Source organism: Miniopterus schreibersii, assembly GCF_964146895.1.
Source record: "Miniopterus schreibersii genome assembly, chromosome: 3".
NCBI lineage: Eukaryota > Metazoa > Chordata > Mammalia > Chiroptera > Miniopteridae > Miniopterus > Miniopterus schreibersii.
In genome coordinates this window covers 30,457,339-30,509,545 of record NC_138103.1, presented here as the reverse complement: position 1 = coordinate 30,509,545, position 52,207 = coordinate 30,457,339, and the positions used below count along the sequence as shown (strand labels likewise).

At 42.8% G+C, this 52,207-nt stretch overlaps 1 protein-coding gene across 5 annotated transcripts; it reads left to right on the top strand.

The window, feature by feature from the left end:
• The first annotated feature begins 27,729 nt into the window (after positions 1-27,729).
• Positions 27,730-50,238, top strand: AGFG2 (ArfGAP with FG repeats 2). 5 transcript variants are annotated; one of them, XM_081133801.1, is made up of 13 exons: positions 27,730-28,298; positions 36,529-36,622; positions 37,758-37,873; positions 38,950-39,079; positions 39,665-39,830; positions 40,524-40,649; positions 41,345-41,377; positions 47,116-47,236; positions 47,422-47,504; positions 47,686-47,769; positions 48,296-48,424; positions 48,696-48,781; positions 49,137-50,238. In XM_081133801.1, exons 1-13 carry the CDS (start codon positions 28,078-28,080, stop codon positions 49,194-49,196), a joined length of 1,449 nt encoding a protein of 482 aa, XP_080989927.1. In that variant the 5' UTR covers positions 27,730-28,077; the 3' UTR covers positions 49,197-50,238. The 5 variants fall into 5 exon arrangements, 3 of the variants coding, with proteins under 3 accessions (XP_080989927.1, XP_080989928.1, XP_080989929.1); XM_081133803.1 differs by having other exon boundaries at positions 27,747-27,918; XR_013998546.1 differs by having other exon boundaries at positions 27,915-28,298; positions 48,261-48,424.
• Positions 50,239-52,207: the final 1,969 nt, after the last annotated feature.

The following is a 52,207-nucleotide window of genomic DNA, read 5'->3' as shown; positions in this document are numbered from 1 at the left end:
TTAGAACAGTAGAAGATGGGGGTTGGAGCAAGAAGTGTGTTTAAATAATGCAGAAGACAGCCCTGGCCAAGTGGTTCAGTTGGTTGAAGCGTTGTCTTGTACACCAAAAGGCTGTGGGTTTGATTCCCGGTCAGGGCAGATGCCTAGGTTGTGGGCTCCATCCCTGGTTTGGATGAGTATGGGAGACAACTGATCTATTTTTTTCTTCCACATCAACGTTTCTCTCTCCCTTTCTCTCTAGAATCAATTTTTTTAAAAAGCATATCCTCAGATGAGGATTAATAAATAACACAGAGGGCAATATAGAGACAGCCATGATGAAGCTGGTTTAGAAAGATGGGCCTCGGCCCAGTCAGGCATGGCTCAGCAGTTGAGCATCGACCTGGGATCCAGGAGATCGCTTTTTGATTCTTGCTCAGGGCATATGCCCGGGTTGTGGACTCAATCCCCAGTGGAGGGTGTGCAGGAGGCAGCCGATCAATGACTCTTTCATCATTGATGTTTCTATCTCTCTCCTCTCCCTTCCTCTCTCTGAAGTCAATAAAGACATATAACATAAATAAATAAATAAATAAATAAATAAATAAATGTCAAGAATAGGCAACTTTAAAAAAAAACACAGTTTTAGAAAAATTATTTGTAAATTTTTATGTAGGTCTGGAAGGAAATACATCAAATAGTTGATGGTGATTCTTTTGAGATCTGAGAAGAAAGCTTAATTTGCTTTAAAAAATAAATTTAGATTGCTTGAATTTTTATGTGTATGCCTTCATTCTGAAATCAGTAAACTATGTATTATTTTCAAAAAAGAGAAATAAATAGTTAACTGTTCAAAGAGGATAAAGACAGAGGACAGGGGTTGTGCTCAGTGACAAGAAGCAGAGGTAGGCACTAAGTGTCAGGTACTGTGGAGCCAGCATGTGTGGGCTCAAATTCCAGATGGGCACTTAAAGGCTGAAAAGAAAAGGGTAGAGACAGAGATGGAGATGAGGCGAGATGAGAAAGACTGGACTCTCAGCAGAGCTGGAGTGAGACACTGGAGTGGATAGAGTCAGGGTCTGGAGGGCTCAAAGGCAAGTGCTTGAGGATTTTGTGAGCCAGGGCAACCCAGACCTTCTGCTAGATGTACAATATTGGAGGCCTGCAAGGAGTTAAAAAAGTTTTAAAAACTTAAGCTGCCTGGGCAGGTGTGGCTCAGCGGTTGAGCGCTGGCCTAGGATCCAGGAGATTGAGGTTGAATTCCTGGTCAAGGCACATGCCTGTGTTGCGGGCTTGATCCCCAGTCCGGGGGCATGCGGGAGGCAGCCAATCAATGATGACTCTCTCATCATTGATGTTTCTATCTTTCTCTCCCTCTCCCTTCCTCTCTTTGAAATCAATAAAGATATGTTAAAAAAAAAACAAAACAAACCACCTTAGGCTGTGCTTGAACTATAAATCTCATATGAGGCATGGAGGGATGAGCACCCCCTGGAAAGTCAGCCTGACACTTGGCAAAACATCTGGATGCCCTCCTGGGGCCACTAAATCACTTCCAACCCTGACTTTCCACCTTTTGAAACCCCAGCAAAGCAAGGAAGTCTAGGGCAGCAGAGCCAAAGGTGCGAGGGTCCTGGAGCATTGAAGTCAAGAAGGTGATAGGAGCTGGGTAGAAGAACCTTCATTGGGAGGGAACCCATTCAAATTAAATGGGAGAGAAAAGTATCTCAGAAATAATATGCTGCCTTATTTTTCATGGCAAATTTGTTCATTGAGATCATATTTCAGCTCTGAAGAGAGATTTCTATCAAAGGGTCATGTCAAAAAGACTCGGGAGCAAATTTGAAGAGTTCTCAATGACCAAAGGATGGGATAATTCAAGCATCAAGAAGGGTAAGAACTGCCCTGACCAGTGTGGTTCAGTTGGTTAGAGGGTCATCCCATGCACCACATATCACATTACAAGAGACAACCAGACATGATGTGCCTCCTTATGGAAGAATGCACCACCATCTAAGAAGGGTTTTCGTCCCCCAAATATTGAACTTAGAAATATGATCAAGCCTGTACATGCCACTACCAGTTACAGGAAATAAAGAGGAGAGGGAAACGCATTGAACACCAGGGGATGAAATCAGCAAAATCAATACTGTGGGAAACATCTCATATGTTTCCCTGAATTCTTCAACCAATATATTGCTAAGGAAAATAAAAAGATGGAGAAGAAACCTGTAGACTAAAAGAGACTAAAAAAGACATAATTGCCCATTGCAATCTATGTACCTTATTTGGGTCCTAATTCAATCAAATGAACTTTTTAAAAAGCTCACTTATTGCATTTATGAGACAATTGTGAATATGTCCGACTGACTGGATATTTGATGAAATTAAGGAATTATTGTTAAACTTATAGGTGTAATAATGTATTGTGGTTATGTATTTTTCAGAGTTCCTGAAGAGATAATACTGAAATATTAATGGAATAAATTATATGAGGTCTGGAATTCACTTCAAAATGAAATGAAAAGGGAGAAAGTGTAGGGGAACAAATGAATGAGTTGATCATTGTTGAGGCTGATGAATGTTTGGTCCTCACTCAGGTCTGTTTGAAATTTTCCACAATAAAAAGTATTTTCGTGTGTTTTTTTAAAGTCACTGTGATGAGTCAAAAATTTTCCTCCTTTGAAAAAAATGAAGGGTGGGAGCAAATTATCTGGGAAGCCCCTCCCAGCACACACTCTCTAATTAAAAATAACCTTTTATTTATTTTTTCCATTGCTTTTCAGAGAGAGTGAGAGAGATAGAAACATCGCTGTGAGAGAGACATGTCTATTGGTTGCCTCCTGCATGTGCCCCAACCCGGGCCAGGGATGGGGCCTACAACTGAGGTAGGTGCTCTTGGCTGGAATTGAACCTGGGACCCTTCAGTCTGCAGGCCAACCCTCTAACCACTGAGCCAAACCTGTCAGGGCCCTTTTATTTTTTTAAAAAAACAATATAGCCCAGCCTGGCATGGCTCAGCAGTTGAGCATCAACCTAGGATCCAGGAGATCATGGTTCGATTCCTGGTCAGGGCACATGTCCAGGTTCCAGGCTCGATCCCCAGTCGGGGAGGCAGTCGACCAATGATGATTCTCTCATCATTGATGTTTCAACTCTCTCTCTCCCTCTCCCTTCATTTTCTGAAATCAATAAAGATATATTTTAAAAAATTAAAATATAAAAAAACCAATATACATTTGCATTGTAGAAACTTATCAAATACTTAAAAGCAAAAATAAACACCATATTTCTACCACCCAGAGGTTACCATTTAACAGCTTACTATATAACATTACAGGACTTTTTCTCTGAATATATGTTTTTTAACAAAATGAGATCATCCTGCACATTCTGTTTTGAAAGCTGCTTTCTCTGTTAATGGTCTCCACCTCCCCATGCCAATAGATTTTCATCTTATCTAACACCTAGGCCATATATACATTTCCTTCATTGTGTCTCAAAGTGTCCTAGTGTCTTAGTTCAGGCTGCCATAACAAGATACCATAAACTGGGTGGCTTAAACAACAAACATTTATTTCTCACAGCTCTGCAGACTGGGAAGCCCAAAATCAAGGTTGACTGATTCAGTTCCTGGCTTGTGGATGGTCACCTAGAGAGGGACATAGAGAGGGACAGAGACAGGGACAGGAAGAAAACAGCTCTAGTCTTTCTTCCTCTTAAGAGGACACCAATCCCATCATGAGTGCCCTCACCTCATGACCTCATCTAAACCTAATCACTTCCCAAAGTCTCATTTTCAAATGCCATCATAATGGAGGTTAGGGCTTCATCATATGAATTTCAAATTGAGAGTTTATCCAGAACCATACAATGCATCCAGTTGTTATGTTTCTTTGTCTCTTCTAAATTGACACATTATCTTTTCTTTTGTTCCCATAACTCTGACTGGACCAATTGTCCTGTAGGTCGCACTCCCTGCGCGTGCTTAGCTGCTTCCTCAAGGTGCCCCTATGGTTGGCAAGTACAGGGAGTAGAGCCTCTTGCTATTCAGACCCAGGTAAACTCATGCATGCACCTTCAGAGTGGCAGCCCATTCTGAGGGTCCAGCTTCCAAACTGCCCCTAGGATAGAGTGAGGAGCGTGTTGGCTTCTGCCACTACCCCAGAGCCATTTTTGCCACCAAAAATGGCCGGGAGCCAGAAAACACAGGCTGGAAGACCAGAGGTGGTGTTACCATCATTAAAAAAAATTTCCACTGACCAAGAGGTGACCTTATACTGGTTGTGTTTGACATTCCTTCCTTAAAACCCAGGGGTGGGTGGGGCAGTGAAATGTACACATTCCAGAAATTTCAGATTAATGTGGGGAAAACTTTTGGAAAAATTAGAAACTAGAAGGAAAGTTTTAAATATATTTAAATCTTATTTATTTTCCTGTCCAATCAGATCTGAAGTCACTTTGCTCATTTAGTAACATAAAATGCATCCTTGCATTTGGGTCATAAAACTGTCATGGTTGGTCTACTCAGAGATATGGAAATCTAAAAAATGGAGAACACTTCTCTCATTCCACTTCCTATTCTGACTTTGGTGAGTGAAAAGCTCTGTGAGGAAAAGTTCCCCGTCTCTCCCCGCGCCCCCCCCCCCTTAGGAGGTCCTCAGGTAAGGGAAAGAAGACAGCCCCTGATAAGAATTTCTTACAGAGGCAAACCCTTTCACCCAGGGTGGGAAGGGCTCCTGGCAACAAAACAGATCTGAGGAGGGACAATTCACTTCTAGATCTCCCTCCTGGGGTGGGGGTGGGGGTAAATCACCTTCCCAAGAACAGAGGTAGAAAGCTGCTCACCCAACCTTGGCATCTTCAGTCATTTCTCTGAAAGAGACGTGCTCCGAGCCCACCCTTCCTTGTGGTGGAAGGAGGTATCCCTTCCTTTGCCGTTCTGAAGGAGAGAGAGGGGACCTCTGCAGGAGGAGAGGCATTGCACCTGTCAACCAACAGCCCACCACTCATTACACCTTGGAGGGGGAGACCACTCGGGCTTTACCGTGTATGGGGTGGGGGGGTACAAGAGGACAGCCATTGCTCCTGGAGATGCAGATGAGGGAGGAGCATAAAACCATCAGATCAGGGGGATGGGGGGGGGATGGAAAGGGTTCGGCAGTAGAAACACCCTCCCAAGGAGGCAAGCAACAGCTGGCCCTCCCAGAGGGTGAGTGTGATGAGCCCAGGTGTCCAGAAGGTGATTTAGAAATCCTCCACACCCTGGTCAGTGGACTTGAATCCCTGACCCTGGTGGTATCACAGCTTAAGAGGGAACTCTTCCACCCAGGTAGCTAGAACATGATTCTCAGCCAAGTGACTCTGCTCTCCAGGGGACATCTGGCAGTATTTTTGGTTGTCACAACTTAGGATGCGGTTGCTCCTGGCATCTAGCAGGTAGGGGCCAGAGATGCTGCTAAACATCCTGCATAGGATAGCGCCCCACAGTGAAGAAGCACCTGACTTGAAATGTCCATCGCATTGAGGTGGAGAAGCCTTGAGTCTTGAGGTTAAGAAACTCTAAGTGAGACTATCTTAACATGAAGAACATAGTAAAACCTAACAGCTTTATTCATTCCACAAGTTTTTGTGTGTTTGTTTTCAAGTGTGCCAATTAAGACTTCTAAGACTGGGTGAAGGTAGAAAATTACATGAAACCTTCCTTAAGTTCCAACCTTCATCATTTGTTAGCACTTTAAGTTTGTATTATCTCCTGTTAACAACTGCTTATTAACCTCTGATGCATGTACAATGGAAGCTCTGAAATCACATTGCTATTTTTTTCTTTCTTTTTTTCACCCTCACCAGAGGAAATTTTTTCCATTGCTTTTCAGAGAGAGTGGGAAAGAGAGAGAGAGAGAGAGAGAGAGAGAGAGAGAGAGAGGAATCAATGTGAGAGAGACACATCAATTGGCTGCCTCCTGCACACACACCAACCAGGCCTGGGGATTGAACCTGCAACCGAGGTACGTGCCCTTGTCCGAAACTGAACTCAGGACCCTTCAGTCCGCAGGTCGAAGCTTTAACTACTGAGCCAAACCAGCTAGGGCACATGGCTATTTTTTTCAAATCAGCTTTATAAAGGTATAACTTACATAAAACAAAATGTACTTATTTAAAGTTACAATTTGATGAGTTTTGACTCCTCTGTAGACTTGCATCCATATGTATTTATTTATTTATTTTTATTTTTAAAATATCTTTATTGATTTCAGAGAGAGGAAAGGAGAGGGAGAGAGAGATAGAAACATCAATGATGAGAGAGCCATTGATCTGCTGCCTCCTGCACGCCCCTGATTGCGGATCGAGCCCACAACCTAGGCATGTGCCCTGACTGGGAATCCAACCGTGATCTCCTGGATCCTAGGTCGATGCTCAACCACTGAGCCACGCCCAGCTGGGCGAGGAAGTAATTTAAATGTTCATTGGCAGATGAATGGATAAATCAAATAGGTATATTTATATAATGAAATATTATTCAGCCATAAAAATAAAGTGCTGATAAATACAACATGGAGGAACCTTGAAAACATTATGCTAAGTGAAAGACAGTCAGAAAATATCACATATTGTATGATTCCATTTATATGAAATACACAGAATTTGCAAATCTATGGAGATAGAATGTAGACAAGTAGATTAGTGGTTGCTAGGGGATGGAGAGAACAGAGAAATCGGGAAAGACTACTAACGAGTACTAAGTTTCTTTTTGGTGAAGGAAATGTTCTGGAATTAGATGGTGATTGATGATGGTTGCATAACCTTGTGAATGTACTAGAAACCACTGAACTGGACACTTTTTTTTTTTTTTTTTTAATCCTTACCAGAGAATATTTTTTTCCATTGCTTTTCAGAGAGAGTAGACGGGAGAGAGAGAGATAGAAAGAAACATCGATGGGAGAGAGACACATCGATTGGTTGCCTCCCAAACATGCCCCAATTGCCCCCACCAGGGCCGGGGATTGAGCCTGCAACCGAGGTATGTGCCCTTGACTGGAATAGAGCCCGAGACCCTTCAGTCCACGGGTTGATGCTCTAACCACTGAGCCAAACCAACTAGTGCTGAACTGTACACTTTAAGATGGTGAATTTTGTGAAATTTATACTACATCTCAATTTTTTTAATGTGTGTGGTTAGGAATAGGAGTGAAAGGCAGGACAAAAATATTTTAAGTAAGCGACATAAAACTTCAGTAGTACATCCAATTCTCTTTCGGTCCTGGATTACAGAGAGGCAGAATGTGAAGATCAAGATGTACATTATAGGTTAAACCTCTGTAGCCCACACAATATTTAACCGCACACAGCTATGATTGGCCAGGGCGGTGAGAAAGGAAGATGCTCTGGGAGGCAGCAGAGGGATAAGGCAGCAAGACCTCAAATGGAAATGGAAAAGCCAGGAGTCCGGTCTCAGCTTGTTCTGTGTATCTCTTGCTCTCACCTGTGAAGTGAGAAGGCTGGGTTAAACCTTGAGCACTACCAGGTAAGATTTAGTAGCTCTGGGTTGGGCCCCAGAAATCTGATTTTTTAAGTTCCCAGATGATTCTGATGCTCATCTAGGTTTGGAAATCTCTTTTTAGAAAATGGAGTGTTCCAATGGTAAGAAATTAATATGCCAAATTGTGTGTGGTCTGAGACTCTTGAACTTCTTTTTATGAAATTCTTTGTGTGAAAGGTCAACATATTAAAAAGTTCAGACACCTCATTGCTTGCTAAGTATAGTTGCCCATGGGAAACTTGTAATAAATGTAGTTATTCTAGAGCAGAACTGGGCATCAAACCCATTCATTTTGAACCTGATTTGAAGGGGGTAAGTTATCTATGCAGCTCATTCCCATACTCCGTGCTGTTTTAAGCCTCCCTGCCTCTTCCTGTGCTGTTCCATGTGGTTGGCGTGCCCTTCCAGTCTTTCTTGACAATTCTTATGCACCATTCAAGATTCAGTTCAAGTTTCCTTTTCTTCAGAAAGCCTTCTAGACCTTTCCTATTGAGCTAATTATCCACTCTGCATTCCCTTAGTATTCTAATACAACTGCCACTGTTGTATTAGTTAGCTGTTACTAAATAACAAATTACCTGAAAATATAGTGGCTTAAAACAACAACTATCAATTATTATCTTACAGTATCTATGGGTCAGGAATTCAGGACATGGTGGGATTGGCTTGTCTTTGTTCCACATGTTTGGGGCCTCAGCTTGAGGTCTAGAAGGCTGCAGGCTTGACGGAGGCTGGAGAACCCGTTTCCCAGATGGTTCGCACCCAAGGCTTCAAGTTGGTGCTGCCTACTGGAGCAGGCCTCCATTTCTTCCTGTGTGGGCCTCTCCACAGGCTGCTTGGATGGATCCATGATATGGCAGCTAGCTTCCTCCAGAATGGGTGATCCGAGAGAGAACAAGGCAGAAGCACAATGTGTTTTATGATCTAGCCTCAGAAGTCACAGACTGTAATTTCCATCCCATTCTATCTGTTGGGAGTGAGTCCCTAAGCCTAGCACACATTCAAGGGGAGGGGAATTAGATTCTACTTTGTGGAGGGAGGAGCATCATAGAATTTGTGGACATATCTTAGAACCACCACAATCACTATGCATTACCTCTTACTTAATTACATGTTTCTCTGTGTATCCTCTACTAGCTTGTGGGCACCCCCATGCCAAGGCTCTGACACAAGGCTTGGCACCAAGGGGGTGCTCAAAAAATATTTAAGCATTACTTGGGTATCAGAGGAATTAATCACCCTGACTACAGGGCAGTCAGAACTTCTCTGGCTTCTGAAAATGAGCTCAAGAAATTCAGATGCCGGGTCCAGGTTTTGTAACCTCTCCTCCAAATGCCCTCAACACTCCTAGAAAATTCCTTAAGTTTGGTTAAGACATTTCAAGGTTTAGGGTAGGATATTAATCCAATCTGCAGAACCTGAACTCCAACATACATATTCTAAAGACACAGTAGCCTGGCCAGGCATGGCTCAGTGGTTGAGGGTCGACCTAGAATCCAGGCTATCGGGGTTCAATTCCCGGTCAGGGCACATGCCCAGGTTGTGGGCTAAATCCCCAGTCAGGGGCATGCAGGAGGCGGCCGATCAATGGCTCTCTCATCATTGATGTTTCTATCTTTTTCTCTCCCTCCCCTCTCCTCTCTCTGAAATCAATAAAGATATATTTTAAAAATAAATAAATAAATAAAATAAATTTTTAAAAAATAAATAAATAAAGACACGGTAAACTCAGCATGCCCAAATTATGTGCCTGTCCCTTTCCCAAACCTGCTGCTCCCCTGGTGTCATCATTTCAATAAAGGACACCAAAGGCCTGGACACCATTCTGTATTTTCCACCTCTGCTTTCTCCCCAAAACAACTCAGACTCTAAATCCTGCAATGACAAGCAGGGACCCAAGGAGAAACACCAGCTAGTGCATGAGGGTCTTTGGATCCATATCTACACTGAGTATTATGTATGGACTGGATACACGATATGTCTCATATACATACACAGTTTCAAATTTATAGAAATAACATGTTAACAACATATCAAAGCACAAATTCACCTAAAAGTATTCCTGAATTCAAACCAGTCTTTTGAAATGTGTATTTTTTCCATGAACAGGCAGTACAACTATCTTCATGGGGATCAGTGAAACTTTTTGGTGTTAAGGAGAGATCCCTAAAAGCAGTGCCACAGTATTTGTACCTGTGCAAAATGTAACTAAATTATGGAATATCCATACAATGGAATATTAAACAGCCATGAAAAGAAATGAAGACATTCTTTAGGGACTGCTGTGGAACAGCCTCTAACATATTTTAACTGAAAAAAACAAATTGCAAAAGCAGCAGGATACAAGTTGTATATATGCCCATAAGAGTACTGAAGACTGGTACATTTGGTTTCCCCCAGAGAAGGAGCTGGGGACCACACAGACTGGAAATTAGGGCTAGGAAGAGAGATTTTTCACAATATACTCTTAGTACCTTTTGAATTTTGAATGATGTGACTATATTGCATATTTTTCAAAACCAAATTAAATTGAAATTTTAAAAAGGTTAAGTCCTCCAAATGGGTAGAAATCTATAGATTTCAATTCTGTCTCCTTAACATCATTCATACCTATCCAATTTTCTCATAAAATCCTTGAGTAGCTCCCCACTTCTTTTTGCATCAATTTTAAATTCATCAACATGACATTCATGGCCCTGTAATCTGGCCCTTTTCAGCTTTCTCTCTCTGCCTTCTCTTCCAAACCCTCTGGTTCAGGGCTGCTGACCCCTTCCAATTTCCTGAAGGAGTTGGGTTTCTCATATCTCCATCCATTGCTCACATTCCTCTACTTGGAGCCCCCTTACTCCCCTAACTTCCCTGACTCATCTCCATGGACATTCCAGGATTCAACTCATGTGTTACCTGTTCTAGGAAGTACTTCCTGCCCCTCCTCCAAGATGAGTTAGACAGCTCTTCATACTCATTCAGTCTTCTGGAAAGATTTATTGCTATCACTTCTGGCCAGGTCCCTACTAGGTGCTGTGGGTACAGGAACTAAAAACATAGCCCTTGCTCTTAAGAAAATAGCCAATTAGTAGAAAGGTACCCGTTAGGATTAAATCAATACCTCCTCACCAAGTTCTAAGTCCTTGGACTGGGAAGTTAAGTTGAGTGTGGAATTTTCAATCTTTCAACTGACTGAATGAACAGTTTCTACCTTCCTCCCTTGTCCTCTAGTACACTGTGCACACACCAGTCAGAGATTATCACGTTGTAATACAGAACACAATTGTCTCATTTATCTCCTTTACCAGACTGTGTGCTCTAAGAGTGGGAAGTAAAATGGGGAAAAATTTTAAAAAAAGAAAAAGAAAAGGTTACATGAAGGTGGTGGAACTATAATCAGGCCTTGAGGAATGGAGATAATCTCAACCCCTGTCGATGTGGAGGCGGAAGGACATTCCAACTTGATGGAACAGGGTGAGCAAAGGAGACATGTGGCAAGATCAAAGAAGGCTGTGGCTGTAATGAAGGACATGTGTGCGCGCTTGCGTACAATGAGGGAGGGGGTTTGTGGAAGAGCTGTGAGAGATAAAGTAGGTTCAGATTCTTTGAAAGATTTTGAGAAATAAAGTGACACAATTAGATTGGAGTTTTAGGAAGGAAACTATGGTGGTGGTTTAGAAGAAGGATTTAATGAAGGGTGTCTTTAGTCGATTTGCACTGCAATAACAGAATATCATAGACTGAGGGGCTTATGAAAAACAAAAATTTGTTTCTCACAGTTCTGGAGGCTGGAAAATCCAAGATCAAGGTGCCGGCGGATATGTGTCTAGTGAGGGCCTGTTTCCTGGTTGATAGATAGCCATCTTCTCATTGTGTCTTTCTGTGGCAGAAAAGGTGAGTGAGCTCTCTGGGGTCTCTTTTATAAGGGCACTATCACATTCACTAGGACTCTGCCAAAAGAGCCCACCTACCAAAGGCCTTACCTCCAAGTAGCATCACACTACAAGTTAGGGTTTCAATCTATGATTTTTTTTGTTTGTTAGGGGGAGTCACAAAATTCAGTCTATAGCAGGGGGAGAGATAAGCAACAGGGAGATCAGTTAGGAGTCAGAAGGACATGGTAGCTAATTGAACATGGAGACTGAGGGAGATTCTTACCAGACCTTTCCCTTTCCTCAGTCCCCATATGCATCAAATCACCACCTGCTATTGATTTTAGCACCTCCACTGCCACTGCCTTAGCTTTGCCTTCCCCATCTTGGCCTGCTGTCTAGGAAAGGCTGTGTTTATCTTCATGGTGACTTCCAGTTACATTGCTTCTAACTGCTAAAGAAAAACAGCCTTGATCTTTTATTTTTATTGTTTGTAACAGCTTTATTGAGATATAATTAACATACTGTTCAATTCACCCACTTAAGTATACATTTCAATGGCTTTTAGTGTATTCAGGGAGTTGTGCAACCATCACCACAATCAGGTTTAGAACATTTTTATAATCCCCCAAAGAAACCCCATACCCTTTACCTGACACTCCTCAATGCCCCCATCCCCTCCCACTCTTAGATGACTACTAATTTACTTTCTGTTTCTATAGATTTGTCTATTCATATTAATGAAATCATAAAATATGCGGTCTTTTTTGTGTCTGGCTTCTTTCACTTAGCAGAATGTTTTCAAGGGTTATCTATGTAGCATGTAGCAGTACTTTATTCCTTCTTATGGTCATCTGTTTTTTTTGGGTTTTATGCTACTAATATGGTGTATTACATTAATTGATTTTTGGATATTGAACTGATCTAGCATTTCACAGATAAATCCCATTTAGCCATGGTATATAATCCTTTCTATATGTTTCTGGACTCAGTTGGCTCATATAATTTGTTATTGATTTTTCTGCCCATATTTATATTGGTCTGTAGTTTTCTTTTCTTTGATGTCGTTGTCTGGTTTTGACATCTGGGTAATGCTGGCCTCATAGAATGAGTTGGGGAGTGCTCCCTCCTATTCTATTTTTTTGGATGAGTCTGGTATTAATTCTTTAAATGTTGGTAGAATTCACCAATGAAGACATATGGGCCGGAGGTTTTCTTTGTGTGGAGTTTGTTTTGTTTAATACTTTTATCTCTTGTTATGTGTCTATTCAGATTTTTTTCTTGACTCAATTTTCATAGTTTGTGTGTTTCTAGGAATTTGTCTATTTCATATGTTATCTAATATATTGGCATCTAACTATTCATAGTATTCCCTTATAATTCTTTTTATTTCAGTAAGGTCAGTAGTAATGCCCTTCTTTCATTCCTGATTTTAGCAATTTGAGTCTTCCCTTTTTTTCTTGCTCAGTCTAGCTAAAGGTTAGTCAATTTTGTTGATCTTTTCAAATAAATAAATTTTGGTTTCAAAATTTTGGTTTCATAGATTTTCTCTATTATTTTCTTGTTCTCTATTCATTAATTTCCACTCTAATGTCATGTTTCCTTCCTTCTTCTTGCTTTAGTTTTAGTTTTCTCTTCTTTTACCAGTGTCTTAAGGTGGAAGGTTAGCTATTGATAGCAGATCTTTTTCCTTTTTTAATGTAAGCACTTACAACTATAAATTTCCCTCTAAATACAAGCTGCATCTCATAAGTTGTGCATACTGTTCATTTTCATTCATCTCAAAGAATTTTTGAATTTTGCTTGTGATTTCTTGACCCAGAGTTATTCAGCACTATTGTTTAATTTCCACATATTTGTGAATTGCCCAAATTTCTCTCTATTATTGATTTCTAATTTCATTTTATTACAGTTGGAGAACATGCTTTACATGATTTCAACCTATTTAAATTTTTTGAGATTTGCTTTATGGCCTAATGTAGTCTATCCTGGAGAATGTTCCAAGTGCAACTGAGGAAAATATATATTCTGCAGTTGGTGGATGGAATATTCTATAGATGTCTGTTAGGTCTAGTTTATACTGTTGTTCAAATCTTCTATTTCCTTGCTGATCTTCTGCCCAATTGTTCTCTCTATTATTGAAAGCAGAGTATTAAAGTCTCTTACTATTTTATTGAACTGTGTACTTCTTTTCATTCTGTCAGTTTTTACTTCATGTATTTTGGGCCTCTATTATTAGATACATATATGTTTATAATTGTTACAACTCTCTGATGGATTAACCCTTTTATCATTATAAAATGTTTCCCTTTATCTCTGTATTTTGTTTTAAAGTCTATTTTGTCTAATATTAGTATGGCTTCTCCATCTTTATTATTGCTATTTTCATGGTAACTTTTTCATCTTTTTACTTGCAGCCTTGAACTTTGAGTGATCCTAACTGGAACCAGACCACAAATGATTGGATTTAAGGACATTTTGAGTCTGGAAATGAGTCACCAACTTAATGAGATTCCCAGTGCTTAGGGAGGTGACAGTGAGAGAGAGAAGGATGCCATGAGAGAGGTTATGTGGGCCATAAGAGTCAGGAACCAGTACCCAGCCTAACCTCAGATTCTGAGTAGATTTCCAGTTCCAGGCCACCTATATCCTTACAGTATACCCACACCCCTTCTTTTTTTAAAAATATGTCTTTATTGATTTCAGAGAGAGAAAGGAAGAGGGAGAGAGAGAGATAGAAACATCAATGATGAGTCACTGATCAGCTGCCTCTGGCATGCCCCTGACTGGGGCTCGAGCTGGCAACCCAGGCATATGTCCTGACCGGGGATCGAACCTTGATCTCCTGAATCATAGGTTGATGCCGGCCAAGCTACCCACACCCTTTTTTACCTAAACTTTTCAGTTAGACCTTGTTTCTTACAAACAAAATACCAAACTATCCTAACAAACGTAGAAGTTTATTCCAAGAGTAGAGTTGCAAGCAACAGAATCTCAGAAGAGGTATGAAGCTTTCTATAATAACATACAGGAGAAGAAGAAGAAATGATCTCTGTATCCCTGAATGGCAAATTATAAGCCTATGGATTTATAAAACAGTTAATGAAGACTTCTATTCGGACACTATGTCCACTGAAAGTAAAGTTTTGGTGGATTTTATTGGCATTTCTATAGAGCACATTAGATCGATCTCTGGAATTACTTTTAAAACCGTAGATGCCTGGGTTGCACCACCGAAGACTCTTATTTAATTGTTCTGGGGAAGGGCTAGGGCATTAGGATTTTTCAGATCTCTTCAGTTGATTTCAAATTACATTAGAGTTTGAAAACTGTTGCCTGAGAGACATTCTAAGGGAATAAGGAACATAAAGACTATATAGCTAAATGGATATTTTCACAGCATTAGATGAGTTGCATCAAGAAGGAACAAATTGTAGCCTCAGGGTATCTGGGTAGAATCAGGTAACAATATTCAAGGCCACCCTGTGGCCCTGCAACAAGAAACACCTTTTACTGTTAGTCAATGGTTGGAAGCCACTGAAAATTAGATCCCAAAAGTGAATATTGATCATATTCTACTTCCTATCTTGAGTGGCTTAACTTCTTCTTCTTTTTTTTTTTAATATGTCTTTATTGATTTCAGAGAGAGGAAAGGAGAGGGAGAGACAGAGACAGAAACATCAATGATGAGAGAGGCATTGATCGAGCCCACAACCTGGGCCTGTGCCCCGACCGGGAGTTGAACCCCGATCGCCTGGATCCCAGGTCGATGCTCAACCGCTGAGCCACGCCCGTCCAGGCAGCTTAACTTCTTAACTTACCAGTGTTCACTGATTTTTTATTTTACTTTATTTTTTGTTAATCCTCACCAGAAAATATTTTTTTCATTGCTTTTCTCAGAGAGAGAGTGAAGGGGGGAGAAGAGAGAGAGAAACATCGATTTGAGAGACACATCGATTGGTTGCCTCTGCCTGTGCCCTGACTGGGACAGGGAGAACCTGCAACCCAGGTATGTGCCCTTCACCGGGAATCAAATCCGGGACCCTTCACTCCTCAGGCTGACGCTCCAACCACTGAGCAAACTGGCCAGGACAGTGTTCATTTATTTTTATAAGTCATAACTAATATATGTAATATGTATTCTTTGTATATTTTCAAATATGTTATAAAAATGTTCTGCCAAATATTTTATAATAATAAAAGACACTGTAAATTGCCAAATTGCATCATTTGCTATGTTCACAACTCTGCTGGGCTTCTGTGATTAAAATTCAGGTCTTGATTATCAAAGCCTGAAATCCTAGCAATTGGAATAGCAATATTGTGAGGGGATGGAGCTCCCAGTCCCCTGGGCCCCTCCAAATAATTTCTACTGCATTCCTAATTGCCAAGCAAATGCGATAAACCACCTCATAATGAGGAACATCTGGTCATAGGAGTCTGAAAATACCATGAATCCAAGGATGGTGTGCACAATCTGAGCAGGGAAAAGAGGAATTACAGGCAAAATGAATTGCAGGAATTTTCTAGGGCGTTGTTGCAGAGGTGACTATGTGAACTCGAACCCATGGGCTCAAAATCAAGGAGAATGAAATACATGGAGGAGGGCATACTTCTACTTTGTTTCCTTCCTCCCTCTTCCCCCCACTTACTTCTCTCTGTCTCTGTCCCCATCCCTCCCGCTTTCTTTCTCTTCCTGCACAGTTTGGCCGACTATACTTCTTTGTTAAGCTGACACTAAAGAGCCTGATGACTCTTGGCATATTGTAGATGAATAAATGTCAAAACTGAAAGAGGAGGGACTTACAGTATGTTACCAATGACCTGCTAACACACATCCATCTGCCTCCCCACATCCATACCTCCTCTTCTTTAGAAAAATGTATCACTGACGAAAGACTAATTAGCCACACCTCTTTGTTGTGTGTGGAGGAAGGGGTCATCAGGAGAGCTGTCCCAGCCAGAAACATGGAATGAGTGCGGTTAACCAAAATGAAATTACTGATAACACTGGGAAAGGAGGGACCTATGTGCTTAAAACCAAGAGGAGGCAGTTATTAAAAGCAAGGAGGCAGGTGGACCATTCAATCTCTGTTCTTTGCTGAGGCCAGGCTGACATTCTGCCGGTGGCCATACTGGTTGTTGAAATACCTAAATGCTTTCCTATCAGTTGGTAAAATGTTTCCTGATGCTCTCAGCCCCATCTACCTCCCTTCAGGCCACCAGATTTTCTTCTTGTCTGGCAACAAAATGGTTAATACCAGGCACAGCTGTCATGTCTTCAGGAATCTGACTTAGTGCTAAAGTCAGTGTCTATTCTAATTGGCTGGTGACTATGTGGTAACCAGCTGCTAAATATTTTGAATATCACCCTTAGTTGTGGCCACAGAAAAGCAAAAGCCAAATAGGTGTGATAATTTTGGTACCAAAAAAAAAAGGCCTAATACACTGAGTTGAGGTTTTGGCAGGAAAAGAACAGATGCGCAGGCCTGGGTTCCACTTGATTTGTATAGAAAAATAACTCCTTAGTTTAACATACAAAGATGTAACTCAAGCCAGCATACTAAGTAGTCACAGGCCCTCTGGCCATAACCATCCTTGAGTCGTAGACCCAGATCTCCTTGAAGAGGAGGGTGGGAACCTCAGAGAAAGGCTGCTACAACATCATTCAGTTCCCCGGGCTGGTTAGTACCAAAGATTGACCGCACTCAAAAAATAATGGAAATGTCAGAGGGATGGAGGAGGGTGGGTGGGTGGAGGGGGAGAGAGTAACCAAAGAATTTATATGCATATATGCACAACCCAAGGACACGGACAATGGTGGGGAGAGGGACTGGGGAAGGGGATGGGAAGGGGTGGAATGGGCCATTGGGGAGAAAAAGGAACATCTGTAATATTTTAAACAAAAATAAAATTTAAAAAATAATAATGGAGGGTTACCTCAAGCTGAATTAGGTGGGTAGGTGATATATGATAAAACTATTTTTTTCTGTTTCTCTTTATCCACACCATCGGAAACTATTTGTCTTCAGCTGGTAGGTGTAGCAGCATATCTTCACAGGGACCTAGTTCACTTTACCTAGGGTGACCAACCCTCAGGACTGTCTGAGATCTGCATTCTAGGAAACCTTGATCCCTGGCAAACAGGGATGGTTGATCACGTTAATTTATTCCTCCACAGATGTCACCTTAATCTTCTACATTGATGGTACCATGTGGATTTGCCTTGGACATTAGGAAGTAGCAAGTTATCTTTGATACATTAGTTGAGACAGGAATGTAATGGGGATGTGAAATAAAACCTGCCAAATCAGTGAAGTTCTTAGGAGGTGATTAGAATAAAGTATAATAGACTATCTCCTTCAAAATGAAGAGGGTGGGGGGCTGAACAAAGGGCAAGTTGCTACATTTTATACCCTTTCAACTAACAAGGAACTGTGGAAGCAGCACATACCTGTATTTTAGCAGGGCTTTTTTCCACTGCAAAAAACAGAAGTTCACACAACAGAGCTCAGATAAGGAAAACAGATAGATAAGAGAATGAGAGAGATCAAATATCCTAGATCTGAAACTATGGTAGGGTCAAACTTTATATAGACTGAAACCCAAGGAAATTCTGGTTCCAAGAAAACTCCAGGAATAGGAATTTGTGAATTTTCTTCTATACCAGATTGTTTATATGACTTAACCACTGTCCACCACTCCCACTGATATTTCCTTCCATCTGATTCCATATTTCTCATCCAGAAAGTCCAGGGAAGAGAATCTGACTCCCTTTTCTTTTTTATGTTTTATTTTTAATAAAATTTGACATGTACATAATTTAAAGAGTTAAATACTTCCAATGGCTTGCTAGAAAAAATAATAGGAGACCCCTTTCATTGCTTCTCCATTTCTAGCTAGCTCTTCAGAAGCAAGTATTTTCAGTTCTTGTAGTTGATTATTTTGGCATTTATTTCCATAATTCCAAATAATATAGTTATATTTTGAATTCTTGATTTCTTTTTTTAAGTTTTAGCCATTACTTATTGACCTACCATTGTGGACAATGAGATCTAGCTCTCTCATTTCCCAGTCTCTCTCTCTCTCTCTCCCTCCCTCCCTCCCTCCCTCCCTCTCTCTCTCTCTCTCACACACACACACACACATACACACACACACACTTCTCATGTCACCATACTCTGAACATATGTTTGTCATTTTAGTTAGAAAGCTATTTAGGGTTATATTTTTACTACTATGTAAATGCTATTCATAATTTAGCCACATGTTTTAATATTATTACTTTCGATTTGTTTTCCCTGGAGTTAATAATTTTCTTGTCTTTTTGTTTGCCTAGTTTTCTAGGTATTTATTTCTAATTGAATCCCTGATGTATAAATGTCTTCTCATTATGCTTAAACAGAAGGAGTAGACTGTTGCAGAAGTAAAGGTTTATTGCTGTGCCTGTAAAGTGAAGGTAAATTATTAGATCTTCCAACAGTTTCATTTTCTTAAAGAAATCCCTCCTAGAGCCTTCTCCAGTATGGACTGGCTGCCGTCTAGGCCTGCAGCTCAGCTGTTGTCTCAGAATCTCCTTGCACCAACACCCTAAAGATTCCCTTTATCTTTCTTGTGTTTGATATCCTTATTTATGGATCTCAAATTTTCCTTTTTCCTGCTTTATCCCTTCACTTTGGTAGATACTCCACCAATAGCTTTTGAAAAAGAGTGCTCAGAAAACCTTCAAGACTGTGCAGCAGACACTGTGACTTATCCCACCATGTCTGTCTTCTGTTTTTCCAGAGTAATAGATTTTTTAGCTGGGCACAAGACCATCCAAAGTAAAATCTATATTTCTACATTTTCCAGCCTCCCTTGCAGCTAGATGTGGCCATCTGAACAAATTCTAATCAATGGGATGTTAGTTGAAGTGTTATTTGGCAGCTTCTGAGAAACTTCCTGAAGAAATTGCTGGCAAATGTTCCTTGTTCCCTCTGCATTGTCCCTTCCTCCACCTGGTGCCTGGTACTCAAGATGCTACCAATCTTGGACCCTGGGTATGGCAGAGTGGGGGCCAGAATGAACCTGGGTTCCTGAGAGTTTCATGGAACAGAGTCACTCTAGTAACCTGGATTTTTATGTGAGAGAGAAATAAAATTGTAAGGGGTTTTCTGTCTCTTGCATCTGAACTTTGAATTAATGAAAATGTATTTATTCTGGAATAATTCATAACTGTAGGTTGGCTGTGTATGGAATTGCAGGTTAGAAATTATTTTTTACAGAATTTTTTAGTGCATTGCTCCTTTTGCCTTCTAGTGTCTAGAGTTGCTATTATAAATTCTAATTTGGATCATTTGTTTGTACCCTTAGAAACTTTTGAGTATTGTGAATAGTGCTGCTATGAAAATTTGTGAGCAAGTATTTGTTTGAGTACCTGATTTCAATTTGGGGAGGGGGGATATATACCTAAGAGTGGAACTGCTGAACTGCTGAATCATTTCATAATTCTTTGTTTACTACTTTATACAATCTGAAGAGAAATCAAAGTATATATACATTTATCTTTTTGAGGAACTGCCAAATTGTTTTCCACAGCAGCTTCACCATTTTACATTGCCATCAGTAATATACAAAAGTTCCAATTTCACCATATCTTCACTGACAATTCTCAGTTCTATTTTTCCTTTTTAAAAAAAACTATAGCCACCCCAGTGGGTGTGGACATTTGCATTTCCTAATGACTAATGATGCTGAGCATATCTCAGTGCTTATTGGCTGTGTGTATATCTTCTTTGGAGAAATGTGCATCCAAGTCCGTTGTCCATCTTTTAATTGGGTGATTTGTCTTTTTGTTGTTGAGCCTAATGCTTTTTAAAACTGACTTTCAACTAATCTTCTGGTTTTTAGTCTCCACATTTACCCCACTTCCAGAGGTATCTGCTGCCACCAGTTATTAATGGGTCTACTTGAAATTGTTCCACAGCTTACTGGTGTTCTCTTTGTTTGTGGGTCGTTGTATGTGTTTTTTCCATCTTTTTTCTCCCTGTATTTCATTTTCAGTAGTTTCTATTGGTATGTTTTCAAGTTCATCATCTTTTCTTCTATAATGTCTAAACTGCTGTTACTCCAGTGTACTTTTTATATGAGACATTTTATTTTTCATTTCTAGAACTTAGATTTGGCCCTTTTAATATCCTCATCTCCCCTTATCATGCTCATGCTTTCCTCTACTATCTTCAACATATGAAATATATTTTTAATAGCTGTTTTTATGTCCTTGTCTACTAATTTTATCATCTGTGTCATCTCTGGATCTTTCTTTCTTTTTTTTTAAGTATATCTTTATTGATTTCAGAGAGAGGAAAGGAGAGGGAGAGGGAGAGAGAGAGAGAGAAACATCAGTGTTGAGAGAGTCATTGATCGGCTGCCTCCTGCACGCCCCGGACTGGGGATCGAGCCCGCAACCCGGGCATGTGCCCTGACCAGGAATTGAACTGTAATCTCCTGGATCCTAGGCCGATGCTCAACTGCTGAACCACACCCGGCCGGGCTGGATCTGTTTCTATTGTTTGATTTTCTTGCCTCGATGAATCATATTTTCCTGCTTCTTTGCATCTCTGGTATTTTTTACTGGACACCAGATTGTGAATCTTACATTTGGGTGCTGGATTTCTTTGTATTCCTTTAACTATTTGTACTTCTTTGTTGGGATGCAGCTAAGCAAGCTATTTGGAAATAGTTTGGTAGGTTTTTCTCAAGGTCCACTTTTAAGTTTTGTCATTGGGGACCAAAGCAGCCTTCAGTCTAGGGCGAATTTGGCTAGCTCACAGAGGGTACCCTTCAGAGTACTCTCTATGCCTTGTGTACAATGAGGTTTCTCCATTCTGGCTATTAGGAATGTGACCTATTCCTAGACTTGTGCAATCTCCAGAAATTGATTCACCTGTTCCCTTCTGGTTGTTCATTATCCAGACTTAAGTAGTTGCTTTATACACATGGATAGTAAGTGCTCGGCTGAAGATTTGAGAGGGACCCTCGGAAGATTTCAGGAGCTCTTTCTGTCTCTGTACTGCCTCCAATACTTTGCCTTGTAAACTTGAGCTCTATTGGCCTCCCTGAGTTTTTAGCTCTGTTTCTTTAACTCAGGGAACCCAGTGGTCTCTGTGTGGGTCCCCCTTCCTTGAACTGAAGACTGGGAATATCTCCAGGCAGTAAGCTAGAGCAATGATAAGGCTAACCTCATTCTTTTCCTTTTTTTCAGGCATCAGTCTTGTACTACCTGTTGTTCAATGTCTGAGAACAATTGTTTCACACACTTTCTCCGTTTTCCAATCCTTTAACTTGAGCGGGTGAATGCAGCCTTCGTTACTCCATTGGGGCAGAGCTAAAGTCTCCTTGCTTGTCTCTTCACATTGGACAACTTTAAAGGCCATAGGCCATGATATGATTTGCCTGTCTTAGGATCCTGGGTCTTCCCACCCTCCAATCAGTTGTGGCCAGGGACCTGTAGTACCAAATTTTAGTGCTACAGTGGGTTGTCCACTCAGTGGGGGCCATAGAAAGATGAGTTGATTTCTTTAGAAGAATCTGTGGAAAGGCCCATCGCCAACACATATAGAGCAAACGTGCTCAGGAGTCCTTATTTGACGCATTTACTGGTTAGCCTAAAAATATGTCCATTTGAGTGGGGAAAAGAAGAAGAAAAGGAAGTTTTGAAACTAGTCTAGGCTGCAGAGCAGATGCCCTTAAGGCCTTGCCAACTTAGTTGTGCTGGAGGTGTCTAGTTCACTGCACCTTTGGCATACCCAACAGAGAGTCACAGTGGGGGTCCCTGAGGTTTTGACGTAAGATCGCATTTCAACAGATAACTATTCTTTTAGAAAATATCTCCTAGCTTGCTCCTGAAATCTAGTGTAAATATTTAAGATAAAAAGTTACCATGAAACCCAAATTAAGCATTGTTTAATCCATCTTGCCTCACAATTGGGCAACCCAGAAGCTGTCCATTATTAAGTAGATTCCAGATCTGAAGGCCTAAGTAAGTTACTTGAGCACATTGTTTACGTCTTCATACACTTCTCCCCTCCCCTGTCACATATAAATCATATGTGACACTTGCCCCATTGCTATTCATCCTCAACACAAGCCTATGGCTGCATGGGAGAGCATCCCCTATGATTAGTTAAACAAAGGTTAAAAAAACCTCTCTGGCTGGATTTACAGATGGTTCTGTGTAATATGCTGGCACCACCCAGAAGTGGACTGGCTTGTCATTATTACATTAAAAGCCCATGGAAAGTTTCATTTTCACGATGGTAGCATAAAGGCAGCACTTACCCTTTCCATCTTGCAACCATCCAAGAGCAAAGGGGAAAATAAGAAACCAAAGTACAAATTCCAATTTCAGCAAAACAACGAACAATAAAGCTTCAGACCAATAAAGCTTCAAATGGAAGGGCTGCCGAAAAGTAGTGGAATTCCAGCAAAGGTACATGTGGAAGGAGGGTGGCAAGGTCACTGCTACTGCAGATCTTAAAAAGAGCCAGTACAATACATTTCTCAAGGGTGAGGAGTACACCATGAAGCACAAAAGCCACGTCAGAGTCTGTCTCAGGTGTCTGAGATGGGAGTACTGCGCAGGCAGAGAAGCAGGCAGAAGCCTTCTAGACCTAGTTTCAGCTCTGGGAGGTGGGACGAATGACAGACAGGCAAGCTGCTGCAAAATGAAGTCTCTCTCTCTGGGGTAGCAAGGTGAAAGAAGGACTTTATATTGTGAAACTCTGTTAGTAAGTAAGAAGTTGGATTATTTCAGTAATGTAATCAATAAGGTAGATCTAATATTATCAAACATGCCTTAGTTTCAGGCACCCAGAAAAGCTTCACAAAAGTTGGCTACATATTAGGCCACAAAGAAAGCCTCATTAAGTTAGAAAAAACAGAAATAATATATATCTATCATTATCTGATCACTATGCAATACAACTAGATATGAACATTAAAACTAAGGAAAAATGTCCCTATCACCTGGCAATTTTTATTGTTCTCTTTTAAAAGAAACTCTTGAGTCAATAAAAAAAAAGAAATCACAATGCAGAATATTTAGAAAATAATAATAAACACCATAACATGTCAGAATCTATGAGCTATAACTCAAATAATGCTCATATAAAATGTTTTTGGCCTTACTTAATAAAAATTAAAAGAAGCATCCAACTCAAGAAATTAGAAAAAGAATAACAAAATAAACCTAATAGAAACAGAAGAAATAAATGGATACAATCAGAAATTAAATTATGAAACAAAACAAAAAACACAAGAGAACTGATAAATAAAATGGAATAAATGGATGCTTCTTTAATATAATAAAATATATTTGTTAACCCAATAGTCAACATCAAGATTTATGGGAAAATAAAGATATACTTTCATTAAAGGAAGGGATATTAAGATCTTTAATTTAAGATGTTAACTGGTGTGTGTGTCCCTGTGGAGCCATGTCTGTCTGCTGCCTGCTGGACTGTGTGTGCTTCCTTGTCACTCTGCAGCCTGCAATAAGTATGCCCCCCCTCACACGTTCTACCTATGGCCCACCTGCCAGCTCCCAGCCCTTCCCATAGTACATCAAAGGACACAGGTAATATTTTGTTAAGATTCCTTTAAAAGCTTTATATGACTTGCTCTAGTCCATGCTAATTAGAATTCTAAGTAGCAAATGAGAAGTACCACTAGAACCCAGGCAAACAGTCACAGTCAGGGAAAGCTGAAACTATTTCAGCTTTCCTGAAGAGTTTCTTCAGATATTTCTCTCCTTATAGAATAAGAAAAGATATCCACTATTAATTAACTATTTCTAGATATTTAATAACTTACTTAGACAAGAGAAAGTAATTAGAGATAGAAAAAAATAAAAAGAAGTTAAAACTGTCATTATTTGAAGATAACATGATCTCCACCTGGAAAAATGAAGATAAGCAGCTAAAAAAAAGTATTATAAACAGTCAGTGAACTCACTAGGAGACTGGTACAGTCCTGAGGCTGTAATAGAGCACCCAGCTTCTTGGGAACCTGTCAGGAATCTAGTGGCAGGTTCAACTCTATCAGATTCCTTCTCTCATAGAGGGTGTGGTGATTTATAAGCTCTGGGAAAAAATGGTTTATTCTGTATTTGGGTTTTCTTTCCCAGCAGGTCATGCCTGACTATTTCGCCATCCCTGGAATTACTGACTTTGTATAACACAGGGTGATCCAGACAAAATTGTCTCCAACCAAGAAACTCACTTCCCTGTGAAAGAAATAAGACAGTTGGCAAGCCATGGGCCATTATCATATTTCCCATCCACCAAAAGCAGCTGGCCTTATAGAACAATGAAATGTTGTTCTGAAAACAGATCTAGCAGTATCCAGGGGACTGCACCTGTGAAGCTAAGATGCTTTCTTGCAGAAAGTGATATGTGATCTCAAACAGCGACTGAAATGTAGTGTCATTTCTCCCTCAGCCAATATAGAGGTCCAGAAACCAAGAGCTGGGTGGGCGGAGGAGGGTGGCAGCTCTCACTATTACTTTTCTCTCTAAACATGTTTGCTTTCCATCCCCTAAGGATGAGGTGTTTTCAGCAGGGAACCCAATAAGGGTTCTACCTCTCCATTTGGGATTCCTCCTGCCACGAGGGCAATGGCAGAAAAGGATGCTCCTGTGCTAGTGTGCTCTGCCTGATTATGAAGGGTTGTTACTTCCGATAGGGCCTGGGAGAGATAGAAGTGGGTGCCTCCTTGCACCACCACACCACACCCAGTGGTACAAATTAACAGAAAGCTATCACAATCCATATTGGTATTCTAATTTTCTTCCCTCACCATTGTATACTTCAGGGTTTGGTGGTAGCTAAGAACCAATTTTTCCAAGGTTTCAAGATGATAAGAAATAACCTTTGCCAATGAGAAACCATAGGAGGAATGTGCAGCACTTGGTAACTGAACTTGGAAATTTAGAAGGAATGTTTAAAGTGATATGAGATGTCACATCTGCATATCTGGATGTGACTTGGTGTTGCCTCCTTTTAAGGACTTAAAGTGCATTTGTGGCTTTGATAACTGGAGAAATGGAACAAAGTACACATTGGGGTGCCCAGAGCTTAGTTAGGTCTGGGCCCTCTTCTCAGTCTACATGCTGTACCTAAGCAAACTCATCCAGTCCCATGGTTTTAAATAACTTCTCTATACTGATGACTACTAAAACTCCTGCAAATCCAGACTATATATCTACCTGCCTATTTGATCAACTCTTTGGAGGCCTCTCAAGGGTCTCCAATCAACATGTCCAAAGCAAAACTACGAACTTTTGGCTATCAGCATTCTCTAACCTGATCCTGCTACAGTACCCCCTTTTTCCAATAAGTGACACCATAAGCTGCCCAGTTGCTCAAAACAAAAATCTAGAGCTTCCCTGTCCAACATGGTCACAACTAACCACATGTGGCTATTTAAATTTAAATTTAATTTAACATTAAGTAAAATTAAAATTTCAGGGTCTCAGTTTTACTAGCCTCATTTCAAGTGCTCAATAGCTACATGTGGCTAGTTGCTACCATTATTAGACAGATATGGAACATTTCCACCATCACAGAGAGTTTTATTGGATGGCACTTCTCTAAAGAGGTGTCATCGATTCCTCTTTCCCTCACCTCCTACATATAGTCCATTAACAAGGTCTATGGATCTTGCATCCAACACATTCCCTGAATCAATCCATTTCTCTCCATCCCACTCCTGTCATCATGGTCTATGTACCATTACCTTTCACTTGTACTGCTGAAATCACTTTCTAATTGTCCTAGTTCCAATCTTACTTACCTATAACCATTTCCCCTATAGTGGACAGAATTATTTTTTTCAAAACTGAAAATCAGATCACATCTTTCCCCTGCTACAATCCTTCCAGTGGTTTCTGTGACCAAGACTGTGGCTTTATCCTAATATCCTTTCTCTTCTTCAAACTCAGTAAGAGAACTTCTAAAGTTTAGGTGAGCATATGGAGGCCCAAAATAAAGAATACATTTTTCAGAGTCCCTCTTTGCACTTAGGTGTGTTCATGTGACTGAGTTCTGACCAATGTGGTTGTGTACAGTTTCATGGCATGTCCTTAAAAAGAGCAGGATCTTCCTGCTGCTGAAACAGATGTGATAGCTGAAGCTAGGATAGAGCATGAGGTAAACTTGGGAGTAGAGGTAATGCATTATGGAGCAACAAGATAGAAGGAACCTGGGTCTCTGACACAGTGGAGCAGCCCACTAGCCCTGGAATGCTTACATAGACTTGCACATGAGAGAGAAATAAACTTCATCTGGCTTAAGCTCGAACTATTCGGGGTTTTCTGTCACAGCGGGACCTAATTCTAATGAATACAGCCAGCTTCCCATCACACTTAGAAGAAAATCCATGCTCCTTACCAAAGTCTGGAAGGTTCTGCATAATCTGGTTCCACTCCAGTATAATCCCTCCACTTTTCCCTCATTTCACCATGCTTCAGCCACTCTGCCTTTCTTTTTTGCTGGGTTAACACACAAAACTTCTTCATGCTTTAGGGCCTTTATACTTCCCTCTGCCTGGCTTGCTCCTCCTCAGATCTCCTCATGGCAGATTCCTTTTTGTTAATTGGGTCTCAGCTTCAATATCACTGCATTAGAAATAGTTCCACTGAACAATTCTTTTACAGTACTTTATTAAGTCACACTCTTTTACAGTAGTTTATTTTAATTCTCTGCATAGAACTTATCACTGATGATTCTTTAACTTTTCTTCCCCGCTAGAATGTAAGCTCCATGAGGATAGGAATTTTGATTGGTTGTCCAGAACAGTGCCTGAAACTTAATAGTCAAATGAATGGTCAAATACTATTCCATGGATAATGTGGTGATCAAAAGCAGACTTTCTAAAGTAAGATGACCCAGATCAGAATCCTGGCTGGGCCACGTACCAGTTATGTGGACTGCAAATTGTATAACCTAGGACTCTGTAAAATGAGATTTCCTATGGCATAGGGTAGGAATAAATAAAATAGCATTTATAAAGCACTCCCTCTCCTTTTCCCTCCCTTCTCTGAGAACTCCCTCTTTCCCTTTCCCCTCGGCCTTCTTATGGCCACTTCTGTTCTGCTTTGCGTGCCTCTCTGCACAGTCTACCTAAAACTAGGCCTTTGAAATTTGGCGGGAATTAATGTCATCAGCGGTGTGGCAGAACTGCGCATGCACCACACATACTCTTTCCTGCGAGCTAACTTTGTTACCTCGACAGCCAATCAGAGGTGGTGTCAGGGCCCGAGTTCCGAGAATTCTCCAATCGAGTTCTGGGAGGCGGGCCGCCGTGGAGGCCGTGGTGAGAGGGGGCGGGGACAAGGAGAGGGCACGCACAGACTTCGCGGCCAGGATCTCTGCGGGCCAATCGTAGAGGCCTGAGGTCTGAAGGCAGCGGGGTGTAGCCGGCTACCGCAACTAGAGGCCGCCTAATGTCGGGCCAATCAGAGTGAGGAGGTGGGAGGAGGCTGGCCAAGCAGTGTGCAGGGTAGGCGAGGCTTGGGGTGGAGGAGTCTCGCGCGGATGCTGTGGGCTCCCTAGCTCCTGTCAGGGCAGTGCGGCGTGCGGAGGCGGGAAGGCGGTAGTGCTTGAAGGGGAAGGGGCGACTGCTGATTTGCCGGGAGGAAGCCCGAGGGAGTGGGCAGCCATGGTGATGGCAGCGAAGAAGGGCCCAGGGCCGGGTGGCGGGGTCGGCGGGGGAAAGGCGGAGGCCGAGGCGGCTTCGGAGGTGTGGTGTCGCCGGGTGCGGGAGCTGGGTGGCTGCAGCCAGGCCGGGAACCGCCACTGCTTCGAGTGTGCCCAGCGTGGGGTCACCTACGTGGATATCACCGTGGGCAGTTTCGTCTGCACCACCTGCTCCGGCCTCCTGTGAGTGGACCGGCGCGGGGGGAGGAGTGGCAGAGAGTCGGCTTAGGGGCCAGGGGAGACCCGGGGCGAAGGGATGAGGGAGGGCGGGGAGGCCTGGGGACGCGCCGGATGTGGTGAGAGAGTCCTCGGTTGCAGAGGTGTCATGGGGGAAGGAAAGGGGTAGCGGAGGCAAGACACAATTGGAGTCGCGTTGCAGGGGAAAGGAAGGACACCGGAGAGAAATGGAGAAACTCCCTAAGGGAGGCAAGGAGAACCGAAAGTGGGGATAATTGAAGGGAACTGGGGGGAGGGGTTACAGATTTAAAAAGCCAGAGAATGACAGACCTTAAAAGGGAACTTCATATAGATGGAGGGCAAGAAGGAAAGAGGTAGGGCAAATTGGGCTTAAGATGAAGGAGTACCCCTTTCTTCCTTCTGGCTTGTGGCCATCCTGGAGTATGAGATGGAGAAGCCAAGCTAAAATAGGCAAAGTAGCCCAAGTTGAGAGCACAGAGATAGTGGCAGGTAAGGAGCCAGGTTCCAGTGTTCAGGTGCAGATGCTAATCTTGCAGGGCTTCGAAATGCTATCCAGAAGCAGATATCTTAACAAATCTAAGAGATGATGAGAGCTGATGGGTTGCCCTGTTAGAGAGCTTAACTTTTCCAAAGGTTTGTAGATCTGGATGAGCCATCCTTAAGTGTAATAATTTACATCTTTAAGCTCCTTGTTGCCATGGCTTGATCCTAATAGTAACATCTAGCAACTCTTTCTAGATTTGGGGGGAGAGGCAGATTGTTGTATAATCTGATTCACTACACTTGGCACTGGCACTGTATTTGGCCATGCCTGAGCTAATTTAGAACCACAGTTCTAGCCCAGATTTCTGGTTATATGGTAAGTTTCTTTTTCCCCCTTAGGGAATTATTTGGTTAGATGCATGATTAACTTTTGTTTTTTTTCATGATTAACATTTGATACCAAGCCCGTATCTCTATTTTTATAAGTCTATCAAGGGGTTTATTTTGACCGTTTTTTAGTATGTTTTAATACATTGGTTTGGTTGTTGGTTTCATTTTTAACAAGGAGCACTTTCCTTGTTTCTTCTTACACCTTTAGGAGCCAAGGAGGGAGCAGTATTGTTCTTGCTTGACAGATGGGAGAACAGAAGCAAAGAGAGTTTTAGTAACCTATCCAATGCCCTATGGGGCTTGCTGTTTTCAGCATTTGTTGTTTGATATTAGTTATGATCATGGCAGAACAGAAATGAGGATCTAGGTCTTCTAAGATACAGTTTAGGATTATTTCTCTACGCAGTTTTTACTTCCTTTGCCAAACTTCTATGTTCTGATCAACCTCACTTGGGTGTTGTGAGAATGGACTTGACTTTGGTCTAAGTAAAAGCCACTATGGCTCTTGGGACAATGATTTAGAACCCAAACAGAAATGTGTGAAAAGTTGTGATAGAGACACAAATGAAGCAAAAGGTTAGAAACTTGAGACTGGGACAAATACTCTAAGGAGAGAAGGAACAAAGTTTAGGAATATTTGTAGCATAAAGTAGAAAGAGAGAGCAGATTCCTGAAGATCTTGCTATGAAAAGGAAAATCTGATTATAGAGTCTGGAAAAAAGTAAAGGGAAGCAGGGGGTTAAAACTGATGATATATCAGAGTCTGGTCCTAGGAAGAAACAGTGTTAATTCATTCCCATGGTTAGCTGTGATGGAATGAAAGATAAAACGCTGAAAATGCTGACATCATCATCATTATTTTATAGATCTTGGTTTAAAGTATCCCACAGATAACATTTCCCTTCTATAATGAATATCCTTCAATCAGGACAGAAGGAGGGGCAAGAGATCTGGGACACATTAAAAACCTGGTTTCTTTTGCTGGGAAAGTTAACTCCTTAAACATCAGTTCACAGTTTGCAAAACTTCATCACTTTCTCTTGTGGTCATTATTGTTGATCCCATTAATGAAAAGTCAAATGCCTGTGATCTGGAGAGACACTGGGTGGAGGTGAGCATGGCCTAAGGATAGATGAATAGAAAAGTACCCCAAGAGGCCTGGCTCTGTCTGAGGTGTATGTACCTCAAACTAGGGCTTAGCTTTTTAGGAACTTAAGTTCCAATGGGAACAAGTGATAGGAATTGACTAGTCCCCCTTTTTTTCAGTTTTAAAAAATTCTAGAAAGGATATTTTTGGTTAGTATTTTGGTAACGCATTATAAGAATCACTCCAAGTGATTCTTGAAGTGGTAGACTTTAGGGAACACATTTTGGTGGTTGGGAAATGAGAAGCTAGGCCAACCCTATGTTAGCAGGAAGTCAGAGTAGAGTGAATGATCAAGAAGAGGCTGGGCCAGTAAATAAAGCTAAACTGAAGGCATGTTGAGATTATAAGGAGAGAAGTATCAGATGAAATCTATAAGAAAGTTTCAATTTCCTTGACTGTGACTGTCAGCCTGAGTTCTGGTAGTACTTCTCATTTGCTAATTGGAATTCTAATTAGCCTGGACTAGAGCAGGGCATATAAAGCTTTTAAAGGGGTCTTAACAAACTACTAGCTGTGTCCTCTGAGGTGGGAAGGGCTGGGAACTGGCAAGTGGGCCAGAGGCAGAGTGTGTGAGGTGGGACATACTTATTGCAGGCTACAGAGTGAGGAGGGAGCACACACGGTCCAGCAGGCAATGGAGAGGCATGGCTCCACAGGGACACATGCACAAGTTAACATCATAAATCCACATGACTGATTGCCCATAGGTTAGGATTTTGTGGTGCTGGGAAGTGAAAATTGTAGTAGGTCAAAAGCCTGTACATTCATTTATTCATTATTCAGTCAGTCAACAAATACTTACTGAGTATCAAGTCCTAGGCACTGTTTTAGGTGTCGGAAATATGGAAATAAACAAAATTGACAAAGTACCCATATTCATTTAGCTTACATCCTAGTAGAGGCCATGGACTGTAAATAAATCATTAAATATATAATTGCAGGTAGTGATACATGTTATGAAGTAAAATAGAGCTCAGCATGGGTCAGAGAGTGATGGCAACTCATATTGAGGTATGCTGATAAAAAGAGAAGAAATATTCTTTGTTAAAATGAAGAGGATATTTATTGAGGGGAGAAAATTGGAGTACCATACTTAGCACCATTGCCAGAGAAAGGAGACAGAATTGGCTTTGTATTTCAAAAGCCAGCTTTCTGTTGAGTGTGTTGCAAATATGTCTACCTCTTAGAGGGATAGAGTGTTCTGGGGGCAGTGAGAAGAATAACCAGAGTTCCCAGCTGGCTGGATTGGCTGATGTAGCAAAGTTGACTGTTCCAGCCAAAGTTGAATTGCCCAAGATCTGAAGAAAAATTCAGATTTTAATATTGGTGGGTGGGTGGGTGATGACTGTGCCTTCATCTCTGCACATGTAAGCTCATTCTCACCATCTCTTTTTTAATGAGAAATACTTTCTCAGCTGTAACAAAAACCCACAGTGTTGGTTTGAGGGCTTAAGAGAGAGAGACTATTAGTTTCTGCTGTTTCTAAATTTACATACATGCTACCACAATTGTAGGTCCAAAATTTGACCTAGTTTTTATTCATTTGGGTTTCTTCCAATACCTAATTTCCTTAACCTGATATAAATCCTTTTAATTTGCCCATGTTCATATGGAAAATAATACAATAATTATTAAATAGTAATACAAGAAGAAACTGTGTTTCGCATACTTACAACTCTAAACCTACTTTTGCCCCACTCTGTATGTATACATGTGCTGGTTTATTTATATTTCTAATGTCTACTAGAGGATGAATCTGCCATTAGAAGCTAGGTTGGGGTAAAAATTGCAAAAAAATATTTCCAGCAGAACCTTAGATGTTCTTTCTTATTCTGGTTTGCTTGCATGCCTCAATGAATAAACCACTTTTCTGTAAAAAAAAAAAAAAAAAAAAAGTTGAGGCATGAAACCTCATTGAATCAGGGATGGGCATTACCTCTGATACCCAATTTTTCCAGCAAAGTATGTGACATTCTTCACTGACCTGTTTTCATCCATCCTTTAAGCCATGTCCTTCAAGTCTCAGTAGTGGATACTTGTCTCTTCTACTTCTGCACAACTTTATCCTAATGATGGGATTAAGTCAGGATTAAAGTAGACAGACCTCTGGGCTGGGTGTCAAGAGATGTGCTTGATAGCTCTTTATTTATGACAGATTCCTACCCTCCTTGTCCTTTAGTTTCCCTGTCTGGCTTGCTAGTGGTGGCTTCTAGTTGAAGCACTTTTTATCTCCATGAAGAGAAAGGTGTATGGTAATAATTCACTACTTTTCCATCTGTCTGGGTTGGAGAAATAGACATGTACCTTGCCCTTATTTTAGTCCCATTCCTCCATCCCCTCCCCACCTCACCTTTCATTTGTCTGCTGGGCTGAGGTGAACAGTTTCACTAAATTACAGACTTAAGCACTTTATCATAGGGGCCCCTAGGACAACTTGAAAAGCCCCTAAGAAAATAATAAATTACCAAAGGGATGAGAAGAAAGGAAAAAAATGTGAAAGGATTGGCATTGAGCCTGAAGAGGAAGGCAGCTGATAATATCAGGATTCTAGTGACTCTACAAGAGAGGACAGCTGTTTATCATTGTCACTGAGGAACAACAACAGGAAATGGCTTGAAGCAGGGGAATTTAGATAGGAAGAAGTTTCCTAAAATTAGTGAAATTGACCCTGGAGCAGGGTAATAGGGGAGCCTTCCTGTTAGGGACTATTAGGGGTCTCTAATAGGGACTCTTGGTGATGTTTGGGTTCAAGATAAGGACTGAACTGGTTAGCTAAACCCTGCTTAGGCAGAGGAGTGGGATCTCCTGGAGGAAAGAAATACAAACTTGGGTGTACAAATTTGAACACAAATATTCAGAGGTAAAGAATTCCCAAGTTCAGATTTGGCACAAATGAAAGAACTCGGGTGCTGGGTGGAACTGTTTTTTTCCATTGTTGACCTGGCAGAACCTTCTTATCTGAGCAGCTGAGCAGGTTTGAGGCTTTTATGAAGCAAGCTAGAAGCAAAATATGGGCCAGTTTGAGGGTGATGACCACAGAGAAACAAAAGTTGTGGTATTTGTAGAAATAGTAGGGTGCTTAATAGAGGGAGGGGAGAGAAAGGCTAAGAGAGGGAGAATTGGGCAGATTTTAGTATCTCTGCAAGTTGGTTCACTTGCCAAGTAACTCAGAGTACTTTAAAGATTGATTCAGAGTACTTCAAATGTCACTTAGGTGCATTTTTGTGAAAAGGAAACTGAAGTGGAAAAAAGATTTTATGACTAGGCTGAAGGCATGCATCCTAATAATGTACTTGCTTTCAGTTGGAACATCTTGCACTATTCTGGGCAAATAAATGTGTCTCTATATTTCCCCCAGCACCTCCTGGCTAGAAAAACAGAATGGATTTGCTGTAATAACTGAAGGGCAGCACCTCCTTCTAGTTCTCACTTCTTTTGGGGAGAACCTGAGAGTTAATTTGGGGAGACTACGTACAAGTTGGAGAGTTGGGTCTATTTAATTCCAGGCCAGTGACTCATATCTGGCCCATTGTATGACCCTGGTATGTACCCAAGAGAAAGCAATACTCCTAGACAACTTGATGTCATCTACTGGGAGGGGAGGGGCTCTTGTTTCTAAATTGCTTCTCTCAGCCAGCAATGTCCTCTATGATTCAGAAACAAATTCTCTGACTCATAGGCCATGTAACTAGTCCCTCTTCTGGGCTGCAGATTATTGTGTTGCCTTGTAGAGAACTCTCTCTGCCCCCAAACTGTGGCTCTGGTTATAGAATCCAGTCTGCAGACATCGAGGTCAAAGCAGTGGTTTTTGTACTGTGCTATGGAAACATCCTGTTCCATCAGATTCATTTGGCCCAACACACCTAAATCACTTAAGTTTCTCTGTCTTCCCTTCGTCCTGTATCATCCCACCTCCCTCTCAAAAAAACCCTCCAGTTGAAGCTTAGCCATAGAAAGTTCTGTTGTTCTAAGTATCTCCTCTAGATTGATGCATGGGTCAAGTCCCTTCCCTTCCCCCCACAAGGAAGCACACCTCCCTGTTTATACTTTGCTAACAGTTCCTGGTTCTCCTTTCCGGAAAAGTCAATGACCTTTGTGTGATAGGCTTAGAATCTGTTTTTCTAGTGTAAACATAATACATTTTTACTTTTCCCCTGACCATTTCTCTTCCTTCCCCCACTGCTGCATCAGGGTGCTAATTCTCCCTGATCCAGCTGTGTGCCTAAATTACACCCTACCGCATTGAGAAGTACTCTTGTCCAGGTTTCTTGGGTCCTTTATTAGCCAGCAGTCCAGTGATTGAGAACTGGGTTCTATAATTTTTGTAAATTCCAAAGTGCCTACCACAGTGCCTTGTGTTTTGGCAAAGTAAATATTTGTTAGTGGGAGGTGAAGAAGAGGATCAGGGTCATAGGGACAGAGAGGTCTGCTCTGGCTAGACCTCAAAGAGGTCTGGCGTTCTGAGGGGAAAAGGCCTAGTTATTAAGGTGAAAAAGGGCAAGGGAAGGCATGTAGAAGTACGCTATCTGGACTTCAAAACAAAACCATTAGTAAGAGAGGCTTTAGGAGAGAAAACTGGAATATCTCTGAAATGTGATCAGAAGAGAGTCTTCAGGGCAGATCAAGTTTAAGAGCTATTGTTTGACATGTAGTAACAAAGCCTGGCTTTTGGTTCTCCCTGCTTTTTACTAGGGGCATCAGTCCTCATTGATATTGCTTGTTTTTTTAAAGGGGTATGTTGAGACCCTTTACTGAAAAATCTAGCAGCATAATTACTGAAAGTATCTTCAATTGTAGCCTCTAGTGTCTTGTCCTTTGTTAGAATCCATAATCAGTAATTTATCATCCAAAAGGGGCCTGCCTTTACTGTTCACACTGTACTATGCCATCTGTTCTCCCTCCCTACCCACACTGTCTTCACTTACACTAACCCAAACACTACTGTTCTTCCAGACTTGGCAGGAGCACCTTTATTCTGTGTGTGCACCTGTAAGCATGAATGTGTGTTTTCCCACCTTTGTCTAGGACTTACATTTTGTAAATTTTGTTATCTCTTCTTTCTCCCTTTGCTTTCCTGTGGGCATCAACCAGGACCCTATTCTAGACTTATAGTACTTTTATTTTCACATCTTGATTCACCCATTTTTGACAAGGGAATAAAAGTTTGAAGAGGCCTCATCATTTGGACTGTCTTTCCTGACTGTGCTTGTGGTCTTTTCATTCCTGGTCCCAGGGTTTTGTTTATTTGTTTTGGTTCAACCAGTTTTGTTTTAATCTGATGAGGGCAGTAGATCTAGACCAGAGTCAAGCTTAAGGTATAAGGAAGGGGAACCTGTGAAACCCTGCTTGGCTTAGCCCCAAGTTTCCTGTTAGAACACTGGAGGGCAGTTGAGGGGGGAGGTCAAGAAAACCTTATTCTCTGCTATAATCTCCATAGGGCTTCCATGGGCAGAACTGGACTCCCAAGGAATTAACACAGAGCTGGCACAAAAGCACCCCCATGGATATATGTTCCTGACTCACACCAATCTCATGTCTCATTGTTGAACCTGACTTCCTCCTGCTTCATTGAAAGATCTAGAAATGAGAAAGTCCAGAATATTTCTTTTCCCAGAGATCTCTTCCTGAAAGAGAGGGACTCTCCATTCCTACCACCATGCCAGTCTTCCGTGTAGACACGAGGAGGGGCAGCTAGGCTAGGACTCTGGTGTTTGTCTCCAAATCTTATCCTTGTTGGTGTTATCAGGAATTGTCAGGCACCTTCATGTTTGTCCTCCCTTGTTCTTGAAGAATTTATGTCTCATGGACTCTGGGACCTTGAAGATGTCTATAGGTCCAATGCAATGATAAAAGAGGAAATGGGAAGTGGTTGCACATCTGAGTTCCCAGATGTGCCCCTTCATCTGAACACTGAACTGTTGGGGTCTGAGCCAAGGTAGAGAAGGTTTCTGGAGGGGCAGAATGACTGGAATCACAATATGTCCTCACTCTGTCATTACTGTCTTTTATCAGAAGCCTTCAAAACATTCTTGCTTCCTTTCTTTCCTTGAATTAGGAAGTAGCTTCAGGCCAGGGAGTTCTACTTAAGCTTAATTTACGCATTGTTTTACCCTTTCTCACTTCCTCCCCTCCCATAAACAGACCTGCAGCGCTAACTGCATTATATTTCTCTTTCTTTCTATTTCTCTCCCACAGGAGAGGCCTGAACCCCCCTCATCGAGTCAAGTCCATCTCCATGACAACTTTCACTGAGGCTGAAGTAGTATTCCTGCAATCCCGAGGAAACGAGGTAAGCTACTGCTGATGGAGGGTTACAGGCTGTATGTAGTTGCCTTACTTGCTCGGGAGCTTTGTCTCAAGATTATAGAAAAACCCTACAGTTTTCTTTCTAATCAAGCTTCTCTTATTTTTTAGTATGTAAGACATCTTGTCTTATGTATATTTGTATATTTGCAGAATCTTAGTTATAAAAATTGTGGTTTGTCTAGGCCCCTTGTTGGAGGAATCAGGGAAAGGAGCAAAATCTCTGCAAAGGGTTGTCCCTGCTCACTTGAGAGGGAAAATGGTTAGAGCTCCACCTTGATGAGCTTTTAGAGTTGACTGGGCCTACCCCTCTGATTAAGATCTCCTGGAGCTGACCTGAGCCTCAGCAACCCAGGTTTAAGGCCATGCCATTTACTTGAAAGTGAGTTAAACCCCTTCCTTAGCTAAAGCTGCTGATAGGAAGATGCCATTCTTGGTGTTAGCAGTGTGCCTAGCTTATGAGTGATTGACTTACTTGGAAGGTGCAAACAAGGGCCTCTAGAGGATGTTCTGGAAGCCACAACTCTGAAAATTGTTCCTGACCCCATCCCCATCCAAATTTAGTTCCCCATAATTCTCACGGACCTCTAATTTCTTTTATGTGTCACAGTATATATTTATAAGTTTATTTTTATTTATTTAAAGCATGACCTCCCCTAGCCCTGGTTAGTTTGGCCCAGTAGTTAGAGTGTCCGCCTGCAGACTGAAGGGTCCCGGTTTGAGTCTGGCCAAGGGCACATATCTCAGTTGCAGGTTTGATCACCAGCCCCACCAGTTGGGGAACATACAGGAGGCAACCAATTGATGTGTCTCTCTCACATCGATGTTTCTCTCTCTCTCCCCCTTCCACTCTCTCTGAAAAGCAATGGAAAAAAGATTCTCCAGTAAGGATTAAAAATAAATAAACAAATAAACAAATAAATAAATAAAAATAAAGCTTGACTTCCCCATTAGATAACAGCTCTGTGAGGACAGGGATCTTGTCTGTTTTGTAGGTATATCCAGGTTTTCACACAGTCCATGCTCAATAAATATTTATTGATGAATAAACTAGAAGTGGCATCATTCCCATTTCATATTTTCTGCCCCAAATCCTCTGTCACCTAACTCCATTCCTTTAGGTTTGCAGGAAGATTTGGCTGGGTCTTTTTGATGCTCGGACATCTTTAATACCAGATTCCAGGGATCCTCAGAAAGTGAAGGAGTTTCTCCAGGAAAAATATGAGAAGAAGAGATGGTAAGGAGGAAGAAAGAGATTGATATGGAGACATGTGTTCAATACATACTTCATCTGAGAGTTGAATTGGGGCTTCTCTCAAAAGCTAGACTTGGGTTGAATCTGTTTCACTCAGATTCAGTTAGGGCTAAATTCTGCCTTCAAGATAATAAAGTTACATGGAAAGACAACTTGTTCTCAGTCACTAACCTTGCAGCTTTCGTGTCCCCTCTTTTGGGGAGATGATAAACTGATTGGAGGGGGGAAGTAGGCCTGTGGGAGTGGAGGTTAGTTTTTGTAGCTCAGCTGATCTCATATATGGAGAGAGGTGGCTGGAAGCACATGTCCTATATAATTTTATGCTTTTAGCCATCATTTCATTCATAATTTGTATGTATGCTGTTTTCTGGAAGAGGAAAACAACATCTCTATTTTCCCTAGCCTTTTATCTCCCCAGGTGTCACTTATTGTTTGATTTCTGGGGTGTGTGCATGTTGGGAGTAACTATAGGGTGGAGAAGAGAATGCAGAGAGCAAGGAGATTGATGTGGATAAAGCAGCATTTTGGATTCCCTCCTAGGGGTGTCCTCAGGAGAAAGAAGATTCTTCCAGAGTAGAGACACTATAGTGGGAGGAATTTTATCAAAAGTAGCAGGAACTGGGAGGAGAGATTGTGAGCTCTTAGAAGATGAGGTGGCAGAAAGTTTTTCTATGGAACTGAGAATATGAAGAAAACACCCAGGAAATAAAAGGAGGAAGTTGGAAAATGGGATTGCCTGTTCATCAGCATTATTGCAGGTGTTATACTTGAAACCCGGATGGTTTGACATATCAGAAAGAGGAGGGAATAACTGGCACAAGCCAGAGCAAACTGAACATTCTTGCAGAAAAAAATGAGCACATGACAGTAAAGGGGAATCTCAAGATAGACAGAATTTTGCTATGTTGCTAAATTCCCTTTAGTTCAAAAAAGAGAATTAATAGGAAAAAATGAGAAAGGATTTTGACTGCTGTAACCTGTATTTTCCCAAGCACCTAAGCTGTGCATGGTCCAAGGTTTTATCCCTGTCCTTTCAACCTAACTATTCTTTCTCGAAGGTATGTCCCCCCGGATCAGGTCAAGGGGCCCACTTATACCAAAGGCAGTGCCTCCACCCCTATCCAGGGCTCCATCCCAGAAGGGAAGCCTGTGCCATCTCTCTCAGTTGCTGCCTCCACCTCTAGCCAGGTAACACTCAAATCTGTCCTTCAAGATTATTTTGGGATTTGGGGGACAGGAGTGTCAGTTTCCTAAATCAAGTCTCCTGAACTTAGCAGACAACAGTTCAGAGCTGTGAGTTGGTTCTCAGCCCTGCTGTTACCTATGTCTTGCATCTATCACCTTGGACTCGTATCTTTTGGAAGAAAGAACCCAGCAGGAAGTGGTATTTAGGGAAGTCAGAGTATGAACTCCAAACCTGACCATTCCTCCAAGGAAACACAGAAGGGGCCGGGACTCTGCTTCAAGCACCTGGGAAAGATAAGGAGGTAACAGCTCCAGGGGGACTGTTGGGCAACATCCCTGTATATCTCAGCATTACCTTGACTAATATGTTCTAAAATGTGTGGTTCTGGGAGCTGGTGTACTGAGAAGACAGAGGAATTAGGTATGAGAGAGGCTAAGGCAACTTCTGCCCAGGAATCCTCTCAGTTGAGGGAAGTTTCTTCTTCTCTTCTCTTTCCACTTGCCTATCTGGGGGCAGCCTGGGGAGCCCTGCAGCTGCTGGGTATGTCTGGGATTCCAAGTGCTATATGTAATATTTTCTCCTTCAAGTCTGTCAGTCAGTCTCAGGCTCGGGTGTCTCAGCCCCGGAGTGCTCAGCCACCTCCTCACTCCTCGGTCAAGAAAGCCAGTACTGACCTGCTGGCTGACATCGGTGGAGACCCTTTTGCTGCTCCCCAGGCAGTATCATCATTTGCTGCATTCCCAGCCTTTGGGGGTAAGTGGGACTTGGGATAAGAACCTTCCTATAACATATGTACCCTTAACACCAAAAACTCTCTCCCTCGGGGGGTGACCAGGTTTTACTCAGCCCTAACTATCTTCACACGAACAGACATGATGGTAATTCTAACGCATTAAGGCTGGGAGAGTTGGAGTCAAATGGGTATGGCAGGGATTGTGTTTGGGAGTTGGGAGCTCCTAACACGTTCTTTTAGAACACTGGAAATATCATTTTTATTACTTTCCCTCTCTATTAAAATGGGAGCAGGGAGATTATCGTGTGTTCCATTTCCCCTCCCCTCTTCCCAGGGAAGAGCAATAGCCAATAATAGAGTTGAATAAAGTGGTATCTAGTTCCACTCTTCTCTTTTCAAACCCCTTTCCTCCCCAAAAAATAAATTTTTTCCCACATGACTCTGCCCAAACTATCCTCTGACAAAAATGTTAATGCTTCATGGAGTAAGGATAAAAAGGTGGTGGGGAGGGATCTTGGAGGCCTCTGAGATCTCCTTTCCCCCACATGTGTCTAACTCTCTGCCCAAGGCCCCTGCCATCTCCCTCTGAAGAGGACCCTGTGAAAAGGCAGATGTCCCATTGAGTGGCCTTTGAATGCCTTAAGAATTAGTGTATATTATATAGATTAATATACATTTTATCTATATAATCTTTGTATTCCCTTCACCTATAGGCCAGACACCTTCCCATGGGGGCTTTGCCAACTTCGATGCCTTTGGCAGTAGCCCCAGCTCTTCTGCATTTGGAAGCATTCCTCTAGCTGGCCAAGCCCCATTTCAGGCCCAGCCAACAGCCACAGGTAAACTCTGCCTCACCGATTTCCTTTCTCTCTTCCAACTGTATCCAATTGTTCATATCCATACATCACCTTTCATTCACTTCTGCACCAAGCTAGAGAATTGTGCAAAGGAGACAAAGAGAAGAAGCTCCAGGAAAGGCTGAGAGGAGTCTGATGAGATTCTTGTGAGGAAGAGGGGGCTCTATTGTTCTCTTTTTTCATGGAAAGAAAATGGCTAAAATTGCAGCAGGAGCTGTGCAGGTCATACACTAAAAGATTTTTGACTGGGAAGTATGGGAGACCTGAGTCCTAGAAAAATGGAAAAAGGACATGACCTTTCTTCTAGAGTACTAGGATGGTCTGTGTTGCAAAATGCCTAAAGGGCAAGGGCTGTCTCAAAGTCCAAGGCAATCTCCAGAAGTCCTCACCCATCCCTCTTAGAGCAGAAGCCTGTAAACTCTATGTTGTGTAGTTTATGTTATACATTTGAAAAAGAGTCTGAAGGTTGCCTTAAAGCATTTGGCTTCTCCCTAAGTGCCCAGGCATCGAGTCTTCAGAGCCTTTGAACTGCCCCTCTTCCTTTGGACATCCTTGGATGCAGAAGGGCAGCTGGAGCACTATAAAGAGCAGATGTCTGAGGAAAGCCAGTGACGTAATACTCTTTTTCTCCCTTCCCCCACCTACCTGCCCTTTCCCTCCTACACCCTCATTGCCAGCCAGTCGGATGCTAACTGGAAGTTACAGCTTTGGTAAGTTATTCTGCCCACCCACAGCCTACCCAAGGTAGGAGCCTACCTCAAGTCCTCTGATCCTAGAGTTTTCAGGTCTGGAAGGAACCCTTCAAATTTAGCATTTTCCAGATGAGGCAGTTCAGTAGTTTCTCCAGTAGTGCAACCCACAGAATGGCAGAGCTCAACCCCAGGCCCAGACTTCCTAACTCTCGCTCTGCCCACAGCCTTCCCACTGTGATACTGTGAACTGGCTACTTGCTTTTGTTTTTATTTTATTTTAATTTTTTGAATGGGACAAGAAGAGATTTTTTATAGTGATAAAAGTTAACAAAAGAAGTTTAACTGACAAGGCAGCCTTGAAATTCATAAAGCAAAAACTGTTAGACAATGAAAATCTAATAAACCAACAGAGAGGGAGACCATAATAGACTGTCACAAAACTAATAGATAAAGTAGATAGACAACTAAGGAAGGAAGTCGGCCATTTGAGTAACACTTTTAACAAGTTTGATCTAATAAATATAAGTAGAACTTTGTAACCAAAAGACAGAATATATAGTATTTTCAAACATATAACCATTTTACAACTTGACCGTATAGAGGGAAACAAAATCTCCATAACTTCTAACAAATCGAAATTACACAGGTCACATTCTATATGATAAAAGATGTCCTAAATAAAACTTAAAGGCATGAAACAGGGAGAAGATACTTACAACATGGAAAACAGATAAAACGCTAATAGCCATAATGTGTTTTTTAAAACACCTATAAATAAGAAAGAATAGAATAATGGACAAAGGATACAAGCAGATAATACCCAGGAAAAATATGAAAATATCTTTAACCTAACTAATCAGGGAAGACGTAAATTAGGATAAAATAATCATTTTTCACATTATATTAGCAAAAATTTTAAAGACTGGTAGTTGCCAATATTGTGTGGGAAAATGGGCCCTTTCGTGTGCTGTTGGTAAGAATATAAATTGGTACAGGGATATTCAGGTTAGCAAGAAGGAAGTGTTCTTGGGAATGGGAGCTCTAAACGAAACAGCCTATACAAAGTTGTTATAAATTGGTCTGTTCAGAAATGCATTCCTAGCACAATTGATGGTTTTAAATAATTTAAAGGAGAGAAAGAAGGCATTAGCCCTGGAGCCATTCCTGGGTGAACCTGTAGTAAAACTTTTGTCCAGTGTCTGACCGTCTCAAAAAGCAGAGTCTGCAGCCATATCCAGAGCCAAACAGCATTTCTGAGGCTCTTGCCATTGCTAGGAACATCCATGGATTATCTCCAGGAGGAATGAAAGATTCCCCATTTTGCAGGAGAGGAAACTGGCTCAACTTGATCAGTGACTTGGCCAAAACTGAATGGCTGATAAGTGGCAGATTCCATTTGCTTTGTACTACACCATGATCACAAGGTTGTTTCTGTGAGTGTGACCTTATCAAGAACTATTGGGTATGAAGTAGGGAGATGTTGGTGACAGATGGGTATTTCTTCTGACAAACCTGGTTGTATTTTTATATTTCTGAAAGGGAGTATGGAGAGGGAAGGTTTCTAAAACTGCAGTTTCCCCTTGAAACTGTGATAAGGCATGTGTACGAATACAGCTCCAGGAGTGGGGCTCTGGAAGTGTGTTAGAAGCAAACTCAAGCACAGATATTCCTAGCAGTGGCCTCCTTTCTGAAAATGTGCTCTCTGTAAGGTGTTCACTTCGAGTGAGGGCCAGCTCTGCCCTCTAGTGTCCACAAGGAGACACAACACTGCCTGCAGATGGACAGACAGCCCTTCTCCCAGCCTGGGAGGGCAGAGGACCTGGTCCTCACTGAGGGAGCTCCCTGACATGAAGACCCCAAGCAGGACTGAGCTAAGTGAGGACAGGGAGCTGTGTTCGCTGAGAAATTCTATGTACCCTGAGTTAATCAGGCAAGAGAAGGGCCAGGAGCTGGAAAATCAGAGGATCGAGTGTCACCCTGCTGGCTTTCCAGCCTTCCTCATGGCCTGTAGAGTGGAGAGGATTGAAGACTAAGTATGTACAGTAGCATTATAGTCAAGCACTTGTTCCTGCAGGAAGCCCAGGGGTTGGAGAGGAAGAGTGGCCAAGCAGAGCACTGTCTTTAAGTGCTGGCATGCTAGAAGTAGCCCATCTTTGGAACCTTGCAGCAGGCAGGCATTGGGCACCTGTCTTCCCTGCTGGATTCTCAGCTTCTACAAGTTAGAGCCTGGTCACCATCAGTTATGCTTAGTGCCTAGTACAGTGAAGATACCCTTAAAAAGGGTTTTGGAAAAATACATCCTAAGCCTTTAGAAACAAAAGAGCATGGAGATTCAAATTACAGTTCTGGGCATTCAGAAAAAAAGCCAAAAACTTTACTGATGAGAAAATAAGATGAGGTTTGAAGGAGCCAGAGAGCAACATGGATTTGAGAACCAGCTTGGCTTCACTATTTCCTTCCTTATCTCCTGTCTTTATCTTTTCCTTTCCTATCTTTTTCCTCTTGTCTCTGAAAGGAAAAGTATCTTACATTGTAAAGGATCTTCCTTACCCTTTCCCACTTTCTGGAGGATTTTGTCCCATCATCTTTATCTTAATAACACTTCCACTTAATTCACCTCTACTGGCATATTCCCTTTTTCCCACAAATATGCTTTAAGTTTCCCATTCTACAAAATGTTTCCAGAGCCTTACCCATGCTAGTGTCTTGTTGCAACTCCTTTCCAGAGCCATATGTCTGGGAAGAGGAGCTGATGGCTTTACTCATTTTTTATTGTCCTATTTCTTTTTCCTTTTTTTTTTTACAGATTTTATGGCATAATATACATACTGTTCTGCACCTTGATTTTTTTAAACTTTATGGTAGTATTATATTTTTTTATCAGCATATTAACAGCTTCCTCATTTTTTATAGTCTAGCATATGTATGTACCATAATTTATTTGATCGATCCTCTGTTGATGAATATTTAGGATGATTCAGCTTTTTGTTGTTAAACAGTGCTGCAGTTAATAACCCTGTATGTCATGTTTGCACTTGCAAGTTATATCTGTAAGAAAATTCCTTGCAGTGGAATTGGTCTAGCAGTATTTTTATTTATTATTACAAATATGTCAAGTGCTATGAAGAAAAAGAACAAGAAACTATGAAAGGAAAATCAGAATTGAATTCACATTAATGCATCAGGAAAGGCCCATCTACAGACATGGTTCTGTTAAGCCGGAAGTTAGCAGGCCAAGGCCATGGGTGGGGCCTCTTTTTATTTTATTTTTTAATTTTTTTATCCTCATCTGAGGATATTTTTTCCACTGCTTTTCAGAGAGTGGAATGAAGAGAGAGAGAGAGAAAGAGAGAGAGGAGAGAAACATCAGTGTGAAAGAGACATCGATTGGTTGCCTCCCGCATATGTCCCAACCAGGCTGATGATGGAGCCTACAACAGAGGTATGTGCCCTCGGCCAGAATTGAACCCTGGACCCTTCAGTCTGAAGGCTGACGCTCTAACCACTGAGCCAAACTGGCTAGGGCAAGGGTAGGGCCTCTTGTTTAAGGTAGAGGCAGAGCACGTAGAAAGGCTGGAGCTGAGGGTCCAGAAAGGTCTTCTTCACTTGTGTTCATGATCTGAGCCAGCTATCATATGTTTCCTTTGAGACTTTGTCTTGCTTCTCTGACCTCACAGATCATTTCTTAAGTCATAGGTTATAATACCTCACATTTGTGTTATATTTTAGATTTTAAAACACTTATCTCAGCCCTAGCCAGTTTGGCTTAGTGGTTAGAGCACCTGCTGGTGGACCGAAGGGTCTTGAGTTCGATTTTAGCCAAGGGCACGTACTTCGGTTACAGGCTCAATCCCCATGTGCAGGAGTCAACCAATAGATGTGCCTCTCTCACATCGATGTTTCTCTGTCTTTATCCCTTCCACTCCCCCTAAGCAATGGAAAAAATATCCTCGGGTGAGGATTAAAAAAACAGCAACAAACAAATAAAACACTTATCTCAGATGGTCTTTACAGCTACCCTGTGAGGGTGAGAAATGGAAAATGAAATGGTTTGCTATAGCCACAGCAGTAGCACATGGTAGAGCTACAAGTAGAATCCAGTTCTCACTTAACCTATTCAAAAAAATTTTTTAATAGAATGGTCACTGTGGGCTTTGTGGAAGAAGTTGACATTTATTTATTTTATTTTTATTTTTTTAATATGTATTTATTGATTTCAGAGAGAGGAAGGGAGAGAGAGAGAGAGATAGAAACATCAATGATGAATCATTGATCAGCTGCCTCCTGCATGCTCCCGACTGGGGATCAAGCTAGGAACCCAGGCATGTGCCCTGACCGGGGAGTTGAACTGCGATCACCTGGATCATAGGTTGATGCTCAACTGCTGAGCCACGCTGGCTGGGCTCATTCTTTTTTTTTAGTTGATTTGAGAGAGAGAGAGAGACATCCATTTGTTGCTCCACCCATCTATGAATTTATTGGTTGATTCCTGTATGTGTCCTGACCTGGGAATCAAACCCGCAACCTTGGCATATGGGGACAATGCTCTTACCAACTGAGCTACCCCACCAGAGCTATTTGTTCATTCTTTTTTTAAAAAAATGTTTTTATTGATTTTTTTTTTTAGAGAGAGGGGAAAGGAGAGGGAGAAAGAGATAGAAACATCGATGTGAGAGGCACATCAATTGGTTGCCTCCCGCATGTGCCCCCACCATGGCCGGGGATCAAGCCTGCAACCAACATATGTGCCCTTGGCTGGAATTGAACCCAGGAGCTTTCAGTCCATGGGCCAACGCTCTAACCACTGAGCCAAACCAGCCAGGGCTATTCATTCATTCTTGAGCACCATCATGTTGCAGACACTATGCAGTGTGTTTCCCTTCAGTAATGAGTCTTCCAGCACTCATAAATATAAAACTTTTTTCCATTTGTAGCCTTGTTTTACCCTCACAACAGCCCAGAATGGTTGACAGATGAGACAAAGACACATAGATAAAGAGGCTTTCGTAAAATAATGGGGCCTTAGGCCTCTTCCTGTGAGACAAGATTGCTCGGGATTTCCAGGGCTCTTTGCTCTGTGGACTGTTTTGTAAAACTGCCACATGGGGCTTGCCCTTTGCTTTTGCTTTTTAGATGTGAACACCAGGGAAGTCAGGAGAACCCTGTAGTCGGCTCTGCCCAGTGAGCAATGTGCCTAAGCCCTGATCTAAGCTCATAGCATCAGGGTGGCCCCCCAAAAAAGAGGTGACTCCAATGGGAGTGCTGATGGCTGGAGATTTATGCTCATCACCTCCAGTGCCATCTCCATGAGTCTCCCAAGTGTCCCTGAACCTTTCTGCCTTTCATAGCTCCTCCCCCACTCCCTCTACCTGCTCTTCATATGATTTATCCATAAATGGAAATGCTGCTTTGAGGAAATTACAGTCTCTTGAGGGGGAAAATGAAAAGTGTAAGTCAAACTAGAGCAGGAGGGATGGTGACCTGACATGAGGAAGAAATGCTTTTCTCTCAGTGGTGGCAGCTTTGAGCACTAGGAAGACTGAGAAAAGCTAAGTATCACATTGCCTGGAATTCTCAATGGGAGACAAGCCCTCCTGAACTGGGTGATCTGTGGGAAGACTGTGCTGGCTCAGAAAACCCAGGTGGTGCCTCTCATGTGATCACTCCACTCCTCCACTGCACCCCATCTCCTCCTCTTCTGCCCCTACCACCTTGTCTCAGCCCAACATTCCGTTTTATTTCCTATGACTTTCCAGGGAGCAGCCAGGTGACTCCATTTGGTGCCTCTCCTCTTGCACCTGCCAGTCAGCCCAACAGCCTCACAGATATGGGTAGCCTCCTGGGACCTGGGACATCAGCTGGAGGTATCCCTAGCAGGTAGGCACACACATCAGGGGTTTGCCTTGGGGTAGGAGAGCAGGGCAAGGAACTCTGGCCTTACTTTTCCCAGCCTACTTAGCTCCTGTCTAGCAGTACTGGGTTTGCCACGTCCCAGTCCCTTGCCTAGCTTATCTCCTTGGTCCCGGAAGATGTGCATGCCAACCTCTCTCCCCATATTGCAGCATCTTTGGGATGACCAGTCAGGTCCCCATGCTCCAGTCGGCCACAACTGGTGGAGGTGGCAGCACAGGGCTTACGTTTGGAGGTGAGTCTTGCCTGTGGAGACCCGGGGAGGGGATCCAAGTCCTAGAGGGAACTGAGGACTCTGGGCAGGGGTGGGTGGAATGGAGAGAAGATTGAGGAATATTCAGTTATCACAATATTAAGCAAATTAAAAAAAAACAACATCTTTTTTTCTCACCTCTGCCCATTCCCATCCTGAGCAGCCTTCACCAACCCTTTCACAGCACCTGCTGCTCACCCTCAGCTGCCTTCCACAAACCCATTCCAGCCCAATGGGTTGGCCACAGGTAAGCCTTCCAGATTGTCCCATGGCCCTGTCTCTCTGTACAGCACAAATTTCCCTGCACCTCTCTCCCTTCACCCCAGAGAAGAAGAATAGCTTCCAGAGGTGCAGCATGTGGCAGGCCTAGTGCTAAGTGCTTTACATCTGTTATGTAATTTTCACAGTGGCCCCAGGAGATAGGTACTGCCCCATTTTAGAAATGAGATAACTGAGGCACAGAAAGGGCTATTAATTAGCTTTAGTTTATGCAGTTTAATAGGTAGCCTAAAGCTGCCCCCAGTTCTGTGCGGTGCTCATGCTCTCCATGCCACAAGCCATGTGGGCAGGAAGTGGGCAGGTTTGGTGGGCTGCATGGAAGTTGAAGAGTTCCATGGCTCATTCAGGGTACTTCCACTAGGTACCTCTGGTTAGGGAAAAACTCCATCCTATTTTCCCATCTTGGAGAAAATAGGAATTTTGGATTTAGGAAGAACTGTTCTCCACCCTACGTTCCAGAACTTCGCCTGAGCCTCGTGTCCCTCACTCCACAGGACCTGGCTTTGGGATGAGCAGCACTGGGTCTGGCTTCCTCCAGACAGTGCCACCCACCGGGGCCTTTTCCAGCACCTTTCCACCACCAATGTTCTCCCTGCAGACCCCGATGACTCAGCAGCAGAATGGTAAGGGATTGAGACCTCACCCTCCTTCCTCACTCCCCGCAGGAATATTAGGGACCCAGACATGTGAGCTGGTTCCATTTTGGACCATAGGGGAGGAATCAGGGAAGCACCAGGCCTGCCTGTGTCCTCTGACTGCTCCATACCTTCATTCCCGTCTTTAGGAAGGCCCCCTCTCACTGCCCACCTGGGAGGTAGCTGTGCCTGCCCTGCAGGGAGGTAGACAGAGAGGGGCAGGGCTCACGTCTGCTGAGTTTTAACTCTTTCTTCCCAGGATCTTCCTTCGGTGACTTAGGATCAACTAAGCTTGGACAGAGGCCACTGAGCCAACCAGCGGGCATCTCCACCAACCCCTTCATGGTGAGTGCCCCAGTGCACCATGGTGTGGCCCATACCCTTCACTCTGGGGCTTGGGGACAGAATCCTTCCAGGAAAAGGGGGTAATGTGGGATAGAATTCAGGCCCCTTCTTCATAAAGTTCTGCTTTGTCCAAGCCAGGGATGAGTTGGGGTAGTTGATGGGCTTTCTCTGCCCTGTCACCTCCCCCATCCCCCAACACCCACCCCTTCCACTTGCCTCTTATCTCCTTCATGTTCCCACTTTCCTCAGCACAGTAATGTTGAGGGAGAAAGGAATCCTGAACTACATTTCTTCTGTGGCTTCCAGCTTTACTTCTTTAATCTAACAATTTGTGGTTCTTGTTGTTTCTTTCCAGACTGGATCCTCACCAAGCCCATTTGCCTCCAAACCTCCAACCACCAACCCATTCTTGTAGCACTGTGCCCTGGGGAGGGGGGCTATTCCCTGCTCTCTGGGGTCCTTCTACTCCCTGGAGCTCTGGTGACCACTTGCCTGTGGCATTTCTGTGCGTCTGAGCCCAGAGTGGGCCTTGCTGTGCAGGGTAGGGTCTTGGAGATGGTGGAGGTGCTAATGCTTTGCTTGGAGCTTGCATATAAAAGGGCAGCTTCCTTCTTCCTTCCAGCCTCCACACAAGCAGGAGGCCCAGGAGAGAAGGCAGGGCCTGGCCTAGAGGAGCAATGGTGTTTTATTTCTCAAATTATTAATTACGATGGCAGTAATCCTCCTCCTCTCCTGCCCTCAGCATACACAGTACTCCCTTCATTCCCAACCCCATGGGCAGAGGAAGCTATGGGCACAGGCTGACCAGCGTTCCCCTGGGGAAACTCTTCCTCATGCCCAACTTTCCAACACTGTTCTCGTGGACAGAAGCACAGTGGGAGGAGTATGGTAAAGGTGGGGATGAGGTGTGGTGTTGACGTGGGATAGTGATTAGACAGGCTGAGAAGGCCCCGGGGGACCAGAGTGCCCTTGGTGCCCTGGCTTGGGCCAGCACACCTTTTTTTCCACATTTTTGCTTCCCCAGCTCCCTCCCTCATCCTGGGCACTCAGAATGACTAGTTTTACCTACATACTTAGACATGTCCAACTCCTGTTAAGCACTTTAGTTAGTTGTGGTGTCATGTTTGGATACCAGTGTTTTATATTTATACATAGAGAGAATTTTCTAATATAGCTATTATACACACACACACATACACACAGTCTTTCTCCCTCTCCAAGACAGTTCTTTTACATGGGGAATGGGATGAATCCCATCTGTGCCTCGACCAGCAAAGCCAGAGCTCCAGAGGGTGGGGGCGAGGGCAGCCACATGTTCTGACCACCCCTGAGACTGGACATTTCCAGGGAAAGGCTTTGTGGCTACTTTTTTCCTTTCTTTTTTCCATGTACCTCCCTGGCTCCCAAATCTCTGCACCAAAGCTGTTATAGGCAATGTTGGAAAAGAACTACATTTGAAAGAAAAAAAAAAATGGCTCTCATGGTCTTGCTTTGGGCCAGCTTGAGTGACCTCACGTCAATCAACATGACTGCCTGGGTTGGTGATCATGTTGCCTGTGATGCTGCGTGCTGTTGGCCAAGGACAGGACTCACTGCCCACAGAGCCAGCCCCTGTCTGAACTGGAGTCCCATGTTAGCAATCGGAGGGAGCAGAACGGGAGAAAGCCTGTCTCTGCCAGGAACGGGAGATAGGTGGCTATAGTGGGGGTGGGCAAAAGAGGAGGTGCCAGCTGGGAGATGGGAGTAGGCCACTCCCAGATTCATTCTCAGCCCCTCCTCAGACTGTTTCCACCTGAGGATATGGCCACAGCCTTGGTGTCTGGGCTGTTTGGTGACAAGACAGATGGCTTGGGTTAAACACCTTGCCTGGCTGAGGAGAGGCACAGGACTCAGCCTTGCTGTCAGAAGAGGTTCCCCCCTGTTCCAAGTTGCCCAAGAACTCCTGGCCCTTTAGCCATTTATAAGATTTCTCTGGGTCTTTCTACCCAGTGACCTTTAACGGCATAACAGCAGGGAGACAGGTATTGGGTTACCACTTTATTTACTTTGAAGATTTTTTTGAAAATACCTCCAGTTGCTGGTATCTGCCCAGCAAGGATGGCTTCCCAGGCTTTCCACCCGTGCTGTCTTGTGTCTGTTTTCATTCTCCCATCCTCTCCCCTCCTTCTGTCTCCTGGTGGGATCTCCTAGGGTGGACCACCATCCTTTTCCCCCTGGATTTATTATGTTTTGTCTGTTCCCTTCTCCTAGTATTTTTCTCTGTCACCCTTGATTATCTATATCCTTCGCCCTGTCTCTTTGTTTGGCATTCTCTCTGCTCAGAGCCAGGGAAGGGTGGGGAAGCTGGTATCTGTTGCTGTGTAGTAGGGGAAGGAGCCTTATTTCTCCCCAGCTCCCCCACCCCTCCTTTCCTAACCAAAAACATTGAAGTTTGGAGGTGAGATTTAAAGGACCAGGAGCTGCAGTGATTCTTACTGCATGTTTGAGTCACAGTCCTACTTTTTCCCAGGGATCTCCTGGGCCCAGGATGTCCCTGCAGTACCCTCTTCCTGCTTCCCAGTCACTCTGTCTGACAAGGACTCCAGCAAGCTCACTGGCCAGAGCTGGGTTACCAGTCAGAAGTTACACTGGGTCAGCCTCTGATTCCAGGGCAGAAAAATCAAGAGTTCCCCAGCCATAAGCCAAGACTAGGACTGCAGCTGCCTCTCTTGGCAGCTGCGTCTCCTCTCTTCAGGCCAGTGGCAAAGAATGGAAAAATCCCTGGCCTGATAGAAAATGTCTAAATGACTGAGCTGTGTTCTTCCTACCCTAACCCCTGGGGTATCCCTGCATGGCCCTGCCTGGTAGTTACAAATCTGAACCCCACTGCGCACACACCATGGGGCTGGAAGGACTCACCCAGGCTCCCACCACGTTTCTGACCAAGTCCTCATGTCCCCCCCTGACCATTGCGGTGACCATGCTCTGCAGACAACCATCCTTTGGCTTGGTTCCAGCCTTCAGCAGGTCACCTGTGGGTGAGGTAGCAGGTGCAGGTCCCCAGGACCTCTGAAGAGCTCTTCTGTCTTCCACATTGGAGCCTTGGAGCCATGGTGGGGGAGGGCTAAAGGAAAGGGCTAAATGTATGGTGCTGTCCCTGCATCACCCTCCACAGATGAGTGGGAACCCAAATAGAGGAGGGAGGGGCACATGGGAACAGCCTGGCCTTAGTACCCCAGCCTCCTCCCTCTAGGCTCCTCTCCCGGGTAACAAGATATTTCCATAAGGACTTAGAATGTAGAGAGATACCATCCCACAGCTGCCCTGCACCTGGCAGGGTGATGCACAGGTGGACCCCTCTAGTTGGGAGAAGTGTTCTCACCCAGCAGAGCTAAGGTTCTGCCATTTCCTGTCCCTGGGGAGCAACTCAAGTTACCAGGGCAACAG

Bases quoted from the DNA above. Each gene is read 5' to 3' on its own strand.
- AGFG2 (XM_081133801.1), top strand. From the start codon at position 28,078: ATGGTGATGGCAGCGAAGAAGGGCCCAGGGCCGGGTGGCGGGGTCGGC. The intron at 37,874-38,949 runs GTAAGGAGGAAG...TCTTTCTCGAAG, and splicing joins AAATATGAGAAGAAGAGATG to GTATGTCCCCCCGGATCAGG. The intron at 39,080-39,664 runs GTAACACTCAAA...TTCTCCTTCAAG, and splicing joins CTGCCTCCACCTCTAGCCAG to TCTGTCAGTCAGTCTCAGGC.